Raw genomic sequence first — 72,089 nt, 5'->3', positions numbered from 1 at the left:
TAATTCACTTGTTGAAATTTGTAGCAATTTACAAGTTGGAATTAAGCTGATTCCTTATCTTCACTTGTTGAAATTTGTAGTAATTTACAAGTTGAAGTTAAGCCGAGATTATTCCTTATCTTCACTTGTTGAAATTTGTAGCAATTTATAAGTTGAAGTTAAGCCGAGATTATTCCTTAATTCACTTGTTGAAATTTGTAGCAATTTACAAGTTGGAATTAAGCTGATTCCTTATCTTCACTTGTTGAAATTTGTAGCAATTTACAAGTTGAAGTTAAGTCGAGGTTATTGCTTAAGTTCTCATAGCAATATGTGGGTTGTTTAAACCCTAAGGAAGATGCTTAACACTTGTTGAAATTTGTAACAACTTACAAGTTTATGTTATGCCAACATATGGTCACCAGCCGAGGTATACAGAAACTTACAAGTTAAAGTAAAGGCTAAGTATATGGTTTAAACACTTGTTGAAATTTATTTAACACTTAGAAAAGTTTACAGTATATGTTAACACTTGTTGAAATTTGTAGCAATTTACAAGTAAGTCAGACCGAAGTCCCTGTTTAATACTTGATTGAAACTTGAGAAGAAGCCTGCAAAGTTTACATTGAGTTGTATATGTTTTATACTTGTTAAAATTTATGCAAGGTTTGCAGGTCAGTATCTTGCCGACGTAAAAGCTTTGCAGTTATACCCGAAGTATGTAACCCCGAGAAGATTGCACAAAGGAAAATTTCTAAGTATAGAACCATGACAGAAGCAATCAACAGAACATCACAAGATTAAAAACATCTGTAAAAAGAACAGTTGCAGTTACATATTGAAAAGGCTACGTTGGCCATAAGAAGGAGTTTTACATTGTCTAGAAATTAAAAGAAAGTACAAAGTACAAAGTGTAGAAAAAGAAGAAAAAAGTACAAAAGACGTTATCAAGACTCTTCAGTACTAGCAGCTGCAGGGATTGGGACCTCGGACGATTCTGGAAGAACCTCCTCGGCCACTTTTTCCGCTTGTATCTCGGCATCAATCTCTGCTAATGTTTTCTGAACACTTCTTTCTACCAAGAGAAGATCGGACGATAGCTGCTCAACAACAATTTCCTTGGCTGCCTCCTCAACCTCATCACCCTCCTCATCCAAGGTTAAGTCCGTAACTTGCTCAGGTGGTGGAAGGGACTTGGCTTCGACGGCATCCTTGGGTTTTCTCACCAAGGCTTCTTCATTGATCTGCTTATCTTCATCATCGGCATCAGCCTCAGACTCTGATTCGCCTTCAGGTGGAGGTGGAGGAAATGGTAAAGGAATAACGTCGGCCTGGCGCAATGGCGAGTCAGCAGGAAGATCAAGCTTCTTTATCAGGGACATCCAACAAAGAGAAAATCCCCTGTTGCATGCCTGCCTGACTTGAAGTTTATAATCCTCTGCGACGTCGGCCATACCCTGGGCATAGGCCTTTTCGTCGGCCTCTTTGACTTCGGCCTTTTTGGTGGCTAGAGCTTGCTGAAGTTCTTTCTCCGCTTGGGCCTTCTTAGCCTCGGCCTCTCTTTTCTCAGCCTCAGCAACTTTTTTAATGGCCTCAGCAGATTCGGCCTTCTCAAGAGCTAAAGTTTGGGCCTTAGTAGCCGCCTCGGCCTGATCTTCCAATTTTTTCATCCTTGATTCAAGAGATTTGATCTCCTTCTTCATGGAAGATGCTTCCCTCTTCATATCAACCAATCTTTGCCGGTTTTCAAAAGATTGCATTGAAAATGAATGGGCATGCTGAATGGCCTAAGGAAAAACAGAAGTGTTAGAAAATATTCTCAGTAAGAAACAGAAGGAAAAATCGCAAGTCCAAACAGGAACACTTACTTGAACGGAGTGTTGGAGCATGAGAGAGTAATTCTCATACTCGCTAAGTTTAGCATTTCGCTCCAAATCATTCGGAAGGAGAAGAGCAGTGCTGAGGGCGACACCAACGTTAATATCGTCGGCACTTTTACTAGCCATAATAGGCCTATCCTCCAGGGTTAGATCAGGGGCCCATGGAACGTCGGGCTTCTTGGACGCCGAGGTCGTCGCAGACGATGACCTTGGCCTCTTTGATTGTGTGGACCCTGAGGGTTGGGTTCCAGCAGACCTCTTGGTGGAAGCAGAGGTTGATTTTTTACTTTCTGCCAGCTGGGAGATAGGCAAAGCATCCTCAACCTCGGCGTCAGTAGCCTTGGGCTTGGGCTGAGCCTTTTTTACTCTCTTTGGCTTTGGTGGGAGCATCGCATGCGATGGTTCAGCATCAGTATCGGTTGGAAGGTCGGCAAGAAGATCTTGAACGACAGGCCTTGGACGAACCATCTCGGCAGTCTTTACAAGTCTTCGTCGACGTTTACGTTCTGGAATAGGTATTAAGTAGGGGGCCGAAGTGGATGGAAGATTGGCTGGGTCAGAGGTGGATCCTTGATCTGTTCGGGATGAAGACGCAGTTACAGTTGTGGCAGTAGGAGGGGAAAGACTCTTTTTCTTCCTTTTCGGGACGTCGGGTAAAGTGGATTTATATGTTGGAATGAAGTTCAGCAACAGGGGAGCCTTGCGCTTATGGATTGAAAGACCAAGAAGCTTCTTTAAATCTGGACCAGGGAAGAAGGATTGACGGAAGTTCTTTGGTGGTTGATGAAGATCTGCAGGACAAGCAAACAGACATTAGAAACAGACAAATTTTAAAGACTTAAATAAAAACAACTAAGCGTTGGCACTGGGCTCTTACCCTTGCCCTCTGTAATTGTTCGAGGAAGAGGGTAGAGGTGGACATCTTCATCTGGGCCAAATTCCCAATTTCCCGAAGCAATAAGAAAGTCATCCCCAGCCCCCTTGTTGGAGTCTGGGAGGTCGGCTACAATTTTGAACTCAGTAGACCTCGGCTTAAGGTAATAAACAAAGCCCCTATCTTTCAGGTTAAGGGGGCACATTGTATAACAGTACTGAAGGTCGGCCAGGGTGATCCTAAGATTCTCCTGCCTAGCTAAAGCTATAATACCGTTAATCACCCTGTAGGAGTTGATAGTAAGTTGCATAGGGTTCAGCCTGTAGAAATGAAGAACTTCGCGAAACAAGGGATCAAGTGGAAGCCGGAGTCCACATTCGGTGAAAGCTACTATAGGAAAGGGCATCGTATAGTCTGTGGGCATAGTGGTATCATTATCCCCAGCTAGCTTAAGATGAACATCGGCTGGGATAGAGAATTCCTGCCTAAAGTATTCGAGTTTTGTTGGGGTATTTACCCTATGCCTCCACATACCCATTACGTCGGTCTAAACAAAAAGGAGTGTGTTTCAGAAGATGGGCGTTTTAGAAGGATTGCAAAAACCTCGCTAAAGGCCTAGGAAGGGACTGATAAGGCTTGTTTCGGTTTTTCCTAAAATTTGAAGGTTCTACGCACAAATCCCAAGCCTAAGAACTATAAAAATCAAGATCGAAGGCACAGATCTGGGACAGATACAAAAAAGAGAAAACAAAGACGAAGTTTCAGATTCAAGAACAAAGATGGACTATCAGAAACACGAAGAATACAAAGGGATAAAGGTCAAGAATTATGGCAAGAAAAATGTTGAAACAGTGCAAATGTTCAAAATATGGGAGAAATCGAGCAACAAAGCAGTAATGGTAAAAGCACATAAAGAGAATTAAGAATGAAAGGAAAGAATATTACCAGAACAAATGAAGCCGGGGCAATAGTCGCCGAGCTCAGAAATCGGTTGTGACGGCAGAGAAAGCTTCGCAAAGAAAGAAGATTAAAGACAGTTGCAGAAGAGAGATTGAAGCAATGGCAGATTCGAAGAAAAAAGGGCTTTCGGAGAGAGAAGGAGCAAAAAATCAGAATGAAAAAATGAAGAAAGAAAGGGGCAAAGAAAAGTTTTTGTCAAAAACTTAAAACAGCGGCAAAACAGGGCATTTATTGCGCCTGGAGCACCGGATACGTCAGACGGCGCAGACGGATGAAAAGACAGCCTTAAGGCGCGTCGCAGGAACGGGCCAATAACAACAGAACACGTGAAAGGAACGGTTAGATATGCATGACAGCTCATGCGCGTGGAAGAGTACGTTCGAAACCTTGTTCTCCGAAGAGAACACATCGGCTGGAAGCGGATTACCTCGGCCAAACAGTTTCTTGGCCACAATGCAGAAAGAAATATCAATATATGTTCCATCACCTCAGAATGCCGAGGTAATAGAACCTATGGGGCAGTTGTGGGGATATATTTTCTGAATACCAACACGTGGCAAGGTGACGCCGACGTGTCAGCCGATGTGCCACGTGTCCTGGTCGTAACGCCGAGGTGATCTCGATAAAGCCGAGGTTATCTCCAAAGATATCGGAATTCGAGATAAAGCGAATAAAGGACAAGAGTCCTAAGACGAAGAGGGGACTTAACCACGATAAGGATAAAGCTCTTAGGGAGTTTATCTTTATCTCTTAAAGAGTCCAAAGTAAGCACTAAATTGGAGTTCATAGAAGTCATACTTCTAGTAGGACTTGGATTAAGTATATTATAAAAGAGAGGCACCCCCGTGGGTCGAAGGTATGCAATTTATGTTTTGAGTATTAAGTTTTGCACTTGATTATCTTTGAGAGATATACTGACTTGATCGTCGGAGTGCCCCCGGGTGGAAGAACCATCGCCGGAGCCTTTTCTTTCTGTTTCAGGTTACTGAAGCCATCTATTTTGCCTGTGCTCTCCAGTTGATCACTAAGCAGGCAGTGTGGTCAGATTTTCACCCACACAGATACTACTTAACATCCTTATCAAGTCTCATTACTTTCATAAACACTAAGGGTGTGTTTAGTTTGTTTTTGAGAGAATGATTTTCAAAAAAAGTTTTGAGGAGAAAGTTTAGAAATTTTGTTTATTTGTTTGGTTGTATATTTTGAAAATAGTTTTAGAGTTTGGGAGTTTGGGATAATTTGATATTTTGTTATAATGGAATACATGTGTGTGAGAGAAAAAGTGATTGAGAATGAAAGAATAGAGAGAAAAAGTGATTGATTGATGTGTAAGGGAGAGAAAGTGATTTTGAAAATTTTTTGAGAAAAATCTCAAGCCAAACAATTTTTTGGAAATTTTTTCCCAAAACTCCTCTCTCAAAGTTAAACCAAACACATGTCTTTGTTCTTGAGAAACATGAAATGATATAATAAATGGTGATTGGTGAGTGAGTATGACCACGTGGTACTCTGAGATTATTGTATAATTCTCTCTCTCTCCACGTGGTACTCTGAGATTATTATATAATTCTCTCTCTCTCTCTCTCTCTCTCTCCATCCATATACATATGTATATTATAGTTGAGCAATTGATTGAAATTATATTTTGGGATTGTTATTTTTGTTGCATTCAACTCTCGTCTTATTTTATTTTTAAATAATAAATACAAACATAGTTTGTACATAAAAATATATACAATTATGTTAAGACTGCCATTACTATAGTTCATAATTGTAAATGTGTCATTACCACATTATTTATGTTCAATTTTACATGAAAATTATGTATGAATAATATTCTGTTTTATTTATTTTTTTATTTTTAAAGTTTACTCTATAATTGATTCTTCATTAAGATTTCTATTGTAAAAAAATATTTTAAGTGTTAACTAAAAACTGAAAGCAAAAATAAAAAACTGAAAGCAAAAATAAAAAACTTATTTACACCTCATATGTTTGCAATTTTTTTTTCTTATTCTCCTACTTGTATGTAATTCCTCCTTAATTATACATGAAATAGGATCTAAAATCTAAATTGGAGGGTATTATTCAAGTCTGTAAACTTATTACGGATTTTGTTTTAATAATTTCAACAATTTATTTTATCAAATATTTTGTATATTGCATTCATTAAAAAAGTTAAAAGTGATGTCACAACTCACCACCACCAGAAGAACAAGCCAACAAATCCAAATAAAAGGTCAATTATATATGGGAATGGTTACTTCCTTATTTATTCATATATATATATATATATATATTTTACCTATAATAATGATATCACTACAATAAATTATACTTTTAGCGACTAAATTTTTGTTCGTCAAAGATTTTTGCCGACTAAAATTCTTGATCGCCCGTTTGGTCGTTAACTAATTGTCGGCAAAAGAATTGGTGACTATTTTTTTTTAGTCGCCGAAACTCACTAAAATTTTGGTTGCCCAAAAAAATATTTTTCATCTAATTTTTTTAGCTACCAATTTTTTAGTCGCTAAAATCATGGTGCTCCTTTTTAGCTACTAATTTTTTAGTCGCCAAAAACTTTCATATTTTTTTTTTGAGTACTAACTGTTTAGTCGCCAACAAGTTTCCTTGTTATTTTTTGGCTACTAAATGTTTAGTCGCCAAAGGCTCTATTTATTAATCTTTTTTAAAATGCAGAAATTGAATATTTTTCATTAATTTCTAAATTATATGCATTCCATTATCAATGCAACATGTAACCTGTACATATACAGAATAATACATCTATCAATTATAATCTAAATCCATTATCAATAATACCCATTTCATTATCAACTATCCAAAAACATTAACTTGTAACATCTTATTCCAAATATCATATAAATTCATACTAACCAAGTATAATTCATCTAAATTAAATATTACATACAAAAACACCGGATTTCCAAAACAGATGATTGTACAAAAATAAATGTCTTCGATATACAGAACAAACGCTTTTCGCACACAAAAATAAATATTCAATAAAATTGACATTTCAAATTATAACAATCAATGTTAAAATAGCTACGTACTTCAATGCAATAATCATGCAGCATGTAAGAATATAATCAAGTAGCCTAATTAATACTGTTGCTTCCATTATATCAACTGAGGGTTTGATATATTTACACACAAACACATATAATAAAGCTTGACTTTCAAATGGGAGGTGCATAACCGACTCGTATTTGCCTTATTTCTTAAATATTGGAAAGAAACTTCAATTGGAATATTTAAAAATAAGTTGCTTCAGCTATACTTTCCACTTGCTCAATTAAAACATCAAAAAAAAAAAAAAAAAAAAAAAACAAACAAATGCTCCACATCAGCTTTATAACTGAAATTTGGGTGACAAGTGAAAGCATGAGAAAACACCAAGTTCAGAGAGAAAGAAAAGAAACCACCAAGGCAAGAGAGTAAAAGTAACGCTGTGTTTGGTTGGAGGATTTGAGGAGGGATTTGGAAAGGGAAAGAGAAAAGTTAGGTGAAATGTAAATAAAATATACATACATTTCACCTAATTTCACACACCTTTTCTATTTCCCTTTCCAAATCCCTCCCCAAATCCCCCAACCAAACACAGCATAAGTGAATTATGAGGTGGAATTTGGCCAATTTTGAATGCATAAATTCTCCAATATGCTTAAAAACCAAATTTAAGATATAATTTGCCAACCAATATCAAATTGAAGGCACCGGTAAGAAGAATTCACCTCACATGCAAATTTCCACAGATAGCCAATACATTTCAACTCTTTTGAACATATGGCAAACCAATATTGTAAAGGTATCAATAAAAATAAAATAAAAAATAAAAAAAGAGCACCCAAATTCCTTTTGATGTAGACTTAATATGAACAATATCCAGAGCTTCCTGAAGAGTGAAAAAAGACACAATGACGTTCATATATAAATTAACTTCTCTGTGTTACAAAGCAACACATTGTAAAGAATAAATTTCAACTCTTTTGAACATATGGCAAACCAATATTGTAAAGGTATCAATAAAAATAAAATAAAAAATAAAAAAAGAGCACCCAAATTCCTTTCGATGTAGACTTAATATGAACAATATCCAGAGCTTCCTGAAGAGTGAAAAAAGACACAATGACGTTCATATATAAATTAACTTCTCTGTGTTACAAAGCAACACATTGTAAAGAATAAATTGCATCCTTCCGTTTCTTTAAGCTAATTATATTCTTAACCAATCTCCAGAACCCATTACTGATTAAATTGAAGAATTTAACTTAATAAACCCTTGCAGAAAATTCTATAAGAGTAGTAGTAAGGTACAATTCTTTCTTCTAATTGAATTATTTGTCAAACTAGAGTTCAATTTCTTCTTTTTTTGTCATTCAAAGGAAGAACCAAGCTAACATTCAAAGGTAGAGAAATTTTGAGCCCTCTAGTCGCTAGGGTCAGGTATGTGCCTCATGTTTCACCATTCTACTCGATCAAGGTTCATAGCTTTAGTTAAACCACATGTCACCATTTATTTTCCATCTATCTCAAACTAGTTTAGCTTTGGCTTGTCTTCCCTTGCCATTTATTACCATCAATATGAACAATGTCACTTTTCCATATGGATATAGTTATTGGTTATTGGTCTTCCTTGCACATGGTCAAACCATCATAGTCAATATTCTCCCATTGTGTCACAACCATCTTAGCATTTTTTTCATTTTGCCACACAAGTATCTAAATAGTCACATTCTAGCCACCTTTCATTTCTCAAATATGTTGTGCCCAATAGAGTCTTACAACTATCTTATATGTAATATATTTTCCAACTTCATAAGTATGGATTAACCACATCAGTCATCAAAAGCATAATATTCTAGAATGATACATGTATGATGTAACATTTCAAACATATGTTGGCAGGCAATCCACCTTGCAGATTGCCATATGCCAACCTCTCTCAAGTCCAATGTTAGTCAACAACCAAAGCAAGCCTCTCAACATCGGCTCAAGCTCATCAAGATAAATCAACACCTTGAGGCTCTGGTTCGTATTTTTTATCAGATCCTATTGAACAAGGAAAAGCTTCTATACCATAATTAGTTAGTTATTGGGCATCCTTACAATATATTTTGAGTGTTGAAATATGACTATTTAGCAGAACATCTAGGCTCAGTACAACATTTGTAACAATTAGTCTTGAGTTAATTGTGTTGGAACAATCTTCTATGTAAATAAAATAATTGAAACTAATTCTAACAAAATAAAATAAAACTTACAGAATTTATTTTGTCGAACCAAAGAAAAATAAAAGACCAAGTCGAGTGTGTGACACTCTGTCCTTAAGACAGATTCGCCCCGCTATGGTGCTTACGGTTATGTGGCGTCTATCTCTCAGGATACAATGATCTTAACCAATTTGTAGTAGCACTCCAAAACAAATTATTCGGCGAACCAAGCCTGTGTTTTAACTCTCTGAAATTTATTCTAAAAACTAATATGAAGAATAATGCACCAAAGATAAAAGTTGGATAGCACAAAGGAACTTTTCAGACTGATTTTCGGATGCCTTAAACATTTCTAGAATGTTGGTATTTATAGGCAAAACTGTTGTCCGAACATGTACTAAAATTTGAATGAACAGATGTGAATTCAAATGAACAGGTGCAAACAGGAACTGAACAGATAACTGCTGCAGTTGCTGAACCTGTCTGGGCAGTTTTTCAATTTTGAATCTGTCCGAAATTAAACCTGTTCAGGTTCAACCGATAAGACCTATTTGGACTGGTTTAATAATTGTGGAATTTATCTGAAAGAGGCACAATATTATGAACAAAATTTTTGAATTTCAATTTCAAATTCAAATTTGGAATTAAATTCCTGCAATAATTTTGAAATAAATTCAAAAGAATTTTGTCTAAAAAAATTAAAGTTAGAACCGAACCACAACCCACATCCGAACGGTGGTAGTGGCGCACACGAGTGTGTGGTGGTTTGGGCTAAGGTTCACGTTGTCCATAACTCCTCCCTTCTACAAACTTACGGTGCCCCTTGGGGCCCAACCCAAGTGTTGTAGTCTAGAGCTTATATACACAAAAAAGCTCTCTTAAAGTTTCAATGTGGGACAACCCATTTCAAGGAAACCCATATTTCATTCTTTAAATGTCCATTCCACGAACTTGAAAATGACGTCATGTTCCCATTCACTCATAAATGGTTTTGACGAACCGTTTTTACCGTGTGACTTGCCACGCGACAAGGAACACTTCACCTCTTCGGACCCGCCCCAAAAGACGTTGGGGCCCACTCAATTTTGGGCTCAAAGATGGCCCAAACTAAGCCTTATAAAACTAATTTTCCAACAAATTGTTCAAAAGTAAGAGAAAGCAACAGGAAAAATAAAAGGAAATACATGGATTCTAATGTAGTAAGTGAAGCTACAATTACCTTGGCATTTGTTGAACCACCAAATATTCCAAGCCACCTAATTAGCCAAAGCCAAATCCAAAACAGACATAAGGAAACAATGTAAAGGCACAAAAGATGGTTAAAGAATTCAACTTTATTGATACATGTCAAGTAGAATTGACCCAGTTCATTCCATTAGTTCTTGTCTTCAACTAGTGTTGAATTGGATCTAAAAGTACATCAATCAAACAATCACCAAAACCAATGATCCAAATTCAGAGTTTATCATCACTACCCATTTTAGAGTTTGTCCACACAATCCACATATCAAACACATTCAATACACAACAAAAACAGACAACGAGAGGAGTCATAACAATTTATAAAGTGAGATTTGCAATACACCCCAACAAAATGGCACCCAAAGAAGGGGTTGCGGTGCGGTGCGGTGCACATGGGAAGAATGTGATTTGTTAGGTTAAGTAGTTTTGTCTTCTAATAGATTAGGAAGTGTAATGGGACAATAACATTGGGCTCCTTTGCTTGCGTAAAGGAAGAATAAGTAAATGAATTTCTTGTACTATAAACACAGGTTAGACTTCTTGCACTATAAATACAAATTGGACGAGGTGGAACATGTCGTAGATCGGATTTCAAAATTTGTCATACAAAGAAGATAGACAACTATCTCCCCTTCGAATTTCCCATTGGTTGGTTAGTTAACATGTACCAACAGGTACAACAAAACTACACAGCTTCAAACTCTTTTAGCCATTATTGGAAATGTATGTAGAGACAAAGATTATGTATTCATTAAGTAACTCAAAGAGAGCTAGAGAAAGGATAATACAAAGCATGTACTTAGAGGGTCAAGCAAGGGTAGTAATCAGTCAAGAGAAAATAGTACCGCATTATTAATTTCATTATAACAAAGTATATCCCCAATTATATTCATTGAAAACACATTCAATACACAACAAAAACACACAAAGAAAGTTAAAAATCGAAATGAGTACTCACTAGAACGGCCTTATGGGCAGAGGCGGGAACGGGGTTAGACGCGAGTTTACCGGAATCGTCATCGGAAGTGACAAAAATGATGTCGGAGAAGCAAGGAGTAGAGCGATGGTGGTAATGATCGAAGGGAGTCCAAAATCTGAGGAAGGAGACTTTGGACTTGAGATCTTCTATCTCGCATTTGAGCTCTTCCTCGGTCTCGCTGGCTTCCTCATAGCATTCCCTGCAAGTGTCGGCGTCGCATGGCTCGTACTTGTCTCACTCGCCTAGGCAAGACAGAGGGATGAGAGAGGATGAGAGAGAAGAGTAAGAGTGTGAGATATTTTATATAGATGGTTATTGGCGACTAAAATTTTTTAGTTGGTGAAAGTATTTTAATAAATCCCTCCAAAATATTTGAAATGTCTCCCTCCAAAAATTTTAGTTCTTTGGCGACTAAAATTCTTTTTTGTGGCTGAAAATAAACTTTTGGTCGCCAAAGGTAAAAAATAATTTTTTATTTTCTATTCGGCGACTAAATGCTTTTAGTAGCCAAAACTCAATATACGGTGACTAAAATTCTTTTTTGTCCCTGAAAATAAACTTTTGGTGACCAAAATTTTGGTCACCATAGGTAAAAAAAATAATTTTTTATTTTTCATTCGGCGACTAAATGGTTTTAGTAGCCAAAATTCAATATACAGCGACTAAATTTTTTTTTGTCGCCAGTTTTGGCATTTTTAGTGACTAAATTTTTTTTAGTCGCCAATAATCAATATACCCCGACTAAAAAAAATTAGTAGCTAAATATTTTACTTTTGACAACTAAAAAAATTTTTGGTCGCCAATTCCACAACATTTGGCGACTAAATTTTTTTTAGTCGCCAATTTTGGTTGCCGAAGGTGCATTTTGTTGTAGTGTATGGATTGCTCATCTCGCAATAAAAATTATCTATACAAAATATTAATTTCAATGCATATTGATAAATAAATGAACAAATCATATTTTATTTTATAGAATAGATGATTATAGTTGTCGCGTATTTCAAAAATAAGATTAATTTATGCATATGTCTAGTGACATTCGATACAAATTAATTTTTTTATACAATTAATCTAAATTGTTGGCCTTATGAAATAAATGGTTTAAATCATTGTTATGAATTCAAGATAAGACCTATGAAATAGAGTATAAAGTGATATAATAGATAGTGATATAGAAATGAGTTATTCTCATTATACATTGGCTCCTCTATGGCTCAGCATAACTGATGATGAGCCCAATCAAGAATGAGAGAGAATTTAGAGAGAAAAATATCTCAGTCAATCAATATTCATATCTAAAAAGTTAGTTACAAAGTGGTTATGTCTCTTCTAGATATAGACTATAATTTCCCTCCACTAAGCTATCACATGATATGCACGTGATACCCTACATCATACTCTCCCACTCAAAAGAACTTGTTCTCAAGTGAAGACAAACAAAACACACACAAAAAAAAAAAAAAAAACACACTAATGCATTAGAAGTGAAACCAAAACTAAAAAAAATATACAATATAAACAAATTCCACAAAGAAGAACTAGTCTACAATGAGAGAAGCAGTGTTGATGCAAGAATCATCTGGCAAATAAGGCACAAGGTGTTGGGCATTATGTGCGAAATTTTTGTGAACTATTTCTTTGTCATTAGTTATTATGCAGTGGGTGATTAGTGTTGATTACTATTCATCCTCTCTTATTATTTTGAATGAGAAGGATTTCTTTCAGTCCATAATCTGGATTGGAGGGTGTTGTTTGGGCTCGGAGGGCCTATTACAGGTCTATTTTGATAATTCAAATGATTCATTTTGTCGATCACTTTGTGTATTTTATTTACACAAAAAATTCGGTCAATCTGATAATCGTAACCTATTCAATTTATCACATTTGTCATAAAAAAACAAAATAGACGACAATTGAATTTTTAAAAATAAATCATTTATTATTTTTGGTGAAAAACATTATAAATTGAATAAGTTACGATTATCAAATCAACATAATTTTTTGTGTGGATGAAAATATACGAAGTGCTCGACAAACCAAATAGTTTGAATCGTGAAAATAAAACTCGTGGTGGGCCTTACAGACCCAAATAACGCTCTTTTTTTAAAAAAAGACTATTTGAAAATTTGATTTTGACCGGCACTTACTAAGTGAAAGTTATGTCAGGAAAGCATATGAGCAATTCCAAAACAAGATGTAACTCCAACAGCAGCTATGTGCGTCATGTCTTTTTCGAGTCTAATGTATGTTTCTGGCATAAAAGTTGGACTAATTTACTTTAATAATAAAGAGTCGCCACTTAACTTTTAAATAAGATTTAAGAAACCTTTAACGATGAAAACTAAGTTAAGGACTAGTCCTCCATAACTGGAAAATTTCTAGGTTCGGGAGCTTAGGTACAAAGGGGAAGGTCATTAAATGAAAGCACCCCATGTTTCCCAATATGAAGCTTAGCCTCTGCGCACTTCTGATTTTATGATTTTAGTCGTTAATTATTTCATACAAATTCATTTTAAACCTAAAACCTTTAACTAACCTAAAACTAGATGAATGAATAAACTTAATATAGTTTATTTTGGATTTAAAGAATAAAGCCACCTCTTTTCCAAAAATGATGATTTCTAAGTAAAGAAGATCTTTAATGATCTATGGCCTTAAACTTAATCCAAAATAAATAATATTCATAAAAATCATTCAAAACAATCAATTGTGCAAGAAAAAGCACTTAACTTGGATTATTGAAAAAGACAATGCAACAAGGACACATATGCTATGGAGATTTAGAGGACTTACCTGGATGCTCACTTAGGTGTCTTTTGTGCAAAACATAAAATAAATATGGCCTAAACATGCAACTAATCATACAATAATGAATCTAAGCCTGGTTTGAGGCTACTAGCATGATGATTATGTAAGAAAAAGCAAATAACAAGTAATGAAAAGAAAGACAGTGATATAAGCTATCTACATGATGATTCAAATTGGGCCTAACAAATGATTTCTACATGATTAAATAAACCTAAACATGTTATTCTAATGAAAATAAAAGAAACATGATGAAAAAGGCGAGAAAGAAGGATAAATATGCAAATTACATGACATATGAATGAACTAATCCCTAAGCATGATTTACTATTGAAAATACAGATAAAAGAGGTACATAAATAACTACATGACAGATGATTACCTATTTTTTTGAAGAACCTTAAGGAAAATGAGAGAAAACTTCGTTTTCTTGCTTGTAGGTCTCCCTTAAGCCTCGGTTTCTGATATTAGTCTAAGACGCCAAGTCCTCACGATGTTTTAAAGTGTTTAAGGTTGCTGTGAGGTGGGATTTTTGGAGCTAGAGTGTGAAGGGGTGGTTTCTTTCTCTCAAGCATTTTAATGCTCTCAAAAAGTTCACAAAAGTCCAGTCCTCCAAAGAGGGGGGGGGGGGGTAAGGGGTCCTTTTATAGACACTCCTAGCTTGGGAAGGAAGTTAGAGGAGGCTACTAGGATTGAGTATCGCTTTCCCCATAGCCCCTCTCTTTAATTCTGCATTGTCATCCTTGCAAAATTTCCATTTCTATCTGTTAGGGAAAGGTGTTACCACACAGAAGAAGTGCAGCTGCACTATCTAGCTGCGACGACACCATGCACGTGCGGGTACATATGCGGCTAGGGGTCCATGTGTCAATTTTGCAGGTTAGGTGCGGGTTTGCATGGCTTTTGCCTACTTATGGCCCAAGCAAGTTTGAATTGCCTTTAGATCAATGTTTTTTTTATTATAAAACTGGTCCGTAATTTTGGAAAATACCACTAATCGACATGTAATCGGGCTTCCCTTATCTCTCAGGGTCAGAAAATTGGTTTTTGGCTGAAAATAAGTTCAGAGGTATTTTAGTTATTTCTGCAAAAGTCAATTTTTTGGCCGAAATAGGGTATAACAAAACCTTTAAGCAATTTTCAACATTCTAAGAATGGAGATATTACCATTTCATTATCAGGAGGCTTATAAGCGCTCGAAGTCTTATTTTTAAGAAAAAAGCATCCACGCCATAAAAACACGTAGTAAGGGGCTTATAGAATTATCATATGCTCTAAACACACCAAATATCCTTTCTTAGAATCAGATTTGGAAAATAAATAAATTTGGTATTTCTTTTAAAATAGAGAAGTTACAGTAGTACAGATTTTGAGCAAAAATGCAAGATAAAGTCACCTATTCATACCCACACTTGCACATACACCAAAAGTCATGTTTACTATCAATATATACATAATAATAGGATGAGATGGGTGAAAGAATAGGAGAATACAAGAGGGAGGTGTGGTTCTTATTTTAACTCAAGAAAGCAAGCTTTTCTTCCTTTTCCTTTTCCTTGTTCTTCTCTACTTCTTTCTAGTTCACAATCTCCTCCTCTCACCCTATAGTTGGGCTACTAAAAATAGGAGAAGGAAATGGGGGGAGTGTTTTCAATTTATAGGCAAAGATTTTAGGTAAAAAAGACCATTTTGTTCTTGATTAATTATTGTTACTTAATTGTTAAGAAAATTAACTTAATGGTTAAGGAAAATTGAAGACTAGTACATATCTTAGTGTTATTTTAGTTAGAGTCTCAAATCTTCTAGATGGTTCCACAACCAAGCTTTCCCCAAAATAATATTTATAAATATTCAAATAAAAAATAAATAAAGGAAAAAGAATAAAAAAGCATGAATTAATTTGGAGACCAGGGGTTAAAATAAAATAAAAACCAAGTGTTAGGGGTATTTTCAAATATAAAATGGTGTTCCAGGATTTAATTATAATACAAAATAAAATATGGAAAAATTATTGCTTCATTGGACTATTTTGTAGAATTTTACAAAACTAGGGACTAAAATGCAATTAACATACGGCTTAGGGTTTCAAGTGTAATCAATAAAAGTTAGGGTCTCTACACTAATGGTATCATGGTTTAGCACAGTCTTCACTTGGCATATAATGAAGCTAGACATACAAACTATACCACACACAACCAGGAAGCTCTGTTTTACCCATATTCAAACAATATGAAACATGATTGCCATTAAAAGCTTAAAAAATAACTTGGACCCTTCTTCCAAGTGTGATAAGAAGAGCAAGAAAGCCCTAATAAATCTAATGATGGATGTATAGAGTGTGAATGAATGGATGAAACAAGCAACATGAGGGTAACATTTGTCCATGTGGGAATGAGATGGATTCCCCTATTTTCACAGCAATATATGCACTCATAGTGTATGTAGAGAAGTAGAAACAAATAGAAAGTAAGAGCATGCAGTTGATTGTTGAGTTTGACACACCAATGGACCCAAAAATTCAACTTTTATTAATGACACTAAGGCCTCGTTTGGGAACAGGCTAATTTAGTAACTTTTTGGCTATTTGGCTAAAAAGGTAGCTAAAAAAAACTTGTATGTTTGGGATGACTTTTTGGCTAATTACGAAAAGATGTGCAAAAAATAGAGAGAAAAGAGAATCTTTGACTTTTTGGTATGGTTTGTTGGCTTTTTGGCTAATTTAGTAACTTTTTGACTTTTTAGCTAAAAAGATAAGTTCCCAAACGGGGCCTAAGTACACAAAAACTTGTACACAACTGCACACTAATAAACCTCACTTATTCACTCTCACAATGCATTCAAGCACTCACACTTAGACTTTGTCTCTTCCTCACACAAGACTTTGGGGTATCTCTCACTAGATCACTCTTGTAGTGTCTGATCACTTAATTACAAACACTACTTGGGTTGGTAGGTTTCTCACCACACCACCCTACTCTCTACCACAAAACTTCTATATCATTTTTATTTATCTATAATGAGGGGTCTTCTCTTTATATAATCTTCCACCTCCTTAATGGATGGCTAGGATCAACTTGATCCAAGAGACCATCATTAACCTTCTAGAATATTCTATGATCCTTTTACTTTTTCACTATGTTCTAGAATTCTTTAAACAATTCTAGTACTATGTTTTGTTGGATAGAATCACTCATCAACATTTTTGAAAATTATTGGGTCCTTTGGTTTGGTTTTGAAAAATAAAAATTTGAAAAGAGTTTTCAAAATTTGAAAATCTGTTTGGTTATATATTTTTAAAATTATTTTCGAGTTTTGTAATTTGGAATAATTGTAATTTTTTTGTAATTGTTTTGTAGTTGCATAGATGGGTGTGAGAGAAAAAGTGATTGATTGATGTGCAGGATGTGAGAGAATAAGAGAGTAGAGAGAAAAAATAATTGATTAGTGTGTAGGATGTAAGATAGGAAGAGAGGAGATGTAAAAAATGATTGAAAACGGCTTTGAGAAAATTGTAAACTAAACAAATTTTGGGTTTTGAGCACTCAAAAATTGATTTGAAAACTAAACCAAAGAATTGTCGAAGCAAATTGGAGGGCTGAAGATTTACATACACATTAATAACGACCAGTAAATAGAGAGTTAGTGTTGAGGGAGAGTGTTGGGATTCAACACAGACTCACTAGAGTTTTTCACATGAATCTAGAAGACTCTGGAATGTTCTAGGGAAATATGGAAGATTCTAGAACATCCTAGAAGAATCCATAACATTAGAGAAATCTAGATCAATCTAGAAGATTTTAGAAGGTGCCAATTGTTAAGATAATTTTTTAATGATTAGGTTATGGTCAAGCTGGAATAAAAGTTGAATCGATTAGCTTTTATGCAATTTTTAACATCTATCCTAAGTCTAGCTCCACAAGCCAAATCCAAAAAATAAATTAATGTTTGTAGACACCCCATTTTGACTAGTCCTAAGACTTGGGCGCTTTCTTTTGATTACTCGATGATGACAATCAGAATGTGTTTCTCACAGAATTCTCAGTAAGAGAGATGGCATTCGAGCTTTAATCCTAACCTTCACACATTTTTTGGCCAAATTATTTTTCATCCAAAATTCACTAATCTCCATTACCAAAAGAATATTGTCTATTCAAATCTCCACTACCAAATTTTCTACCAATCAATTCCCACTCACCATCCACTTTTATAATTACACCCTACCATCCTCACTCACCATCTACTTTCATAATCATATCCCACCATCTCCACTCACCATCCACTTTCATAATTACACCCCATCATCCCCAATCATTATCTACTTTCACGATCACCTCCTACCATCTCCACTCACCATCCACTTTCATAATTATAACCCACCATCCCCACCCACCATCTACTTTCATAATCACATCCCACCATCTCCACCCACCACCCACTTTCATAATTACACCCCACCATCCCTATCTGCTTTCATAAACACATCCCACCATCTCCACCCACCACCCACTTTCATAATTACACCCCACCATCCCCACTCACCATCCACTTTCATAATTACACCCCACCATCTTCAGTTACCATTTGCTTTCATAATCACATCCCACCATCTCCACTCACTATCTACTTTCATAACCACATCCCACCATCTCAACTCATCATCCATTTTCCTAAATCACATACCACCATCACCATTCATCATTCACCTCCATTGTACATTGTCCTCCATTAACTCCATTATCTTTACTTTGTCTTCCACTTTCTCCTCCACTTTGTCTTCCACCATTGCCCACTTGCATTGGCTCTATAATGAGAGCTCTTGCCTTGAATTTGGATATAGAATTTTAAGAAAAAAGGGTAGAGAGAGAATGCTAAAATTGTGTTAGAATTTGAGAGAAAAGAAAGTCTTAAAAACAAGAGAGTTGTGACGCCCCAAAAAATAGGAACATCAGAGAATATAATAACAAATAAATACAAGGTTTATCTAAGATTACAAAATAGGAAATGTCATTAATGAGTCTTTTGATCAATAACCAAGTATGATTCCAAGAAAGATTGGAGGAGTCAAACTAGCCTCCCTTCAAAGTTCAATCTCCTTAGATAGCAAAGCTACATTTTTGACAAATCTTATCAAGGTATTAACACAAGGTCTACATGAGGTGATGGAAAATAAGGAATAGGTAATATAAAAGATATGTATAGATATATAATAATTATAAAATCAAGTCTTACATACACCATGGGATCTATCACTTACAATCTCAAAACAAGTTTACAAACTAGTTTCTAATCCTCCTAGGGTAGCTGTACGTCCTCAAATGCTTTAGCATTGCCTTCGACTGGTCTAATAGTCTTCAATACCTAGCATGAAACGCCATGAACTTTGAATGCCCAGTAAACGCACACACCTCCCTTTTCTTTTTCCCAATTCAATACACCAACGTATTTATAGCAAATAAGTAGTGAAGCATGATATTCAAGGAAATAACAGCAGTTTCAATAATAGAGGAAAGGAACATGACATTCAAATAGATAACAAAGGCTACAATGTTAGTGGTTAGTATTCTAGAAATCCTCTAAAGAGATTTCATCCTCCCAACCACAAGAATTGGACACCGGACTATTCAGAACTCCTTTTTTTGTTGCTTTGTTACAGACCTTACCTTGGATGCCTACCAACGGTTATATACCGCGTAGCGTAAACTACAGGGCCTTAAAAAAGACGATGAAAAGAAAAAGGTTTTATCTCCTGAATCCATCCTCATCCTTCCAAATTTTTTTTTATCCTCTTGAATGTCCTATCTGGACCCAACCTTGTCTCACCAAATCAAATCATTGCAAAGAGTCCGAATACGTCCGTTCCATTCCAGGGTTTACGCGATAACCACTTGCGCAAGACTTAACTTTCAATTAGGGAGCACATCCCATCAATCCATACTTAACACATTATCGTCTCTTCATTATTCAACTGAATGAAAACCCAATACCAACCCAATTAAGTTTCTCGTTGAGTTAAATGTTATAAATTAACGTTGGAACAACTTAATAAGGTAATAATATCCACATAAGCATGAGTACCATCAAATGAAGAAGATAAGGAACATAACAATAATACATGCAATATCATAGCAAGACATGATCATATATTAATAAGCACATTCATGAAGATAAGGGCATAAAACACCAATGCGAAACAAAATTTCCAGATTCAGTATCACTTAAAGATTAAAATTAAAAAGGCCATTTCAGATTTTTTTCCGAACTTAAGCTCCCAATTTTATCTATTTTTTAGAATATCTTCTAGAATTTTTATAGCCTTCCTAGATTTTTAGTTATTTAGGAAATACTCCAACGCTATCAAATTTGTCGACTATTACAAAAATCAGGTTTTCTCACAAACTGCTCACTCTTTTTCAATGAAACCAATTTTCCTTGAAAGCTAACTCCTTAAGGAAGATTTTGATGTAAAACCGAGGTCCAAAAGAGTTTTCTACATGTTTTTAGAATTTTTGAAAGTTGGCTGTAAAATAGATTTTTCATGCACAATACTCAAAATAAGAAGATTTGTGAGAAAGGAGGCCAACTATGGGAAATTTTCCACTTATTTTGTGATGAAAAAATGCTAAATAGCATATATTAAACTCGGAAATTTATATTGAAGGTGTGCCTTTGGGCATTTTGAGAAATTGGTATAGAAAAAGATAGTTTTGTACCGATTAAGGGAAAATACAAGAAGGGTAGAATAAGGCTCAACTCTTTTCATTTTTAACACAAAAACACCATTAGAACACATTTGAAATATCATTTTAAATTTCTAATAACATGCAATTGAAAAAGGTAAATGAAAGAGAGAGTTGTGTTGTGGCTTACTCGAGGCTTGATAGAATTGCTAGCAAACTTTCTTTCTCTCCTATCCTCCACCAAGCTCACCCTCTTTTCTTCTCTCCCTCTTAGCTGAATGAAGTGTCTATGTGTGTGTTCTAGTATGTAAAATGCTAAGGGTGGGGTTGTTTTTATAGAAAAATTGGTGCAAAGGTCCAAAATGCCCATTGGTTGGAATTGGATTAGATATTTTGGATTTAGTTTGAATTCAATGGAATAGTGGAGATTAGAGGCCTTAATTGAGTACTTAAACATGATCTAGTTAGGGTTTGATCTTAATCAAACCGACCTAGCTACAAGTGCAATGTATATAGACATTTATATGTACAAGTTGGTAACCAAGTCAAAGATTTTCCTTAAATTATGTAAGTTTGTCTTCAAAAGTACACTCATAGTATCTATACAAGCATGGTCAGCCACATGATGGTGATTTAAGGGACTCATTTTATTATTTTTTTGTGTACAATGTTGGAAATTGTAAAGTATAGTATATAAAATAGATTTTAGGGTACAAGTGTATATATATATATAATAGTACTTGTTTGGGGTCAATTTGTGATTTAATAAAAATGTGATGGCTTTGAGTTAATTTATGAATTGGAACATTTATTTTAGAGTAGAATTTAACTAAATTAGGTTTAGAGAATCTAATTCGGTTTGAATTTCTTATTTCGAATGAAAAGGCTATCAACCGACGAACGTGATAAAAACCGGAGAAACCTAGGGTTTTTGTGTGGAAAATATTGATTTAATTATTATTAGGGTTTTAGAAATGGTCCTTGAGTTCTCGGATTCAATCAAGGTTTGGGAGTTTTCGATTGGTGTGCGTTTTCGACTCTATAGCTAAAATAGAAAATAAATAAGGGATCGAGGGTCTTTATTATAATAACTCAAAATTTAGGGACCTAATAAGGTTTACAAAAGTTACAGGTCTCAGAAGATTTGTCTTTCCAAACTAGTGAAGTTACATAGCCACTTACATCTTATCTTCCCTTGTTAAAACCACTCAAAGCCTTAATCAAAGAGAGAGTATTCTTGCCAAGAAAAGAGTGATCATACACTTGTTCAAAACCATCATTCTAGCTTAAATTCCAAGATCTTGAATTGAGGATTAAGACCATAATTCACAACCTTGAGGGTGATCAAGAGGAAGTTTGAAAATTAAGAAGATTAATCTTTCTTTGGAAGGTGAAATTTCAATTCTTTCATTTTTCTTGCATGTTCTATCTTATATTTGTTTTCATGTGCTAGCTTCATATTAGTTTTGTTGTACTCTTGCATGTTCTATCTTATATTTGTTTTCTTGTGTTAGCTTCATATTAATTTTTTTTGTACTCTTGCACGTTCTATCTTATATTTGTTTTCTTATTTTAGTTTCATATTAGTGTTGTTGTAATCTTGCATGTTCTATCTTATAGTTGTTTTCTTATTTTAGTTTCATATTAGTGTTGTTGTAATTTTGCATGTGCTATCTCATATTTGTTTTCTTATTTTAGTTCCATATTAGTGTTGTTGTAATCTTGCATGTTCTATCTTATATTTGTTTTCTTATTTTAGTTTCATATTAGTTTTGTTGTAATCTTGCATGTTATATCTTATATTTTCTTTCTTGTTTTAGGTTTATGTTAATTTTGTTGTAATCTTGCATGTCTTATCTTATATTTGTTTTATTGTTTTAGTTTCATAGTAATTGTTTTGTAATCATGCATTTCTTAGCTTATATTTGTCTTCTTGTCTTAGTCTCATATTAGTTTTGTTGTAATCTTGCATGTTCTATCGTACATTTGTTTTTTTTGTTTTAGGTTCTTGTTAGTTTTGTTGTAAGTTTGCACTTTCTATTTTATATTTGTTTTTTTTATTTTAATCTAACCGGTAGTGGTCAGCTGAGCTACCTACATATTTCTTGTTTGCTCCTTTCCTTGGTTTTGCAATAAGACAGTTTTGCTAGGCTTAGTTGGTCGGCCGGTTAGCTTCTTTTGGACAAGACGACATTGTCTTCCAATGTTAACCAACTTCTAGTGGTTTCCAAGGCACATGAAGTTTTTTCTTTTGTTTATTTTATTTTGAGTGTTTTGTGAGGATTTTATTTTGATGGAATATTCTCATCATCCCTCTCTAATTTGGTTTGTAATTATTCTTTCAAGTGTTGAGATAATTCCCGCCCTGCTCCTTTCTATCCTGTTCTTTTACATGCTTTTTTTATTTGTGAATATGCATCATATTTTATCTTTCATTATATCCATGCTTTGCATCCATGTTTCATGCATCTTGATTCAGCTAAGTTTGCATTTGTGGATTTAATCAATTCCTATGTGATTATGTGCACTACTTCATGTTCTTGAGATGATTCACATGTCATATCTTAGAAGTTGAATCTTTAGTTGCATCTCATGAGTGAATTGCATTAGGATTTTGTTTATAAGATCATGCATGTTTTACTAACTCTATTTTGTAGCTGTTTGCAGGACGTCAATAAATATGTAAGTTTTTATACTTTAGCATCCCCTTTATGTGGGTTTTTCTTATTATGTTTAAGTATCCTACCATGTGGCTACTTTCTTACTTGATATAACTGTATGAATGCTAGTAGATGGAGGTTGTGTCACTTAATTTGCAATGGTGTTGATTTTTTATGTTTGTAAACTCAATTTATTTGGATTGTACATCTTCAAAACTCTTTCAAAATACATGAAATCAAGTTGTTCCAAAATGAATGGCACAGTCTATACTTGTATGCTTCACATAGTAAATTTTAGGATTTATTAAATAATCAGAATGGGAACATATAAAGAAAATCAAATTCATATCATGGTTTAGTAGAGGCCAATCTTTTGATCGGGTGAGTGGGGGTGCTCAATAATGACCTTCCCCTCTCATGCCTAAGGTTCCGAGCCAAGTATCTTTGATGACGACGAATAGTGGCCTTGGCACGAGTCATGGGTTTTTTAATTTTCCCAAAACATTATGTGGTGACTCTAAGATTTGGTGATGCCGTCCATTTCTTCCAAAGGTTTTGGAATAAAATGGATTTTCTATAACAGTTGCAAAAACTGGACTCCATTTATATTTCACATTGCACTCGTGAAACTAGATCAAAGAAATTGAGGGTCCGAACTATTTAACGCACACGGGTATCCCCCGAGCATGTTACAATGTTGAATTAACCCAGTCTTGCTAATGGATTGAATATGGTTAGTCGATATTAGGAGGGTTGTTTTAAAGATCATGTTTAGTGAGATCAAGTTTTATTTGAGGAGTAACTTGAAGAAATGGGTCATTTACTGATACTCCATTTTTTTAATCATTTTTTTTTTCATTTTTCAATTTGATTTTTTTATTTAAACTAATTTTGATTTTACAAAATAGATATGGTGATTGAATTTTACAAAATGGATAATGAAGTCATTGTTAAATTGATAAACTACGATTACAAAATTCATTAAGCCGAAATGTATGTATATTTTATTGTAAATATAATTTTTGTATGAAGGTAATTTTTGTATTGAATTTTATTTTATATTATAATTTTTATTTTATATTACAAAAAAAATCCCATAGTTTGAACCATTTCACAAATCAAACCCTAGAGTTTTAATTTGAGCAATTGAAACTCTGATACCTTAAATTGATCTCAATTTTAACTTGCCATCTAAATTTGTTTAAATGTAGTAACAAGAAGTTTGTTAGTATGAGAAAAGTCATTTTCTCATTAATTCTTTTAAGTTAATATCAAATTTTTAACTTTTACCTTACCGCATTATATTATAACCACTTCCTATCATACAATCAAACCATTCATTTAAATCATATCATACACCTCACTATAGTGAATAAACTCCGTCCCTCTTCATCCCCTTCTCCATCGTCTTCTATTCAATAACTCATTACTACCATCTCTTCCCCTTCTCCCGCTGCTCACTGCTTCTCACTTCTTCGTAGTTGCACGCCTTTCTCTATCTTTGATCTAAGAGTCATTGATCACATTCCTCCGTCTTCATCTCCACCACTTGTACACATCCTATTTTGATTGATCCTAAGATTTCGAATGCTTATAGGTCTCTTGATGATGAAATGGTAATATCTCCACTCTGGGAATGTTGGAAATTACTTAAAGTTACTGTTACACCTAAATACTGACTTTTTGCAAAAATAACCAAAATACCTCTGAACACATTTGTTTTAGCCAATAACCAATTTTTTGACCTTGAAAGATAAGGGAATCTTGATTGCACTTGGATTGATGGTATTTTTCAAAATTACTGACTGATTTTATCAAAAACATTGATCCAAGGACAATATGAGCTTGATTGGGCCACAAGTAGACAAAGGCCATGCAAAGTCGCACCTAGCCATGCAAACTCGAACCTAACCTGCAAAGTTGGCACTTCGACCCCTGGCTGCAAGTGCGCCTGCACCTGGATTGTGCGGCCGCACTTTTGTTGTTCAACTGCACTTCCTGTATGCGACCATACCTTCTCTTAACAGACAGAACTAGAAGCTTTGCAAGGATAACAATGCGGCATTGGAGAGAGGCTCTAAGGAGAAAGCGATGGCTAATCCTAGCAGCCTCATCTGGCTTCCTCCCTAAGCTAGGAGTGCCTATAAAAGCACCCCTTCCCCCTATCTCTTTCAAGGGGTTACAAAATTGTGAACTTTTTTTAGAATATAGAGAGCTTGAGAGAAAAGCACCCTCTCCCTCCCTCCTATTCCTAAACCCTACCCTAACAGTAACCTAAAAGTAATCAAAAACCTTCTAAGGCCGGGAGACTTAGACTATAATGATTCTGTTTTAAATCTGACCCGTTCATTGTTTTGGATTCTGGATTTCTTGTCTTGATGGTTGTTCATGTCTTCTTACATCTTATTCCTTGTTGAGATTGGTTATTGGAATGTCTTGTCTGTGTTTGAAACAAGTTGGGAGTTAGTTTTTTCAAAACTGTAGTTGTCCATATTTTGGCTTGTTTGCTCGAGCGAACTTTCTTGTGCTCAAGCGAACTTTGAGAACTTCTAGTACTGTTGTAGGTCTGCAAAAGTATTGGGAGTATGGCATTCTTCACTCGAGCGGTGTTTCTTGCACTCAAGCAGTCTTGGCTTGAGCGATCTTTCTTATGCTCGAGTGGTCGTTTGGAACTCTTAGTACTTTTGCAGGTCTGCAAAAGTACTAGGAGGGTGGTGATCTTCGCTTAAGCGGTACTTTGTTTGCTTGAGCGGTCTCTCTTTTTGTGTCTGGTCGCTCGAGTGGTGTTTTGGTTGCTCGAGCGGTCTGCGCGTATATCAGTCCGTAGAAGTCACTTTTTGAGTCACTTTTTCACATATATCTCTCTTTCTAAACATTTCAAAACCCTAAATCTAGACCCTCTCTCTTTCTCTCTCTCTCTCTCTCTAAAACTCATATTCAACCTCCAAATACTCTCAATCTATTGATCTCTGTACCCTAGTCCCTTTGTTAAAAATGTAGAGCTCACTTAGAGCTTCATTCTAATCAGAGCAAAGTAAGTTTTTGGCTTCGCCGAGGTTTCTCCACTTTGTCTCTCTTGTCTTCAAACTTTGAGGTAGGGATTTCTCCACACTTTAGAATGATTTTTAACTTGGTTATTTGTCTTTTTAAAGAAATCTTGGTATTGGGGATTTTTGAATAAATCTAGGGTTTCGGTTTGAAATCAAAAGAGGAATTTTCAAATGGGTTCAAAAGAGGAATTTTCAAATGGGTTCTTGAAAATGGTTGTGGAATTGTAAATGTGGTTGAGTTGTGGTAAAATGATGTATTTTTATTATTGGAATTGGTTTATGAAGAAAAGGGGATTTTTCCCTAAAATGTGAATATTTGATTTTGTAAAGAGGAAATGGAAATGATGTGGGTTTTATGGAATTGGAATGATGATGATGATGATGGTGGAGTTGGATATGCATTATCACTCCCATCTTGAGATTTTGGAAAGTATATCTTTATTGGAAATTATCTATCTGTTTAGAGATATCTATTTTGGGCTATCGGTGGAGGATAGCTATGATTATTTTAGAAATTGCATGAGAATTAGGTGAATTGAAACTAATTTCTCATCCATTTGCATCGAGCATTGTAACATATTTAACACATTGAAAATGTTTATTGTTTTGAGAAAAATGGGTAAATACCTTGGTGAATCTGGGTAGGAGTGTAGTTGTGGTATTATGTTGGTCTGTGTGTCCTTGGTAAAAGTCCAGAAACCCACGTAGATAGGTGCCGAACCTTCCTGTTAATACTGGTAAAAATGGCAATTGGTAGTGCTTGTAGCCTACTTGCAGACACGTCCTAGAGATTCCCAGTGTTGTATCCACTGCCTATTTTCTATTGAAAAGGAAATAATTTCATGAATTGTGATATAAACCTAGCATTGTATGATTTTTGGTAAGAGATATAAAATGTTATAACGCGAGCATTGCATATGCATTCACCTTATAGCTTTGTTACGATTCATATGCTGTAATAGAGTTTCTCTACTGGGTTTTAGCTCACCTTATGTACAAAATCATTTTCAGGTGCTGATGATATGCCTTTGCCAAGGCCGTAGCTTGGAAGGACTTGGAGCCAAGAACTTCTGTTGTTATTGTTGTAATTATTTTTGTACAAGCCAAGAGTTTTATTTGTATTAAGTTTCAAACTCACTTTTGTTGTAACCAAGTATTGACTTGGAAAGTTGTAGCCAATAAGGCATTCATTTATCTGTTAAATTCTTATTTCACATATTTTACTTATGACACATGCTATAGATTTAGGATTAGGGCTTATGAATGTATAATTACATGTGCCATCTTTTGTATAACTAGACCATATGGATGTAAAGATTTCATATTCTAAAATGTATTGTTAATTGGTACATATTGTGAGATGGTTTTAGTGTTACAATTTGGGGGCGTTACATGAACTAATATGAGAAACCTAAGCTTGAGGGAAGCCTACAAGTAAAAAAACTTAGTTTTCTTGCACTTTCATTCGTGTTCTTCGGTTTTTGAAAACCAGAAGGTAAAACACTTCTCTTTTGTCTATTTCAGTAGCTTTCCTAACTTGCTTTTAGTAGTTAATCATTGCTAAGCTTCTAGTTCATCCACACATCATGTAGTTTGCATATTTATTCATCTTTCTCTCATTTTTCACCATAATTCTTCTATTTTCATTAGAACAACATGTTTAGGTTCATTTAATCATGTAAAAATCATGTGTTAGTCCCAGTTTGAATAATCATATAGTTATCTTATATTTTCTCTTATTTGTTATTTGCTCTTTTGTATATATTCATCATTGAGTAGCCTACTGGGCTTAGGTTGTATTTTGTATGTATTAGTTGCATATATTTAATATATGTATTTCATGTAAGACGTTGAAAGTGGGCGACCGGGCAAGTCCTCTTAATCTCCATAGTATGTACATGTCCTTGTTGCATTTTCTTTTCAATAATCTAAGTCTATATGCCCTTTGTAGACACCCCATTTTGACCACCCGCAAGACTTAGGCGCTTGGTTCGATACGCTCGATGATGAAAGTTGAATTGTGTGCTTTGAATTCACAATGATTTGGATTCAGTCAGGCTCTCGAAATAACCTCAAATCTTCAACATTTACCTTGTTTGAACCTTTTGAGTCTCATTTTTGGACCTTTTGCCACTCTGAGCTGTGTTTCAACCAAAAAATAGGAGACGACATCAAAGCCTAGCTGGGCATCAGTGATGGCCGGCAGTGGCTATGAATGGCCGACCAGGCTTTGGTGGCGAGAAACACTGTTTTGGGCGGGAGGCCGCCAGCTGCCCATTTTTGAAGATATTTATCACCTTTTGAGCTCAAATTCTATAAAAATGAAGCTGTGTTATTGTTTTGTGGGTTGAACAAAATTTAGAAAGCCTATATACACCTTGAGAGCTTCTCCCTCCTCCTTCTTCCATAGTAAGCAATCTAACCTAGCTCCCTTGTGTCATCTCCATACACCATACACAACCTTGTCTCACTATCTTAGAGCCTTGGTTGATCTTTGAGAAGCATGATTCAAGCTTGAGATTGGGTTGAGACTAAGTTTGAGTCACACACAAAAAGCTTGCCCCTTGAGAGGTATAAGCTTGTTATCTTCTCTTTTGCTTTCACTTCTTTCATTTGCTACATAATTCTTATTGTTTTGTATTGTTTTGATCCTATTTGAAGTGGTTAAGTTTGGGTTTGAAGAGCTACCAAAAGGGTATAGAGAGTTTGCTCTTTCTACACCTTTACCTATAGCTCAAACCCTTACGTTTCTACTTTTTTTCTTTGACATCTACATTGATTTTCAGAATTTTAAAAGGCAAAAAATCATGTTTTGAGGTGTCAAAAGTAGAGGGGTTAACTACCCCCCTTACACTTGCTTCCTAGCCTTGATTCTTCTTTTTATTGTTTAGCCTTTTAGGCTCTTTCATGCTTTTTTTAACCCTTGTTTTTCATGTATTAAGGGCTGTTTTAGGGCTGTCCAAGCCTTTTAAATTGATTCATGCTTTGTTTAGTTCATTTGTTGTCTCATAAGTTTGCATACATAACTTGTTGCATGTTGTTCCAAGCTTTTCTTTACTCATTTCCATGTCTAAAAGTCTAATTTTAACAATCAATCCACCATCCATCTCTTTCATTTTTGAGAATGATTTCAACCAATTGAGGTTGCTCAAAATATGTAAGAAAGACTTCTATCTAATGGCTTAATCTTTTCGAAAATTCATTGTCAACGGTATGGTCTTTCCCTCATGTTTTTTGAGGAACCTCTCGTTTGACATTACTTTTTGTTTAGAAAACTTTAACATCATCATGGACAAATGAACTAAAGAATGGCTAGGCTTCATAAAATTGGCTTAAAACTTAGAACAACCCATATAAAGAAAATGGTTAGAATTGCTTGAACTTGGCCACACGTTACGCCAAGTTCTTTGAGTCAAGAGTTGTCACATGCTAATTCATGGAATTTTGATGATTCTTGAAGCGTTGAAACCTCCCTCTTTGAGCTTACTCCATGACAAGATGGAGGGGTGGTCTTATTCATTGCATTCATTGATTTTTGCCCAAAATTGTATCCGAGATCATCAAGCAATCAATTTGCTCATTGATGGTTTCGGGACCAATTTCAACCTTCTCTCGAGGTTTTCCCATGACAGAAAAGGAAGATGGGACAAACAGAGCTTGAGAACACTCTGTTTGCACTGGTTCACCTCAAAACATAAAAACAGAGTTTTGCACCAAATTGATGGACGGCCGGCCATCTGTAGACTCGGCCGGCCATCATTGATGCACGACCGGCCCTCAGTGTGAGGCTAGCAATGCAGTTTTGTAGAAAATAGAGGCAGTGGCTAAAGATGAAACAGAGTTGGCTTAGACAGACAGGATAGCTCTCAGGCGTTGTGCATGCAACCCTCATCCGTCTTCACTTATGCCTTTGCTGAACGCGATTAATTGTTTCATTAGTGTTATAATTATCATAGTTGTAAATTAATCTTATTGTAATTAGCATCGTTTTAGTCATTGATTATTGATAATTGGTATAGCTAGTTAAATTGTTGTAATAAAGTAGTTAATTAGCTTATTATTATTCATTCACCTAGTTTTGTAATAGTTAGTTAAATTCAAACTTTTGGACATTGATTCGTACCCTCCTACGTGAGGGATCAAATGTTGTAATAATGTGTATGTCTTCTAACCCCACGTCTTTCTCCCTTTTATTTAAATCGCTTACGATGGTTAGTTTAGAGCACGTTTCATTAGCATTCTCATGTTTTGCATCCATTTGTCTTGCATGCATTTAGGTTCGGCTCACCATACTAACCAAATGTTTAAATTCATTGCTTGAACACGTGCCTCATCGCATGTCTTGAATGAAATCATATGCCATGTTCATAGCTAAGCCTATAAAATACATAATGTGTGTGTTGCATTAGCTATAATTGCATGATTAGGAACATGCATATTTTGCTAACTCTTTCACCTTTTTTGGCTCGGAGTACTAGGTGAGCTTATACGTCTTAGCATCTTGCATCAAGTGTTTGTGTTTCCATATCTTCCATGCTTGCCATGAGGCTAAGTGCTTAAATGATATAATTGTTTGAATGCTTGTGGATGAAGGCTAATTACTTGAATTGGGGTAGTTTGGTTAATGTTCCATTTTAAGCTCACTTTTTCAAGTGGCAAATTCACAAAACAATTTCAAAATAAAACATGAGATCAAATGTTCCAATTCTTGCAAACTAGTCTATACCTTGTGTGCGCATCACATAGTAATATAGCCAATAAATTGGAACAAGAGCATATAATGTAAATAAGAAACACATCATGATTAGTAGAGGCCGATCTTTGATCGGGCGAGTGGGGTGCTCAATTCATGACCTTACTCTCTCATACCTAAGTTCCTGAGCGAGACACTTTGGTGATGACGGACTAATGGTTTTTGGCACGAGTCTCAGGCTTCCTAAATTTCCCAAAAATATTTATATGGCGACTCTGAAATCTGGCAAAGCAGTCCATTTTTGGCATTTGATTCAAACACCAATTTTCCAAAAAAGAATTGCCGAATTTGGACTCTTTTTGTGTTTTCACTGTTTCACATTGCAGTTGTGAAATCAGATTCAGAACCACAAGTGGAGTTCGAACTGTAGGGCTGTTCGCCTTTCGAAAGGAGCACGGAAAGCCGAGCTATAGTTTCTGGCGACTCTGCTGGGGATGTAGAAAACTTGACTTGAAACTTATGATGTGACTTTTTATTTACACTTATATGTTTCTTTGCATTTGCATTTGCATTTGCATTGGTGCACTTAAAGTCACTGTGTTTGTCGACTGCTATTCCTGTACGGTTTGCCGGAGGCTCGCCTAAAAGGCTTGCCAAAAGGTTGACCGGTCATGGGCTCTGCTACGTTGGGAACACAACCCTTGGATTTGGACTATCGTTGTATCGTTTGATCCTCCTTTCATTTTTCGGTATTAGGTGTGAGAGGTATATTAGGTAATTTTGCCAAGGTACCCTTTTGACCATTCGACCTAGTTGCATATAGTGAAGTTATAATAACTATTCCAAAATAGGACAGGGTGCCACCCATTGTAGAATGTTGTGAAACTCGTTGTGTAAAATAGTGCAACCTAGATCATGCCGAAAATCTAGGACAGAGTAACCCTACCCCTTCATAGGGGTGTTTTGGTTCTTTTTACTTGATATGTTCTTTTACAGTGAGACTGTACCGGATGGTTCATATCAGCATGAGTTTGAGAACAGAGTTCAGTGGGCATTACAGTTCAACTATGTGTCTTGACTGTTGTGAATTGGGGCCGAAGTGCTATCCGATTTTGATTTTGTTTTTCTTTCTTTCTTTTTGCTAGGTAGTTTACCATCATAGCTTTAAAAAATCTGATATTCCCCAAGTTGTGTGGACTCGATTTAGCAGGCTGTGCAAAGCTGAGACCTTATTGGTGGTCACCCCGTGCTAGTCTTGCTTCCTTCAGTCACCCGACGGAGAAGGAACAGTCGATCAGTAGCATTAGTACAAAGCACCCCACAAACATCTACCTGTTCTCAGTTAATCAATTCACCAACATCTAGTTCACTTGGGTTAGCAATGGCACAAAACACAGCACCAAACGCAGAGGAATTCGCTGCCATGATGATTGTCGTCCAAAGGACTATGGACACTGTTAACCAAAGGATGGCTGCACAAGATGAAGTCATTGCCAATTTGCGGCGTACATCTGGGGCATCAGCGTCAACCGTGCATCCGGTCCCTACTGCTCAGCCAAACTGGGATCTACCTCCACCAGTAGAAAATCTACCTGTCCCCGATCCTCAGGACATATTTCCTTCAGCTCCAGCTTATTGTCCTCTAGTTCAACCTCCTCCAGGGATTTTTCCTTTCGATATCAATGAAATTGATCCAGCCTTGGTCAAAATTTCCAGATTGGAGAAAGCATTGAAGAAATCTCGGGGCTTCAACATTATTCTAGATATCAAAGATAGGTACACTGAGGCTTTAGTTAGACCACCAGAGAAATTTAAGATGGCCTACATCGACAGATTCGATGGGAGTGGGGATCCAATCATGCATGTTCGGCTGTTTTCGGATGTATTGAGACCCATGGGTTTGTCTCGGGCGCAGAAGCTTTCGTTGTTTGGAAGGACCCTATCTGATGTGGTGGCCATCTGGTACGCTAAATTAGATGATTCTACAAAACGGAACTGAGAGGAGCTATTTGAGGCATTTGTCAATCAGTACTCATATAACACGCAGACAGAAGTAACCGTTAGTGAGCTGGAGGCTACTACCCAGAACCCCAAAGAATCATTCATCGATTTTGTCACTTGGTGGAGAGCCAAGGAAGCCCGAATGACAAATAGGCCTGTCGAGAGAGAACAAGTCCGCCTAGTGGTCCAGAACCTAGAGCCAGACATGCTGTAGAGAATGATAGTGCCTCCGTTGTCCATGTTTGCTTCCTTACATGAGTTGGAGGTCTAGATCGAGAGTGCATTCAAAAAGGGCATTATCTACAGAACAAGAGAACCAGCAAGTAGGCTGTTCTCTCGGAATACCAATACTAGCAGTAGCACTATTCCGTGGCTTACAGATGTCAGCAATGTCATTACAATGGCCAAGATGGCTGATCCATTCGCTACTGCTGCAACCTCCCAACCTTCACAAAATACCGGTCCACCCGAAATCGTAGAGTCTTTACCTCCCTCCATATGAGCCCAACTCAAGCCTTCAAGTTATTGATGCGTAAGGGGCATCTCAAGCCTCTCGATCCTCGACCACTTCCAGACCCATTGCCACCTAAACATGACCCTACCCAGTACTGTATCTTCCACCAACAACATGGCCATCTCACAGACATGTGCTACCACCTACGTCATGAGATTCAGGATCTTATCGACAACAAAGTCATCGCCCCACCCGCAAAACCAAACGTAACAACCAACCCACTTCCTGTACATAACGAAGTCCCCCCGCCCAGAAACATTAACCACATCCATACACTACAGCCCACCTTCAACCCTAGCACATACATTACCTCATCCCACCTACCAAAGCTGGAGATGGTCATTCCAGAAGGCATAGATATGTGCATGATGGATCTAACACCACAAACCCAATCCAAACCTATGGTAGTAAAAATGGAGAAAGAGAAGAATGCACTGAAGATGGGGTCGCTTGATACCTATGTCATAGAGAAGGGGATCTCGCTTGTGGAGGAGTATGACCCTAGCTTATACATTGTGGCCGTTGATAAGCCAAAGCCAGTGGTCATATTGCCAGACTTTCTCAGTCTCAATGCTATCGGGGAAGGCCAAATGGCACAGAATCAAAATGAGTGGCCCGAGCAAGGCCTGTATGACCTAGCAAACCTAGATAAGGATCTGGCAGAATTAGAAAAGGATCTAGAGGATCTTTACTTTTTTGAGGAAGAAGATAGAAGCTGTGTACAAATGGGATGGTGTGACTCGAGCCAACTAGAAACTAGCAATGAGTGGTTGAGTGAGGAAGAGTTCGATGTGAAGGAACAGATATGAGAGATTGGGAGAGAAGAGGAAATTACTGTTAAGGGTAATGCTGAGGCTGCACCTCCTACTAAGAAGGAACAGGCACTGGAACAGTTTCAAAAGGAAAGGATACAGGAGATTCAAGCAAAGATTGCGCTAGAACAAGGCAAGAGAAAAAGGGAAAGAACGGTGGGTGATGCCCAGACAACCAAAAAAGCAGAATAGGGTCCCAATGACAGAAAGAGGATGTTGAGGAAACTCAGAAAGTACTGGGATGATGAAACTCAAGCTGTGGTGGAAGAAGAATGGTATGATGATGGAGCGCTTGATGGTAATATGCTCCAGATAGAACATGATACAAGCCCAGTCATGACTACAGGAGAATGGTGGGATGACAGCGGCCTGAGTCATGTATACATTGACAAAGGTTGGAAAGCTGATACCCCAGTTGACACCTGGTATACTGATGAGATCAATTATATGACCTGGAGTGGTCGGTACTTCAAACCCACAATGTTAGACCAACTAGAGACCTCTGGAAAGGAAGCCGAGAAAGTAAAAAAGAGGGATGTGGAGGAGAACATGGTCTTGAAACAACTGAAGAAGATTCAGGCTGATTTATCCATTTGGGGATTGATAATGGCGTCTCGGGAGCATAGACAAGCTCTGCTCGAAACAATGAACCAAACCAAGCTACCCTTTGACACCACCGCTGACCAATTGGTGTTGTTGGTCACCTCTTGGGATGTTATGCCAATAATATCCTTCACAGATAAAGAATTGCCTCCCGAGGGCGCCAACCACAACAGGCCATTGTATGTAACATTGGAAAGGCAAAACAAGTGGATTCCGGTGGTATTAGTAGATACCAGGTTGACGATCAATGTGTGCCCAGTTAGAACTGCCTATGCCATTGGCTTGAGGCCAATTAACTTTACACCTATGACCCAAGTTGTCCGGGCTTATGATAATACAATCCAGGATGTCATGGGAATGTTCAAGAGTAATATCCTGATTAGCCCGTCCAAACATGAGGTGAAATTCCATGTCATGGATGTTCCGGCCACATTCAACCTACTACTGGGAAGGCCCTGGCTCCATCAGATGAAGGCTGTGTCATCAACAGTCCATCAGTTAGTGAAGTACCCCTTTAAAGGCGAGATTGCCATTGTGTATGGTAACTATGTGATCCATTCTCCCTAAGGAACCACTGCACCATTACTGGAGATCATACATGGGGAAGAGGATGTGTTCCTTTCTGGCTTCTCTCTGGCGGAAGCCTGGTTGGTCTAGAACATCATGACAAAAGATGAAGGGAATTATATGAGTGCGCAATCCATATACATGATGAACAAATAAGGGCATATGCCTGGATCAAGACTAGGCCAGAGTGGCAGACAGGGAGGCATTGTTGCTAAGAGGCTGAGTCATAACCCCTATGCTTTTGGGTTGGGATACAAGCCTACCGCTGCAGATTGGCAAAGGAAAGGGCAGGAGTTGAAAGAACGGCTGAAGGCAAAGAGGACTGGGAAGCAGTACGAGTTAGTCCACAAACCTATACGGGGAACCTTGAATGGACGCTTTGTCTGCCAAGGGGAAAATTTCCCATTTTGTGAATTCCTGGAGCCTTGGTATGATTGGGAAACAAAGACTAGGTATTCGGGGTTCGAGATCTTTTCCGGGCACCAGTTACCAGAAGAGGAGGATGAACAGGAAACCTAAGCATTGATACAGATCAAGGAAGCACTGCAAACCAAGGCATTGAAGAAGAGGAGTTGTTGGGAAAAACATTGGTTAACTTACTGATGAGTTCCATTGCTGGAGTTGAGACCACCAACTTAGGGGGTAGTTTTACTATCTCAATGATTGGGGATACTCTAGCAACGGATTTCTCCAATCTTATCGTGGATGCGTCTGAGGCTCCACGCCTGGTCTGGAAGTTTGAGCAAGGCATCATCAATAGTTCTGAATTGGATAGTGAGTCCGGATCTGATTCCACTAAGTCTGTGGAGTCGGAGTCAGATTCGAGTTCCTCTGAGTCTGGTACTTCTGGAGTGGTAACCTGGATGCCAAAGTCCTATCTAAGTCATCTTTTAGCTTTTCCTTTGAGTCCACTATAACCGAAGATCCAAACTTTTTGAATGGGAATGCTGTGAATGTTGCTTACTTCTCTGTGCCTTTGGTTTGTTGTACTGATCTTAATTTTCAAAATTTTTACATAAAAAAAGAGGAAGAAAATCTTCGGGTTTTTGAAAAATTTGGTTGATCATGAGGAGGAGAGGCGTGTTAAGCCCTGTATAGATAAAATCGTATCAATTAACGTGGGTACTGAGGAAGATCCTTGCTTAGTCTAGATCGAGTCCATGCTGTCTTCGGAGGAACGTGAGCGTTTAATCGCTCTACGAAAAAATTTCAAAGATGTTTTTTCGTGGTCCTATGAAGACATGCCTGGAATCGATCCTGAGATTGTACAGTTAAGCAAAAGCTGCGTAGAGTTCACCTATATTGGGCTTTGAAGATTAAGGAAGAAGTTACCAAACAGATTGAGGCAGGGTTCTTGCATGTATCTGAATATCCAACGTGGTTGGCTAATATTGTTCCAGTTCCGAAGAAGGATGGCAGAATCAGTTTCTGTGTCAACTTCAGGGATCTGAATAAGGCTAATCCGAAGGATGATTTTCCACTGCCATATATTGATGAGTTGATAGACTTCACCGCAGGCCATGCATTGCTCTCGTTTATGGACGGGTTTTTCGGGTATAACCAGATTTTGATAGCACCCGAGGATAGGGAGAAGACCGCTTTCACCACTTCGTGGGGCACCTATTGTTACCGAGTCATGCCGTTTGGGCTGAAGAATGCTGGGGCCACTTATCAGAGGGCTGCAACCACCATTCTTCATGACATGATCCGTAAAGAGGTTGAGGTGTACACGGATGATATGATTGTCAAGCCCAAAGATCGAGAGGGCCACTATACTGGCTTGGAAATTTTTTTTCAGCGAATCAGAGAGTATAGATTGAGGTTAAACCCGCAAAAATGCACTTTCGGTGTAACAACGGGAAAAATGTTGGGATTCTTAATCACACAGAGACAAATTGAGGTAGATCCTTCCAAAATCAAGGCCATCTTAGAAATGCCACCACCAAGGACTGAAAAGGAGGTGCGCAACTTTCTGGATAAAGTGCAATTCATAAGACAGTTTATTTCAAAATTAACCTTGACTTGTGAACCACTATTTGGTCTCCTGAAGAAAGGAAAGAAGTTCTAGTGGGACGATCGCTGTCAGTTCACTTTTGAAAAGGTGAAGCAGTACTTGCAAAATCCACTTGTGTTATCACAGCCACCGGGAAAACCATTGATCTTATACCTGTTAGTGACAAACTCAACCATGGGGTGTATGTTAGCTCAAGAGTCAGAGGCCAAAGTGGAGAAAGCCACTTACTACTCGAGTAAGAAAATGCTGGATTACGAGACCCGTTACACTCCCCTTGAGAAATCTTGTTTAGCCTTGGTATGGGCTACCCGGAAGTTGAGGCACTACCTGTTAGCTCACTCCGTAATCCTAGTTTTGAGATTAGATCCCATTAAATATCTCTTTGAGAAACTAGTGTTTATGGGTAGGCTAGCCCATTGGTTACTTCTTCTCTCCAAATTTGATCTTACATATGTTACACGCAAGTTTGTTAAAGGGAGAGCTGTAGTGGAATTTCTGGTTGATCACCCAGTAGAAGGGGATGAAGCGATGGAGTACCTTTTCCCAGATAAAGATATTTTGTAAATAGAAGAGAGAACGTGGACAATGTACTTTGATGGAGCAGCCAATCAATACGGTTATGGGATCAGTGTGTTGCTAATAGCACCTGATGACTCCCATATACCCTTAGCCTTCAAACTTCGGTTCAAAGTATCCAACAACGAAGCAAAGTATGAGGCGTATATCGCTGGTTTAGAAGTCGCCCTAGAACTAGGAGCAAAAGGTTAGACGTCATCGGGGATTCGAATTTGGTTGTGTTTCAAGCCAACGGAGATTGGCAGGATAAATAAGAGAAAATGAAGGTTTATCATCAGGTCTTGGACATGTTGATTCTGAGGTTTGAGAAGTTAACGTTTACCTACTTGCTAAGAGAGAAGAATCGATTTGCTGATGCACTAGTAACTTTATCTTCCATGGTAGACATTCCATTGGGAGTCAGGATACGTCCAATCATTATTGAACAGAGGTACACGCCAGCCTATGAAACCATTGCCGCGATAGATGAGGCTTCAGATAAGAACCCCTGGTATTATGATATCTGGAATTTCCTAGAAAAAGAATCGTATCCGCCAGGAGCGAATGCCAAGAACAAAAGGGGAATACGGGGTTTGGCCGTCCAATTTATCATCAGAGGAGGCAAACTATACAAAAGAGGCCATCTGAGACTGCATAAGCTATGCATCAACGAAGAGAAATCAAAGCGCCTCATGGAGGCCATTCACAGAGGAGTGTGTGGAGCCTACATGAACAATTTGATGCTCGCCTGAAAAATCCTTAGACAAGGTTGCTACTGGTCAACCATGGAAGAGGATTGTATTGGTTTTGTTCGATGCTGTTACAAATTCCAGATTCATGCTAATCGTATGAACATTCTGCTGTCGAAGCTCTACAACATGACTTCACCATGGCCATTCTCTGTTTGGGGGATAGATGTTAATTATGCCAAAAGGGTCAAATGGGCATGAATTCATTCTGGCAGCAATTGATTACTTCACAAAATGGGTGGAAGCCCAGTCTTACTATGTACTGAAAGCATCGCATGTGGCTAAGTTCATCAAAAACAACATTATATGCCGGTATGGGGTGCCCAATGAAATTATCTCCAATAACAGAACGCACTTCAAGATGGAGGTGATAGATTTGCTCAAAAAATATAACGTGGTTTTCCATAAGTCATCAATCTACAGGCCGCAGACTAATGGGGCTGTCAAGGCTGCTAACAATAATATCAAGAGAATTCTGCAGAAGATGGTGGAAACCTATAGAGACTGGCCAGATAAATTGCCATTTGTGCTTTAGGGCTATAGAACCTCAATCCGAACATCTACATGGACGACCCCCTATTCTCTTGTCTACGGAATAGAGGCTGTTTTGCCGATCGAAATTGAAGTGCCCTCGCTACAAATTATGGCTGAGTGTTACATAGCAGAAGCAGATTGGAAACAAAATAGGTTTGAGGAATTAATGCTGTTTAATGAAAGAAGACTAAGAGCATTATATCATTTTCAGGGCTACCAACGTCAAATTGCTAGGGCTTTTAACAAGAAGGTTAAGTCCCAGAATCTCAAGGAAGGGGACATGGTGCAAAAAGACAACCGAGCTCCCATTCATGACCCTAGGGGCAAGTTCAAACCTAACTGGACTAGTCCTTACATCATGAAGTCGATTTGGTCAAGAGGAGTTGTTATTCTTATGGACTTGGATGGCCTGGAGTTATCGCAACCGATCAACATGGACAAGTTGAAAAAATATTACCCCTGAGAGGCTTGCTTGGCCAAAAACCTAAAAGGGCAACCTAGGCAAAATTTAGAGCATGAAAAATTAGAAATAAAGAAAAATTGAGCTCGCAAGGTTGAAAACCCTAAAGGGCGGCTTTGGCAAAAGTTAGAGCATAAAAAAAGAGAGTTAATACTCAAATGAACTTGAACTGAACTATGTAAGGCCTGATTCACATTTTTGGGATACGTAGGAAACTTCATCCTGAAGTTCGGCCGTAACTATCTCCAGTTATTCTGTCCTATCCATTTTCAAGTCATCCTTGTTCATCACCTATTAGTTCTTTTGTGATCCGTATTTCAAGCAGAAAAGCTGAGTACAGAACAGCAGTAATGATGTGCAGCCAGGGGCAGTTCTAATTTCTTTTGATTCAGGATTGTACATCTTGAGGATCGATTTTATGAGTGTTAGGTGGTGATCGCTTCTGAAAATTGTTTTAGAAAATTTTAATAAAAGTCGATTTTGTTCAAAATTTTACCCTTTTACAACTTGGACCATTTTTGGGACCGAAAGGAAAATTTTCAGTACTCATAACTTTAATTTTATTGATTTCAACACAAGTACATTCTCCAAACTCTTTGATTTAGGTCAAAGTTGCTTTTTACATTTTAAACTTGAAAAGAAAATATCAAAGTAGTAAAACTAGGGGCACAGTTGAGTCAGGTGGCTCTATGCCAAAGATGGTCCAACCTCTGCCTCCTCTTCAAGCCAAGCCAAACACTCCTCAGACAGGATGTAACTGAAACTAATGGCAGGGGCCATAATCTCTCTCATCTTCCAGGCCGTGAGATACCGGGGCAGATGTGAGGCGCGAATTGGAAATAAAGCTGTGTATTCCACTCCCTCATCTGGATGTATTTGATCATGCCCGAACTGGCATTGGAACTGGAGAGAAAAATAGAACACACAATGTGTAAGGCTAATTAAGTCTACACCTGACTGTCGGGACATACTGTAGCTCGTGTCGGCTAAATTAAACCAGGTGCAACGCCAAGATATATCAGCTGCGGACTGGCTGCACATCCAATCACACCATTAACCCTCTGAAGGAAAATCTATTAGCCGTTGGCAAAAAAAGTAAGCCCTGGCAGAGTATTCGGGGCAAGGGCCCACTAACCGCAGTTTTATCCATCAACCATACTTAGGGAGGGATGAAAAATAAGAAAGATTAAAGAATACAGAGGTGTGCATTGAAGGAAAAGTAAGAAAAGGGTTTTGAGAGAAAAACAAAGAATGAGTGATGTAAGAATTATAAATTAGAAGGGTGGAAAATAATACCTGGAAAAGTAGTGGGCTCTCTACAAAGCGGGTAGTCTCTCCCTGACGGAAAGCATCCAAACTAATCAAAGATTCGGCTAGTGCTAAACCAATGAAGCTCTTGCCCTCTTTCAAGCCTTGGGTTACTTCAATCAACCGGATGCTGGCACTGCCGAAACTAGGGGCAATGAGGAATTGTGCAAGAAGGCATAAACAGAGAGCATGTTGTCGGTGGCTGCGCCAGAGAAGGTCACTCCTATCTCCAATAACGGAAAATCGATGAACTAAACTGGGGATGTCCAGTTCCTCGTCATGAGCCAAAGATCGAGCCTCGTGCAATGATAATCCACACATTCGTCCCCAAGCTTGGGCATGGCCAAAACGGGGCTCCGGTATGATTTATTCGTTGCGCTGGGATTCCATCAGTGCTTGAAATTCTTTGAGTGTTGGATGCATTTCTTGAGATCCAAATTGAAATACATGTGTGATCGGGTTCCAACATTGAACCGCGGCATGGAGGAATGGAAATCAAAGAGAAGTGCAACTCAAAGGAAAAAGGGCGTTTAGGCCAAAATCGTAGAAATTGACCTTTTCCGAACCATCCAAAGTGGTTATCCGATCTCGAAGCCTATTGACAAGTAACATCTCCATCTTGAGAGCAAATTATCAAATACTTAAGAGTTTGCCAGAAAAACAGCATGGGAGCACTATTTATAGAGTTTGAGAAGAAGCTGTGCATGACACTTAGATAGCACTGACCGACATTACGCTGATGGCTGGCTGTGCATTGGTGATGGTCGGCCGTGCATCAGTGAAGCTCGACCGGGCCATGGTGTTGGTCCAGTTCAATGCAGTTGTAGCAAAAGTTGGCCGTTGTTTGGGTGGACCACGACTGTGCTTTTGAGTCTTGTTTTGTTTGTACCAAGTGTTTTTTTAGCATTTTTGAGTTGTTTTCATTTCATTTTTCTATTATTGAGTTGTATTTTACATTTTCACCGATTGTGAGTCATTATCTGATTCATGAATCAATTCAAGAACAAGCATTCACAGTTATAAAGGTTATAATGCAAGGGTCACACTATTCATCGCATGCAAATACCACTCATCACATTGTGCAAAAAGATCATTCAACAAAAACTTGATTTTTATAAACTGGTGGGTCCAGCCCCGTTCATTGTTTTACAAAACAAAGCAAAAAAATGAAAGAAAAGTCTTCAAAAACAAAAGGGTCGAGCTGAAGCTAGTCTTTAACTACATAGCAAAACGAAAAAAAGAAAAAGAAAAACAAAATAGCAAATCGTCATTGTAGACACCCCATTTTTGATCAACCTTAAGACTCAGACGTCACCAACTGAGTGCTCGGTGATGTTGCATATTGTGCTTGTTCTGAGGTTGCGGAGTCTGGGCTGCGAGCCTTGCCTCCGAACTTTGGGGCTCTTTTGTGCTTTGCCTCGGTTTGCGAACCAGGTCCTGTTTTCTCTGTTTTCTCTTCCCGAAGGGATGGAAAGGTCTCGTAGATGATTTCTCAGTGGCCGTAGGCTACGCTTCGTGGTCGTAGGCCATTCATCCCGTTTGGAGCATAGTTTTCAGCTTTTCGGAGCCGTCAACCATGTGCCTCGGTTCGGGACCGCTTAACTACCTCCGTTTGCTCCGATTTTTGGCACATCCCTTATTTCCTCCCTTTAGAGGGACACTGTGGCCCGGGAGACCACCTTTGTGGTCATACGCCACTTTTGGTGCCTAACAGCCTGTTTTCGGGGCCCCAGACTGCGCGTTTTGGCCCCCGAACCTTCGTTTTGCATCCGTCTTGGTCCATTTTTGGCAGGGACCCCATTTTCATTGCTAGGGAGGTGGTAGTATGGTGGGAGGCCACATTTTCCCCTTGGAAACCAGTTTTCTCTTTTTCTCTCCCTAAAGCCGGTTTTTCTGACAGAAAGTTGGTTTTTCTCACTTTTGAGCCACAATTTCTAGTTTTTCATACTACCATTGTGTTGTGCTCATCTGGGAGGCCACCAATATGGGTAGGCCGACCAGTAATTCTTCTTGACCCTTTTGAACCTTGCTAATTTTCTCTCTTATGGGTCACATTTTTTGGTTTTCCACCATACAGCTGTGTTGCACTCATCTGGGAGGCCACCTTTCTGGGTGGCCGGCCAGCATTTCTATTTGACCTTTTTGACCCCTGGTCGGCCGACCAGGGGGAGTGGCCGGCCGACCACCTTAACTGGTCAGCCTGCTTCCTGCTTTTTGGTCTCTTTGAGTTGAAGCCAGCTGGAAACCTCAGAATGCATCCTCCATACATATGGAGGATGTTTAAGCTTGGTTTTTAGCTTCCTTAAGAAGCTTTAGAGCCTCTCCTCTATAAAGGAGGGGCTGAGCTTCCATTGCAAGGGTTGAATCCTTTGGTTAAGGCGTACATACACCCTCCTCCATAACTCTCCATTCCAAGCGTCAAAACCCCATTATTCTTGGCCATTTTACACTACATCTCATTGCCTACCACCTCCACCATCCATTCAAGCATCTTGGAGGTCATTTGCAGAGCTTGAGGAGTCACATTTTTGGTCCAAAAGTTGTTGAGGGTCGGCTCTACAAGGGTAAGCCTCTATTTCCCCCATTTTTGTATTATTTTGCTCCATAGTTTAGCCTTATTTGAAAGCATTTTTGGACTTCGACATAAACTGAAAAAAGTCTTGTTTTGATCTTCTAAACATGTTTGTTTAAGAACTTTTTTCTGTTTGGGGTCATCTTTCCCCTTGTATGCTCCATTTCCTCATGTTTAGGACTATGCATTAGAGCATTTGCATTGGCCTTGGTTTGGCCTTTTGGCCATTGAAATCCAGTGGATTTTTAGTGGCCAATATGTGTTTTTGAGCTTCAAAATCAGAAAGGGGTGACCCTCTCACCCTTGTCCTCTTTACTAGCATTGTTGGCCTTCCAAAGGGGCACCATCTTGCATGTTGTGAAGTCACATTTTAGGCCCTATTTTGTGAGTTTTAAGGTCTTCCTTGACTCTTTTTGGAGCCCCTTTGGCCATATTTTATGTCTATGATGCATGTGTAGAACAATTCCACTCAAGGCCTTTCAAAGGGTCTTTCATTTGCATGCTTCCTAGGTTGATTTCAGGGCCTTTTTGGTGAGTTTTAGGGCTGTCATAACCTATTTCTAGAGGTGGTTTTGCCATCATTGATGTCCATCATGTATATGTAGAGTAACCCTCTTATTGGCCTTTCAAAGGAGCCCATCATTTTTGCATGCATTGACTGAGTTTCAGTGGTTATTTGGGCATATTTTGACTTGTCATACATCTGTTTTTGGCTGGTTTGGTGAGCCCTCACATGCTTCATATAGTTGTAGAACAACTCATGGTTCACTAGCTTTCCTTGCATGCTTTGTTGGACCTTGATTTTAGCACATTTTGGCCATGTCTTAAACTGATAATATACTTATTTTGGACTGCCCTAGCTCTATTTTTGGGTCTCATGTTTGAATGATGTTTGTTTTGCATGCTTGTAGTTCAATACCCATGCTTAACTTTGAGGTTTGAGGTCCATTGCATGCATGTGCTGAGGTATTTTCATGCTTTGGGGTCATTTTGCATCACATTTCAGAGCCTATGTTAATTCCATATTGCCATGTTTTGTACTCTTTAAATGCGTTTGAGAGTCGGGCTTGTATGCTTTGTTTTCGGACCATTGAATGAGCTCTATTTCGTTGCATTTCGAGCCATCATTTTAGGCCATTTCCCCACTGTTTCAAACCTGCCTAAGGTCTATTTGGGGTTGGTTTTGCCTTTGGTGCATTGCTTTGGGTACCTCTAGTGTAACGCACTTCACTAGTGCCAGTACCCGGGCCCCCTAACTTGCATTGTGTGACATATTTGCATGATTCAGGACCACTTTGCATGCTGTTTCAGGGCTGTGTCATGTTCTATTCTATGCCATATTGCATCCCTTGCCATGCTTCGCTAGAGTTGCACTTTGTGCCTTAGATTCGGTCCCTTGCATTGGGCATGTTTGCATGAGTGTTCTTGTTCTCTTTTCATCATTGTATGGCCACTGATGTGAGTCTGGCTGAGGTCCACTCATGTTGGTGTAAGTCCATCGTACATCGTGTATGCCATTTCGGTCCATAGCATTGTGTATGCTGAGTTGCATGTTAGAGCATTGTGTATACCATGTTGCATCGAGCATTGTGTATGCCATTTCATAGCATTGCATATGCTCGGTTGCATGTTAGTCGCGTTGTGCATGCCATGCATATTGCATTGTGTTTGGAGTAGGGTTTAGTCTAAACACGGGAAACGAGGGACGTTTCGTACTCCGAGTGACGGAACGTGTCTTAATTCCCGGTCGCCGACACTCCGGATTACCCATGATGGAGTTTAGGTCTTGTTGTGTTTATATGTGCATTCATTTCACATCGAGTCGTGCAATTCGACTCCTCGGCCATCATGCATCGAGATGCGTGATTGGTGGCACGAGGAACGAGGACTACACTCCCTGAAAAGTAGTCATGCATGCATATGTGAAAATACTTTGCTGTGCCCCTTTCTTGCTCTCTGTTGCAGCAAATCAGAAATCAGCAGCTTTCTAAAGCCTTGCACAACATTTCGGCATTAATCGTAAACAGAGGCGAATCGAGGCATCGCAATGGATTTCCGCGCAAGGCAACTCGACCATGCATCTTTCATCATTCGGAACAGAGCTGAGACAGTCCATGGATTTGCATGCTAATTTACTTTATTTCCTAGTTAAATTGTTAATTAATTAGGATTTTGTACTTATTCGGACTGTAATTATTCATTCGAACTGCATTATTTATTCGGACTGCATTATTTATTCGGACCCTCCGAGCGAGGGCAATGTTGTAATAAGTGTGCGTGAGTGTGATGTATGTCTTCCAACCCCACTTCTTTCTCCCTTTTATTTACCAGCTTATGATTGTTAGATTAGGGCATGTTTCAATTAGCATACTTATGCTCGCATGTTTGCATCCATTCATCTGTTTTGCATGCACCAGGCTCAGCGCATCATACTAACTGCATTGTATTTCAATTCCGAGTTGAATACTTGTTAGTTGTAGCATTTCACATGCCATCTTTAGAATAGCCGAGCCTATTGTAGTTGCATTCCTGCATATGTTGCATTAGGCATTTCAGCATAGTTAGGATCATGCATAGATTTCTAACATAGTTTCTGTTTTGGCTTGGAGTACTCGGTAAGTGTTTATGCTTTAGCATCCTTGCATGTGTGTGAGTGACTGCCATGATAGCATGCTTACCATGAGGCTATGTGGTTACGTGATATACCTGCCTGAATACCTGTGGGTGAAGGTTGGATTATCTAAATTGGAATGATGCATTGACTGTGAGGTTTAAGCCCACTTGAGAGTGGCAAATCACCTTATTTCAAGCCCACCTGAGGGTGGCAGATCCACGTCTTAGCCTACTTGCGGGTAGCACCATCAAACCATTTTCAAAATAAACAAACATGAGATGTGTTGTTCCAATTCAGGCGATCCAGTCTATACTTATATGCTGTGCGCATCACATAGTAAATCTAGGCTAATAACCGGAATAAGAATGCATAATGTTTTCAAAACCCGATATCATGGTTAGTAGAGGCCGATCTTTGATCGGGCGAGCGGGGGTGCTCATGCAGTGACCTTCCCCGATCGTACCCAAGTTCCCGAGCTGAGGCAACTTTGGTGATGACGGACACGTGGCCTTAGGCAAACGAGTCAGGGTTTCCTAAATTCCCCAAAATAAAATATTTAGGTGGCGACTCTGTATCTAGCAAAGCAGTCCATGTTTGGCACTTCTTTCAAAAAATCTGTTTTCAAAAATGATTTGCTGAATTTGGACTCTTTGATGATTCATCGGTCTTGCATTGTACTCTGCAAGATTAGATATAGGATCGTGACATTTGAGTCCTGAGCTGTAGTGAGCCCAAATGAACAAAACGGGGGGATTTCCCCCCGGGACGTTCGGGGACGTCTACAGTCATCATTATCAATAGCCTATCCTCGCCATCTTCCTCATCGGCTGTGAAGGAGGTGCATCACTGTCATCGCTAGGGCTGCTGGACTGCAAGTCAATCTCCTCTCCCTTATCTTCGGGGGTTGTGGATCTGTCAAAAGACTCCTCGGAAGGCGAGCGCTGCCTCACTCGACCTCTCCCTGGGTTAGCTCCTCCCCGGCCTCTCACCGGGCCCCGTCTCCTTCTCCTCCCAGTTGGAGGAGTTCCTCCAAGTGCAACTAGTACAGGCTCAAGCTGAAAAAGGACAGATATCAGTATGAATAAACAAAGTGTATAGTATGGCAACAACAGTAAATCGCAGATAGAATATACCTCAATCCCATGGTTGACTAAGGTAGTTTGCCTCCTCCGTACCATTAGGAGTAGTTGGTCAATCGTACGAAGGAGGTCATCACCGAATGCCCGGAGGATCTGCAAAAGAACATAATTTGAGAAAAGACATACAAAAGTAATAGAGAACAATGAATAGAAATGGCAGAAAATAAGCTAAAGTGCAATATGGACTAGCATAAAGGAATGTGTACCTGTTCGACGCCAGGAGCAAATACTTGCCTGCGGTCCCTCTCCTTGATGTGCTCAAGTGGGATCTGCTCGATCACTCTATCTGGACGCATGTACACGATCTCAATGGGGATCACAGGAAGTCCAGGAATGGGAGCAATGGCAGGGGCACCTCTAGCAGGCACATCACCAGCCACAGCAGTAGTAGCAGTAACCTCCGGCACAACTCTAGCCATGCCTAGGGTAAGAGGCCCCATCACTCGGGTGTGTAAGAAGGTAGTGAAGTCGCCAGGCTCATGATGATGATCGCCATCCTTGCCCAACATTAGGAGGTCGAGCTCAAGACCATCTTGTAGATCATCCACTACCCTCATGCCAGGAGGAGGAGGATATGGAACGTCGGGGTCAGCAACGCCCCACGTCTGGGAGATGAACCTCTCTTCTAGATAGTAAGCTCGGCCAAAAGGGCCCTTAAATAGAGTCCTCATGGTGGAGGCATGCCATGCAGCGGTATAGGTCATTCTCGACACCTGGGTAATGCCCGCCCAAGGGTGCCAGTCAATCTGAGAAAATCAGTGAAGTGTGAGAAAATTAGTGTCAGAAATCAATGCAGTATGAGAAAATTAGTGTCAGATGTCAGTGCAGTATGAGAAATTAGTGCAATGTCAGAAGTCAGTACAGTATGGGAATGGCAATATGGTACAGATGCAACAGCATGAGAGTGATCGTGTAGTGGGAAACAGTGTAATATGCTTATAGTAGGTAACAGCTAAAGCCTGGTATTTTGCTACCGGTCCGCCGTGATCGTGGCAAAGAAACGGTGGAAGTACGGAAAGGTTCGGTCTACAAGACGGCGTCGCTCGAACTGTGAGTTGTAGTACCGGGAGTGGGGTACTGATAACTCAATCAACTTCACTGGGACTGGCGCCAGGTAAGTGAAATATGTGTAGACCCAAAGCTATAAACAGAAGACATAGGAAAAATAGATCAAATAAACAAGAAATGCAATAGTGAACGGAATGTAAAGCATATTAGAAAAGTGAGGGTAGGGTATACCTCCCAAACCCTCCAGTAGCCTCCGAGTGAATCTGCTTTGCGACGGGAGATGGAGCTCATGTAGATGTATAAGGTGGCCAAGCTGGCACCACCCTAATGTACTCTACCACCCAAGGAAGGTTGACCAATACCCCTAGAAGGTATAACCCCACGGTATTTTCCCTGTTCGCAAACAGGGTACTCTCGAGGAGATACATGAGGAAACTGCGGGTGTACTGGGCAATCTCATTGTAGTAGCAAGCTGAGTGCTGAAAAAGTGCTCTAAGAACCAGTTGTAATGCACCATCCCGTGGCTGGTGGTGTCTGGGATCGCCCCAGAAGCTAGAGCTGTGTAGCTCTCCACTGGGTCATATCCGGATCAAAGGGGACTAGGCCACCGACCCCAACCCGTCAACCAGTCAACATTACGAAGTCGTATGGGGTCAGTGTCATCTCCCCGGTGGAGGAAAAGTGGAATGAGTCAGTGGTATCCCACAATCTCTCTACCAGGGCCCTATAGAGCCATGACTCGGCCCTCATCTGTATGAGCTCGGAGCAGAAAGGCCCAAAGCCAACATCATCAACTAAAGTACGAACCTCTACGGGAAGCCGCTCGTACCAATGCTGGGGGCCAGATATGAAGCCATAGCCGCCTATCCTCCTGGCTATCACCTATCAATTGGAATTTTTATCAGTATATGTATAGCAGAAATGAGTGGTTTGCTTATCAGTTTCAACTTGTGTACAAAGTAAAATAAGGGGAAAAGTTGTGTACTATGGAGGCGTCGGTAGATACATGCTCCATGGGCTCTCGCAGTAGAGTGTCCTTATCCAACCCTGGAATGAAACCCTCAAATCTCAAGATGCCGCTTGAGGGTGGCACATGTGTACGCAGTTGGTATGTTGCCATATCAAAGGGCCTCTCGGCAAGGGAAAGCAATGCAAGAGCCTTTTCTGCCTCCATATCCACACCAAGGGCAGCACTGATACCTACGGCGGGGTCATGAATGGGTACTTCATCACTAGCCATAGAGAGAAGATGAAAAAGTGAAGAAAAAGTGGAGAGATGAGTGAAAATGGGTAGAAAACCTCAAAATACAAACCCTAGGAGAGAGAAAGTAAAGAGGGGATGGAAAATCAAAGAGAGAACAAGACAAGTGTGGGAAAATGTGAGAGAAAACAAGAGAAATCCCAAAACTCCACCTAATCAAATTTTGTTTGGTTCAAAGTGTAAAGGAGGGAAAGGGTTTCAAGAGAAAAATTGCAAGGGTTGTTGGGTAACTCAAGAAAAGGAGAAATCTAGAGAGAGGGGAGCCCTAGAGAGAGAGAGAAGGGGAGTTTTTCGACCTTGTGTGGGTGTAAAATGAGGGTTGGGTCATATTTATAAAGCCACGGGCGTGGGTTTTACCGATCTGCCCTTGCCTCGCTAGCCAGGCCTGCCGACTATGTCGAAGCTCGACTGTGCATCCGCGAGGCCTGACTGGCTCTTGGTGAATTCAGTTTTGTTTTTGTTTTTTTTTGTGTTGTTTGTTATTATTATTTTATTTTAGTTTATTTTATTATTATTTTATTTCTGGTATTGTTTGTGTTTTTGGGTGTATATTAATAGTAATGAGTGAAAAAGAAAAGAATAAAAACAACAATGAAGAGAAAAATCAAGAAAAAAGAAAAGACAAAAAATAACAATGAAGAGAAAAATCAAGAAAAAAAGAAAAGAGAAAAAACAACAATGAGGGAAAAAAAGAGAAGGAAAGGAAAAAAAAAAAAGAAGTTTGTTCATTTTGTTGTGTTCTATTGTGTGAATTCATGATTTGTTGCTTTAATTTGTTTCGTCATTTCGTAACACACGATATTATATGTACGGTTTATACAGTTCATACAGAGGAGTTCCAGATAAAATCATTCGGGCCACATTAAAATCATCATCCATTTTACAACCAGATTGAAACGCGGTGCGTTAAACCCATTGTTTTAACACATTGGCATGGTTTTGATTTCATGTATCTTTGAGTCGAATCCATGTTTTGACTCCTACTTATGCTATTTTGCTTGTTTTTTTTTTCAATTCCCACCCTTTTCTCCTTTTGCGTGTGACGCATTAGGATTACAAATCGGTTAAAAACATCGGGCGCGCTCGGTGTTCACACCACCTTTCCTCCTCTCGCGTGTGACGCGTTAGGATTACAAATCGGTCAAAAACATCGGGTGCATCTGGTGTTTACACCACCTTTCCTCCTCTCGTGTGTGACGCGTTAGGATTGCAAATCGGTTAAAAACATCGGGTGTGCCCAGTGTTCACACCACCTTTCCTCCTCTCGTGTGTGACGCGTTAGGATTGCAAATCGGTTAAAAACATCGGGTGTGCCCGGTGTTCACACCACATTTCCTCCTCTCGCGTGTGACGCATTAGGATTGTAAATCGGTTAAAAACATTCTGGTGCGCCCGGTGTTCACACCACATTTCCTCCTCTTGTGTGTGACGCGTTAGGATTGCAAATTGGTTAAAAACATTCGGGTGCACCCAGTGTTCACACCACCTTTCCTCCTCTCGCATGTGATACGTTAGGATTGCAAATCGGTTAAAAACATTCGGGTGCGCCCGGTGTTCACACCACTTTTCCTCTTCTCGCATGTGACGTGTTAGGATTGCAAATCGGTTAAAAACATCGGGTGCACCCAGTGTTTACACCACCTTTCCTCCTCTCACGTGTGATGCGTTTCGGATTGCAAATCGGTTAAAAACATTTGGGGGCACCCGGTGTTCACACCACTTTTCCTCCTCTCGCGTGCAACGCGTTAGGATCTCGGTTGAGACCTCGGGTGTGCTCGATGGTTACGTCATCCTTTGCCTTTCCTGTGCAATGCGTAGTTAGGCTTGCATAACTTTCTTACATCCTTTCTGCATGAAATGTAGTTTGGCTTGTGTTTCCCATGTGAGGCATGTTTGTTTCCTTACTTCTTTTCGTGGTTGGAATTGCTGTACCTTGTTTCAGTTTGTTTAAATATGGCATATTCTTTGCATTGGATTTGCATTCAAGTGTTTCTTTGCATGGCCTCATTGCATGATCATAAGTTATGTTCTTGCATCTTATGTTTGCATTTTGCCCTTGAACTACACTAGTTTGATTCCTTGCGAAGGGATACATAGGCAGCTTGCAAGCACAACCAATCTTATTTATGTCTTACTTTCTTGCCCAAGTCTTGCGGCCTCGTCAAATGGGTCGTCTTTGGGCTTTGAGATTCACTCACGTTATTTTATGACTGTTTGAGCTCTGTCAAAGAGGGGGCAATTGTAGACACCCTATTTTGACCGCCCACAAGACTTAGGCGCTTGGTTCGATAGACTAGATGATGAAAGTTGAATTGTGTGCTTTGAATTCACGGTGATTTGGATTCAGTCAGGCTCTCGAAATAACCTTAAATCTTTAACATTTACCTTGTTTGAACCTTTGAGTCTCAATTTTGGACCCTTTGCCACCCTGAGCTAAGTTTGAACCAAAAAACAGGGAACGGTATCAAAGCCCGGCCGGGCATTAGTGATGGCCGGCCGTGGCTATGAATGGCTGGCTGGGCATTGGTGGCGAGAAACACTATTTTGGCCGGGAGGCCGCCACCTATCCATTTTTAAAGATATTTATCATCTTTTGAGCTCAAATTCTATAAAAATGAAGCTGTGTTACTGTTTTGTGAGTTGAACAAAATTTAGAAAGCCTATATACACCTTGAAAGCTTCTCCCTCCTCCTTTTTCCATAGCAAACAACTTTTGAGCTAACCCAGCTCCCTTGTGTCATCTCCATACACCATACACAACCTTGTCTCACCATCTTAGAGTCTTGGTTGATCTTTGAGAAGCATAATTCAAGCTTGAGAGTGGGTTGAGACTGAGTTTGGGTCACAAACAAAAAGCTTACCCCTTGAGAGGTATAAGCTTTCATCTTCTCCCTTCCTTTCACTTCTTTCATTTGCTACATAATTCTTATTGTTTTGTATTGTTTTGATCCTATTTGAAGTAGTTAAGTTTGGGTTTGAAGAGCTACCAAAAGGGTAGAGAGAGTTTGCTCTTTCTACACCTTTACCTATAGCTCAAACCCTTACTTTTTCACTCTTTTTCTTTGATATCTACACTGATTTTTAGAGTTTTAAAAGGGCTAAAAATCATGTTTTGAGGTTTCAAAAGTAGAGGGGTTAGCCACCCCTCTTGTACTTGCTTGCTAGCTTTGATTCTTCTCTTTATTGTTTAGCTTTTTAGGCTCTTTTCATGCTTTTTTTAACCTCAATTTTTCATGTATTAAGGGCTGTTTTAGGGCTGCCCAAGCCTTTTAAATTAATTCATGCTTTGTTTAGTTCATTTGTTGCTTCATAAGTTTGCATACATAACTTGTTGTATGTTGTTGCAAGCTTTTCTTTACTTGTTTCCATGTCTAAAGTTCTAATTTTAATAATCAATCCACCATCCATCTCTTTCACTCTTGAGAACGATTTCAACCGATTGAGATTGCTCAAAATATGTAACAAAGACTTCTACCTAATGTCTTAATCTTTTCAGAGATTCATTCTCAACGGTATAGTATTTCTCTCATGTTTTTTGAAGAACCTCTCATTTGACATTACTTCTTATTTAGACAACTTTAACATCACCATGGACAAATGGACTAAAGAATGGCAAGGCTTCATAAAATTGGCTTAAAACTTGGAACAACCCATATAAAGAAAATGGCTAGAATCGCTTGAACTTGGCCGGACGTTATGCCAAGTTCTTTGTGTCAAGAGTTGTCACATGCTAATTCATGGCATTTTGATGATTCTTGACGCATTGCAGCCTCCCTCCTTGAGCTCACTCCATGACAAGAGGAAGGGGTGGTCTTATTCATTGTATTCATTGATTTTTCCCTAAAATTGTATCCGAGATTATAGGGGTGGAATAATTGTTTACTAAGGAAAGCCAAATTAATCAAGCCAAAAACAATTTAGCTCTATCCAAGGGCTCTTGAAGTCAAATATATAAGTCGGTCACGTAAGGAGCTGCGTAAGAAGTTGGGTAGGTACCATCACACAATCGAAAGGCCGAATAAGAAATCATGCACTGGATTAAGAGTAGGCCCGACCCTAGGGTCCAAAAGTTAATATAAATAGAGGAACATCAACGAAAGAAAGGTACGTGAGAATACATAAAATAACTTGAGATAGAAGTAAACTTGAAAGCATACTAACTTGTCCTTTGGAGTGCTAATTCCGGCACCCTTGATCGAAGTGTTCATCCCTTTTTTCAGGTAGCAATTAGAGGATCAAGGACGTCTTACTGAATCCTAGAGTATTATTGAACCACTTCTCCACAATTGGCATCGTCTGTGGGAATACTCAAGCACATCCATGGCGTGTGTAACAAATGATCCTTCGGTAGTCGCTGATGACATTACACCAAGAGATGACATCACTCCAAGAAACATGCTTAGACTGGAGAATATCATCGCATGACGGGCCTTGAACTTCGATTCAATAGCCGAGACCTCACCCTCGACTTCGGTGCAAGAGACAATGCAGACAATCATGGATCAAGCAAAGCAAAATGAACAGCGTCTAGAAAACATGATGGCTAAGAAAGAGCGCCTACGCTAGGAACTGGCCCTAGAGCTAGCCAAATCCCAGCAGGCCGCATGCCATGATCAGGGTCGACTCCTAGGAAAGCAGAATGATCGACGACGTCGACTTCGGAAACACGATAATGACAGTGACTCTGACTCATCATCTCAGGAGCCCAAAAAGAAGGGACGAGTCCATACATCTATCTCATCTGAAGGAAGTCTGTATATATGACACAAGCGAGGAAAAAGAAGTGATAATTCAGACGAAGAAGATAAGCACGACCCTTTTGTGCGACGAATCGCAAGGGCTGTGCTACCTAAGAATTTTAAAGCACCATCGTTCACCCTGTATGACGGAAAATCAAACCCCACTGACCATATTCATCATTACAAACAAGCGATGACACTGCATGCTAACGATAAAGCCCTTGTTGAATGTTTCCGAGTAGTTTGGGACCACTGGTCATCAGATGGTACTATAAATCGGAGCCGGCGTCGATAAAAACCTTCCATCAACTCCAAAAATCTTTTAGGGCAAGATTTATCACCAATGAAGTCTAGCCAAAGCAAGCTGATTCTCTGTGGGCAATGCAAATTAAACTGGATGAAACCTTACGTGAGTATTCAGCATGCTATTGGGAATGTTTCAACCTGGTAGATGATACCTGCAATGACTCCATGGCCATCATCGCCTTTAAAATGGGATTACATTCTGATAGCCCCTTTTATAGTTCGTTGACTAGATGGTCCCCCAAAACAGTTTGGGCGTTAATGAAGAAAGTTGAAGAATATTGTAAGGTGGAAGACGATGCCGTGCGGGTCAAAGCCAGGAAAAAAGCCGTTAAGACGGCTACGTCTGGAATCGTTCAGCTGATAAGCGTCGTGCCATCAAGGAGCCCCGAACCGCGAAATCAGGCTAAAGGAGACAAGAGGCGTGACTCACGCCAATCAAATGATCAGTGTTCATACCGATCAAATGAACAATATCAAGTGGATAGCAAGTGCACAAGGTGCTTGGACAAGAAATACACAGAGTTAGCAGAGCTGATCAGCAAGATTTTGTCGAAAGTCTAACACTTTTCGTTCTTTAAATGGCCTCCTAAAATGATGGGACCTCCCGACACAAGGAGAAGGGACAAGCGGTGTGAGTACCACAAAGACCATGGTCATGACACTGACTGTTGCTATGCACTGAAGGATCACCTGGAGGAACTGGTACAAGATGGCCGGTTGGTGCAACACGCCTGAAAGAATAATCCATCGAACATGGTAGCCTTACGGCCAGATTCACCTCTACTTGGTGTAATTCATATGATATACAGCTTGCCGACATTAGCCGAGGTGCATACAATTTAGTTGCAATCTAGCCTACATAGGCCAATCACGTCAGTAAAACGGCCCCATGAAACTGGGAGGATTAGTTTCAATGACATCGACATAGCTAGAGTAACTCTCCCCCACACTGATCCCCTCGTCATCGAGCTACGCATGAACATATTCACCATTGAACGTGTTCTCATTGATCAAGGAAGCAGTTCAAAAGTAATGTATTACAAAATGTTTGTTAAACTCGGCTTCATTGACTCGGATCTGTCGCTGGCCGATTACCCATTATTCGACTTCAACGCTAACCTGGAGTATCCTTTGGGCAAAATCACACTACCAGTTTGGGCGGGCACCAGATCAGTAGATGTAGAATTTCTGGTTGTCCAACTTTCTTCACCATACAATCTCATCATGGAAAGAACTTGGTTGCATACCATGTAAGCTGTGCCAAGAATCTACCATTAATTACTTCGTTTTCTGATTGAGTACGGTATTGAACAAATTTGGGGTTCTCAGAAATCGACACATGTATGCTACTTTCTGGTTATTACAAAGAGAGCAAAAGAACTAGAAGTGAATTCGATTAAAGTACCAAATCAGGAGAGCCTTGAGGACATCGGGAGGATCCCCAGTGAAAAGGCAACTGAAAACCTGGATTGGGCTGAAATTAGTGGGAGTCTTGACAAGTTCTTCATGATCGGCACTTCCTTGAGCGAAGTTGACAGGCACGAGCTTGTATCCTTCTTACTCAACAACCTCGATGTGTTTGTATGGACACCATATGAGATGCCAGGGGTGGATCCATATGTGGCCCAACACCGCTTAAATGTTGATCCAAAATGTAAGCTAATCATTTAGAAAAGTCGACGGTCAGCTACGGAGCATGCTTCGGCCGTTGTTGAAGAAATTGATCAATTGCTTGATACTGGAGCAATTCGCGAAGTAACCTATCCTACATGGCTGTCCAATATCGTGGTTGTAAAGAAGAAGAATGGGTCTTGGTGTGTTTGTATGGATTTCATGGATTAAAACAAAGCTTGTCCCAAGGATTATTTTCCCCTCCCCAAAATAGACCAACTCGTAGATGCAATGACATCATCAATGCATGAGCTTCTTGGACGCCTGCAAAGGCTATCATCAAATTTCCATGAACTTGGAGGACCAAGAAAAGACTGCATTCCTCACCCCAAGAGGGACCTATTGCTACAAGGTCATGCCTTTCGGGGTGAAGAATGCGGAGGCAACTTACTGGAGGCTAGTTACTGCCATGTTCAAGGAACAGCTCAGCTGCACCATGGAAGTATACATCGATGACATGGTGGTCAAATCCGAGGAAAAGCACGCCCATCTAGCCGATTTGGTAGAGACATTCGGCATTCTTTGAAAGCATAAAATGAAATTGAACGCCTCAAAGTGTGCATTTGGCATTGGATCTGGAAAATTCCTTAGCTACATCGTTAACCATTGCAGAATCAAAGCCAACCCAAGGCAAATCACAGGAATTCTAGAACTTGGCTCTCCTTGGTCGGTCAAAGAGGTTCAGAAGCTGATGGGAATGGCCGCTGCGCTCAACAGGTCTATCAGCTGTTTCACAGATCGCTGCCGACAATTCTTTCACACATTTCGACAAGGTAAAGCTTTTGTATGGATCCCTGAGTGCCAAGCCGCTTTAGACGGCTTGAAAACTTATCTCCGATCAGTACCACTCTTGGTAACACCTTCGGCAGGTGATCCGCTCATTTTGTATTTGGCGGTATCTAACTGGGCGGTCAGCGCCGTACTATTAAGGGAAGAACTTGGAGAGCAGTGACCAGTTTAATATGCAAGCAAAGCAATGGTTGACGCCAAAACACGTTATCTTTCATTGGAAAAGCTCATCCTTGCTCTCGTCATGGCTGGAAGAAAACTGATGCATTACTTTCAGGGGCATACCATAGAGGTACTAACGGACTATCCCCTCCGGTCATCGCTTCGTAGCGCGGAAGCATCAGGGCGCATTTTGAAATGGGCTCTGGAACTCGGCCAGTACGATAGCCGATTTCTACCCAGAACTTCTATCAAGGGGCAAGTGCTCGCCGACTTTGTATCCGAATTCACGGGGTCCCTCGCTGACTTCAAGTCCGATCAAGTGCAACCTAAATCCAACTGGAGAATATATGTTGGAAACATTTGGCAGATGTACTGTGACGGTTCATCCAACCAACGTGGCAGTAGGGCAGGCGTAGTAATCATGACCCCCGAAGGGGCAATAATTGAGCAGGCGGTCAAACTAGGCTTTGATGCATCAAACAATGAGGCCGAATACGAAGCATTGTTAACTAGCCTTCGGAATGCACTTCACCTTGGTGCATGGTGGTTGCTTGTCTTTTGTGATTCGAAATTAGTTATCAATCAATTGAAAGGGGAGTATGCAGCCAAAAATGACCGCATAGTAGCTTACATGAAAATGGTGAACTCCTTGCTTGCGAAATTTGACCAGCATGAATTGAACCAAATAACCCGAGATTAGAACATGCATGTGGATACCCTTGCTTGCCTAGCCTCTGCCATCAACTCAGAAATTAAATGGATAATCGAAGTAGGATTCATACCTGAGCCAAGCATTGCCTTTTCTGAACCAGTTCAGATCAACATCATTGAACCAGGTCCAAGTTGGATGGACTCTATCGCTGCATTCCTTTCCTCAGAAAAAATCCCAATGGATAAGAAAGAAGCCCACAAATTGCAAAATAAAGCCCTGTGATACTACTTGGATCCGCATGGGAAGCTCTATAAAAATCCCTTTCTGGGCCGTACTTAGAGTGTGTTCACCCAGATGAAGTTGAGGAACTCTTGGTTGAAATACATGAAAGTAGCTGTGGTGCTCATTTTGGAGGACGCTCATTGGCCCACCGAGCCGTAACACAAGGGTACTATTGGCCGACCATGTGAACAGATGCCAAGTGTTATGTCAAGAAATGTGAACAATGCTAGAAGTTTTCCTCTTTAACTCATCTGCCTGCCGAGGAGTTAAACTCTATCACTAGTCCTTGGCCGTTCGCTCAATTGGGACTTGATATCGTTGGTCCATTTCTACGGGCTCCAAGGATCAGGCGATTCTTGATTGTCACAACAGATTATTTCATAAAATGGGTTGAAGCAGAGGCATTAACACATATTTGAGATGTCAACATTAAGCGTTTTGCATGAAAAATCATCACAACATGATTCGGCATACCGAGAGCACTTGTCTCAGACAACGACACCCAATTTGATTGTGGTGTCTACCGAGAATTATGCAATACGTAAGGCATCCGGCCCTAGTTTTCCTCGTTGGCATATCCACAAAGCAATGGTCAGGCGGAGGCCTCCAATAAAGTGATTCTGGACGACATCAAGAAAAGGTTGGAAAAAGCTAAAGGCAGATGGGTTGAAGAATTGCTAGTGTGTTATGGGCTCATCGCACTACTCCAAGGCGATCCACTGGGGAAACGTCGTTCGTTTTGTGCTTTGGAACCCAGGCAAAAATCCCCTTGGAGATCAGCCTACCTACGCTGAAATCCAAGGTTTTTGACATAGGCCGTAATGACATGATGTTGGCCTTGGACTTGACTTTGATTGAAGAACACCGAGATCGTGCCTTTGCTTGTATGGCGCGGTATCAGCAACAGCTCGCTAAATCATATAATCAGCTCATACAGTTGCGTCGTTACATGCTTGGAGAATTGGTCCTCAAGAAAGTGCTTCCTGTTACTAAGAATTCGACTGACGAAAAATTAGGCCCCAACTGGGACGGCCCTTTTCAGTTTAATTCAATCACCGGAACTAGGGCATATCAGCTGGGAGAAGTTTGCCACGCCCCTGGAATTCCACACATTTGTGCAAATTTTATCATTAAGCCAACTTGTACAGTATGCTAGCTTGTTTTGAACTTTCGCTGTAATGTTATGTATACATCTTTCAATTTCCCAATGAAATGCCCTTTCTTACTTCAGTCTCGTTAATAATGTTTTGGCAGGGAATAAAAGACTCCGAATTCGGAGCCCCATCCATGAATGCCACGTTTGGACTGAATAAGCCTTCGAACTTGGAGTGCCGTTCGTGGATATCGTGATTGGCCAACACAAAAAGACTCCGAATTCGGAGCCCCATCCGTGAATGCCACGTTTGGGCAGAATAAGCCTCCAAATTCGGAGCGCCCTTCATGGATATCACGATTGGCCAACACAGACTCCGAATTCAGATCCCCATTTGTGAATGCCACGTTTGGGCCGAATAAGCCTCCAAATTCGGAGCACCCTTCATGGATATCATGATTGGCCAACACAAAAAGACTTCGAATTTGGAGCCCCATCCGTGAATGCCACGTTTGGGCCGAATAAGCCTCCAAATTCGGAGTGCCCTTTGTGGATATCATGATTGGCCAACACAAAAAGACTCTGAATTCGGAGCCCCATCCGTGATTGCCATGTTTGGGCCGAATAAGCCTTTGAATTCGGAGTGCCCTTTGTAGATATCACAATTGGCCAACACAAAAAGACTACGAATTTGGAGCCCCATCCGTGAATGCCACATTTGGGCCGAATAAGCCTCCGAATTCGGAGCGCCCTTCATGGATATCACGATTGGCCAACACAAAGACTCCGAATTCGGAGCGCCCTTTGTGGATATCACGATTGGCCAACACAAAGACTCCGAATTCGGAGCCTCATCCATGAATGCCATGTTTGGGCCAAATAAGGCTCCGAATTCGAAGTGCTCTTCGTGGATAACACATTTGGTAATAGAATGACATGGATTAACATACAATTGTCATAAGTAAATATAAACATTAATCGAAATAATATAGCAAATATGTGTTTCATTAAGTAAAACATAAACACATGGCTTTTGACAAACTCAAAGCTACAATGTGTATTAACATATAAATCTATTCGGCACCCTCTTCATCGTCGATTTTCTCGGCATCGTAAGCTTCGAAGGGATATTTGTAATTCAGATATAGAGGTGACGCCGAGTCGATACCTGCAGCCTTTAGAGCCTTGATCCAACGATGCTTAAATCCACGATTTTCGCATCGACAGACATCCTCAGCTAATTTTTCCTTTGTCTTTTCAATACCAATTTTTTGGCCATTGTGAAAACTTTGTTTGTAGGCCTTCATTCTTATTGTTTGTCTTATGAACATGCTCACCGTATCTCGGTCGACAATCGTTTGATCCATCAGACGTTGGTTTACTCTTTCCGCCACAATCGGGTTCATTGGACTCGCCGATTTCGTTTCCGAAGCCTTAGCTTTCTTGAAATCCATCTCGGCCTTCTTCGCGTGAGCTTCTAAGCTCTGAATGTGGATGTCTTTCTGCTCTATCTCTCTTTATGCTGCATGAAGATGCATGCTGATTTCATAGGAGGTGTATAGTCCCCTTACCGCTCCATGGACGCCCTCCCAAAAAACTTCGTAATCGGGCCGACCGACCATTGATTGCTAGACTTCGAGTGGAAAAATTTGTCGAGCGAACTCGACTGCCACATTTGGATCGTGAATAATCGAATCCACTTCCGGCATCGTTTTATTCCCAATGAAGACTGAAAAACTCAACGGACATGGTGTCTTGTTGGTTTCATTTCGCGAATGAGGGGAGCTCCCTCGCTGCTGCCTTTCCTTCCTGGGTGACTTCCCTGCCCTGCCTCCTCTTGGAAATCTACTTTGACGACGAGGGGAGTGGCGCCTTTCGCGCTCCTGCGACGTTTTGTTTCCCGTTCGCATAGGTTCGCCACCTTGATTCATCTCTAAACCCAGTTCAGCTAGTGTCTTACCTTCCCCTTTGCTGTTGTAGAATATTCTTCTTGACATCCAAATTTCCTCAGTTCGACACAATGCTCCTTTACCTCTCACAGTCAATTGAATTTGAAAACAGTGCAGAACTCACGCACAATTAGCCCCCACTCCACTTATTAATTACGGATGCAACGTTTCCAAAATGATCGCTTATGTTCATTAATTAGCTGGGGCAAGGGCAGATTAACAAATCTATTTGGCTTAATTGCAATGCATTACTCCAACAAGTTACTGTGCCCCACCTAATCCATGATCCATAAGTATTCGGCGCTTCGGTTCATTGATTAGCTGGGGCAAGGGCAGATTAACAAATCTATTCGGCTTAATTGTAATGCATTATGCCAACAAGTTACTGTACCCCACCCAATCCATGAACCACAAGTATTCAACGCTCCAGTTCACTGATTAGTTGGGGCAAGGGCAGATTAACAAATACATTCAGCTTAATTGCAATGCATTACGCCAACAAGTTACTATGCCCCACCAAATCCATGAACCAGAGGTATTCGGCGCTTCTGTTCATTGATTAGCTGGGGCGAGGGCAGATTAACAAATCTATTTGGCTTAATTGTAATGCATTACGCCAACAAGTTATTATGCCCCACCCAATCCATGATCCACAAGTATTCGGCGCTTCTGTTTATTGATTAGCTGGGGCAAGGTCAGATTAACAAATCTATTTGACTTAATTGCAATGCATTACGCCAATAATGAGACTGCCTCACATAATCCAAGAACCACAAGTATTCGGCTCTTCAATGTTCAAATTGACACAAGACATGATTATTCGGCTTTGAAAGGGCTTGTCCATATGATTACATCACCATACTTGGCTATTAATTAGCACAAGCAGAAAGATTGTTATAACTTATTATGTGATTGCCGGATTAAGTTATTATGTGATTGCCGAATTAAGTTATTATGTTTTTGCCGAATTAAGTTGCATTACCATATTTGGATAATACTTAGAATATGTAGAAGACAGACAAAAAGGTGATTTTCATTAATAAATTGAGTACAAACAGTCGTCATTTTACATATGAAAATTGCCCTATATTTAATTTCTAAACAAAATAAATAAGCAACAATCTATGAAAACTACGTATAGCAAAACACCAAGCAAAAAGCAAAATTACATTGACGTGGAACTCATTCTTTGGGATCAGACTCCAATGGTTCAACCTCTAGCTGCTCGTATGGAATTGGCTGATCCAATGTCACATAAGCAACAGCAAGAGCTTTGAGCCAGCCGTGTTTGAAGCCCCGATTTTTGAATTTAGGCACTTTCTCCACGTATTTTTCTAAGACGGCGTTTTCCCTGGCTTGGAACGCCTTGGAGATCTCAGAGTCGACGATTTCCTTTGCCGTCTTCGATTCTTCCAAAGCAACCTCCAGTTTGGCAATCACCTCCTTGGCTAACTTGAGTGCATCATCACTCGCGTTCGCCCTTTCTTCAGTAGCCAACCTGAATTGATCGGAGCTCTTGGCTTTCTTTGCCTCAGCATCGCTCCTCGCTCGCTCTTCCGCCGCTTTGATCGCCTCGGACTCAGCTCTGAGAGAGGCCCCCGTAGCCTTGCTCTTTTCAATTTCAACTTCGGCTTTGAGCAAGTCAATTTGTTCGATAGCATCATAATGGCGGCGGCCAATCTTAGCTATCCTGTCCGCCGCCTATAAAACAAAAGACTAATAAGATAGCTGGCATAAAAAAGAATGAAAGGCTGCAAACAAAAGATTAAGTTATATACCAATATCACCGATTGAGCGGCTAATGCTATCAACATCACATCTGACTCTGCACGAAAGGCTTCTCTGTTAATCGGTAGAGAAATTAAAGAGGCCACGCATGAGGCCACAACGGCGTCCTTCACAGCCGATGCATCAGAAGTAACTGACGCGTTCTTTATTTTTAGTTGTATGATAAACGGCGCAACCAAGTCCAACTCCTCCATGCAGTGGCCGTTTATCAGTTAGGTTTTTTGAAGAGTTAGCTTTGTGCTCGACGGGGCGTTTCTCCCCCCTGTGCTCGGCCACTAGATTGTCTGGTTGATCAAAGACAATTTGCTCCGTTTCCTCAATAAGAGCAGGCGAAGAAGACTCAGCCCCAGTAACAGGTGGTGGGGGTTCAAATCGGGCGGCTTCGGCCCTCCTTCAAGCTGCCATTCTCTCCGTATTTTTTCTCTTGGCCATCTGCACGAGCAACTCCCCAGCCATGTTCTTAGGGTCTGTGCCAAGAAGGTCCCCTAAATTAGTGAAAATATCATCTTCTAACGTTAAGTCTACTTGGCCTGAAATAGATAAAGGGTTGAAGCTGGCTTCCTCAAAGGACAAATTTAGAACTGCGTCGACCTCCTCTCCGAGACTATCGGATCTATCCAAGTTGGATTGATTCGGCTGCTCAACGACTTGTTTGGCTATTTTCTCAGCGACTGGCTCTGAATCTGAAACGTCAAGACCAATCTCCCTAAGATTCTTGAAATTTGGGAAAATGAGTTTTGTAAACTGTTGTTCGCCCATTGGAATCGGAATATGGTCCACGGTCGAAAAGGTAGCGTAAGTTGGCTCGTATCTCAAAAGGATGTGGGTGGCCCTCCCTTACTTTAGAGGTTTGGACGGCCGAAGAATTGGAGCGCAGTTTTGATTTGCTCAAGCACATCGTTGTCAGCCAAGACAAGTACTTTTTTCAAATCGTTACCTGCATAAATGAAACGGTAAGAACATGGAATCTAAGCCAAGTAAACAAATACACATAGAAAGGGGACGATACGGCGACCTGGTTAGCCTTTTTGTCTAGGCACAGGATCTAGGCGATATTCGCCTTCGTCGAATTCCTGGTTGCCTCGGACAATGACCATGACATTGTCGACATGCTTACCAGAGCTGGCAAACATAGTCACTAGATGGTGATCAGTGTCCTTGGCCCTGAGAAAGTAGCGTCCCTGCCGACCAAAAGATTTCGCCAAAGGATAACAATTCCGAATAGCGGGGATTCCTAGATTAATCCTAAGTTGGTGATTTAGTTCTGCTATTCCTATTGTGATTTGGTAAAAGTTTACGTTAGGTTGAGAAGGGAGAAGACCCCAGTAATGAAGGACAGCCCTAAAAAACAGGTGAAGGGGGAAATGAACTCTGTTCTCAGTAATTGACAAGAGGGGAAAGATGATCGTACTCATATCAATCCTCTCCATGTCAACCACGCTATCTGCCGCAAGTGATAGATGGATGTCGTCTGGAATGAAAAAATGGCATTGAAAAGTGGAAACACGATTCCCTGTAAGAAGGGCTTTCAAATGTTTCGCCATTTGAGTCAGAATAGAAAGTACTCTAAGCAAAAAAAGAGGCAAGGAAATAGGAGTTAGAATGAAGAAGAGAAGAACTTACAAGGTGCAAAGAGGACAATGGGGAACGAATGGAAGTTGCAGAGGCCGTGAAATGAAAGAGAGATGCTGATAGGCAACCAAAGAGCCTTGCATATTCAAATCAAAAAATATCTGAAGGGACAATGTGGTTTCAAATAGCATTAAATGAACGATGTATACGAAGAGGCGAGAAATTGTAATGATTTGTAAAATGTGGACGTTCTGACGCTTCAGTATTGGAAGGAGTACAAGCGCCGTATTTTTGACTTTCCATATATGAAATCAAACATGCTAACTAAGTGGTGTTAGTCGGATGTTTGGGGGGCAATTGTGGGCGCCGAATAATTGTATACTAAGGAAAGCCAAATTAATCAGGCCAAAGAAAATTCGGCTCTGTTCAAGGGCTTTTGAAGTCAAGTATATAAGTTGGCCGCATAAGGAGCCGAGTAGGTACTAGCACACAACTGAAACGCTGAATAAGAAATCATGCATTGGATTAAGAGTGGGCCCGACCCTAGGGTCCAAAAGTTAATATAAATAGAGAAACATCAACCAAAGAAAGGTATGTGAGAACAGATAAAATAACTTGAGATAGAAGTAAACTTGAAAGCATACTAACTTGTCCGTCGGAGTGCTAATTCCGGTACCCCGACTAGAGTGTTCATCCCTTTTTTAGGTAGCAATCAGAGGATCAGGGACGTCTTACTAGATCTTGGAGTATTCCTGAACCATTTCTCCACAGAGATCATCAAGCAATCAATTTGCTCGTTGATGGTTTCAGGACCAATTCAACCTTCTCTCGAGGTTTTCCCATGATAGAGAAGGTAGATGGGACAAACAGAGCTTAAGAACACTCTGTGTACACTGGTTCATCTCAGAACATAAAAACAAAGTTTTGCACCAAATTGATGCACGACTGGCCATCTGTAGACCCGACCGGCCATCACTGATGCACGGCCGACCCTTAGTGTGAGGCCAGCAGTGCAGTTTTGTAGAAAACAGAGGCAGTGGCTGAAGGTGAAACAGAGTTGGCTTGGACAGATAAGGTAGCTCGCAGGTGCTGCGCATGCAACCCTCATCCGTCTTCACTTACGCCTTTGCCGAACACGATTAATTGTTTCATTAGTGTTATAATTATCATAGTTATAAATTAATGTTATTGTAATTAGCATTGTTGTAGCCATTGATTATTGATAATTGGTTTAGCTAGTTAAATTGTTGTAATAAAGTAGTTAATTAGCTTAATTGATTTGTTAGATTGTTGTAATAAAGTAGTTAATTAGCTTATTATTATTATTATTATTATTCATTTGCTCAGTTTTGTAATAGTTAGTTAAATTCAGACTTTCGGACATTGATTCTTACCCTCCTGCGTGAGGGATCAAATGTTGTAATAATGTGTATGTCTTCCAACCCCACGTCTTTCTCCCTTTTATTTAAATCGCTTACGATGGTTAGTTTAGAGCACGTTTCATTAGCATTCTCATGTTTTGCATCTATTCATCTTGTATGCATTTAGGTTTGGCTCACTATACTAACCAAATGTTTAAATTCATTGCTTGAATATGTGCCTTATCGCATGTCTTGAATGAAATAATATGCCATGTTCATAGCCAAGCCTATAAAACACATAATGTATGTGTTGTATTAGCCATAATTGCATGATTAGGAACATGCATATTTTGCTAACTCTTTCACCTTTTGGCTCGGAGTACTAGGTGAGCTTTTACGTCTTAGCATCTTGCATCAAGTGTTTGTGTTGCCATATCTATCATGCTTGCCATGAGGCTAAGTGCTTAAATGATATAATTGTTTGAATGCCTGTGGATGAAGGCTGATTGCTTGAATTTTGGTAGTTTGGTTAATGTTCCATTTTAAGCCCACTTTTTCAAGTGGCAAATTCACAAAACAATTTCAAAACAAAATATGAGATCAAATGTTCTAATTCTTGCAAACTAGTCTATACCTTGTATGTGCATCACATAGTAATATAGCTAATAAATCGGAACAAAAGCATATAATGTAAATAAGAAACATATCATGATTAGTAGAGGCCGATCTTTGATCGGGCGAGTGAGGTGCTCAATTCATGACCTTCCCCTCTCATACCTAAGTTCCCGAGCCGAGACACTTTGGTGATGAGGGACTAATGGCTTTTGGCACGAGTCTCGGGTTTCCTAAATTTTCTAAAAATATTTAGGTGGCGACTCTGAAATTTGGAAAAATAGTCCATTTTTGGCATTTGATTCAAACATCAATTTTCCAAAAAAGAATTCCGAATTTGGACTCTTTTTGTGTTTTCACTATTTCACATTGCACTTATGAAATCAGATTTGGAACCACAAGTGGAGTCTGAACTGTAGGGTTATTCGCCTTCCGAAAGGAGCGCGGAAAGCCGAGCTACACCCTTCTATGTAAAATTGGTTGTTTTGGGTGTTTTTATGAGTGTTGTTCATTTTAGTCCAAGTTTATAGCCATGTTTCAATTAAAGCCTCTTTTTGGTGGAAAATCTTTGTTTTAATGGAAGATATGGCTTTATCCTTGAAACTAAAATAAATTGCACTTGCTTTATTCAAATCATATAGTTTTAGGGTAGTATTGGTTTTTTAGGTCTAAATATGAATTTGTGTGAATAATTAACCACTAAAATCATAAAATAGAAAGTGAGTAGAGGCCAATTTTTAGATTAGGCAAAAGGGCGTGCTATCATTCAATGACCTTCCCCTTTTTTGTACTTAAGCTCCTGAACTTAGAAATTTTTTAGTTATGACGGACCGATCCTTAGCCTAGTTTTCATTGTTAAAGGTTTCTTAATTCTCATTTAAAAATTAAGTGGCAACTCTTTGTTGTTTAAAGCAAACTTGTGTGAGAAACATGCCTTGGACTTAAAAAAAGTACGACGCCCACACTGACATCGTCCCACCCTTACATTATTGACCCATTAAAAATTTCATTTCCAAAAAATTACTACAACCTCCATCATCGACTCATTATAACATTCATAATCAACAAAATCGTCGTAGATTTGCATACTTATGGATTGATTTATGAGTGATTTTTTTGTTGATTTGTAAACATGATTTGTAGAGACTATGGTGGTGAAAAGGGAAGATGAAAGTGGTAATGGAAGTAGAAGGTAGAGAAGATGGCTGGATTTAGGCTGTGAGGGTGGCTGTGGGTTAGTGAGGAAAATCTGGGGTTGCTATCTTACCATGTTAGCCTTTAAGGTTGTGTTTGGTTCAAGAATTTGGAGAATAGTTTGGAATGGAAAAGGGAAAAGGGCAGTTAAATGTGAATAAAATACAATTCACACACATTTTTCTTTTCTCTTTACATTCTTAAATTCCTCTACAAATTCATGAATCAAACACAGCTGAAGTAAAGCATTATATTTTTCAGTTTAGACATGTGGGCTTTGAGTTTCAAATTCAAACTCATCAATCTATCTTTCATTTTTTTTTTTAAGAATCTTTAACTTCCTCCGTTTTTGCAAATATTTTATTCAAACGGAGTGTTAAAACTAGTCCTCAATCCAGCAGCTTCTTCTTTCACATATACATATATGTATGCATATGTATATGTGTATCTATCTATCTATCTATCTATCTATCTATCTATCTATACTATTATTAACAGTGAACAATTCACTTGGTTTCCATGAACCTCTATATCTCCTTTTTTCGAGTAGTTTTCTCTCCTTATGAAAATGCCAAATTCTCTATTCAAAAGAAAAAAAAAAAAGTAGTTACAAGAGGGGCATAAGACTTAAGCCTATGACCAGTGATTATAAACATAATAAAGAACACTTTCATTACTTAAACAACATAGAAGAGAAGTTTTCAATTCAAAATTAAAATTTATATTTTAAACACACCAATCGGTTGGGGTCACACCCCTAGTAGTAGGTAATTTCTCAGATTTGTCCTCACTGTTTGTTACAAGAAACAGAATTAAACGACAAGTTCAAATTGAAGTCAATTTAAAATATGAAGATTTAAATTGCTACAACTCTGGGGTTTGATTTGCGAAATGAATCAAACTATGAGTTTTTTTTGGGTCCATGACACATGATTTTGGTTTTGCTCCATTATCCCATCATTATCCGGTGCTCAACAAATGTGCGCTCAATGATAAACAAGTACCAAATAATCACAATAGCTGTCATGAGCCTAACTAGCTAGCTTATAAATGGTGGTTCAGTAGATGAGCTTAGCTTGTCTAATGAAACCTAGTTTTCATCCAACCTATTAGCTTGCTTTCTGTGAGCCAAGCTTAGAGTTGGGCTTTCGTAGCTTGAATTTTTATTTTTATCTATTTTATGTTGTCATATAAATATTATTACGGCACCATATTTTAAGATCGCAATTTGTTGTCTATATGGTTGCACTTTTCTGTTGTGAATTATTATAGGTTAGTTGTGTTTGATCTGTTGCTGTTTGGATTTGTTTGCAAAAAGTATTAGTCATTTATCTTATAAGACTCAAACAAATTAGAATATAAAGTATTTAAATATAATATTTTGATTGATTTGATCAATATTGATATAAAAATTTCAAAGCCAAAATAGACTATTTCTTATAATAAATATAAAAAAAAAAATTCAAGGAAAAATTAAAAAGAAACCCTAGAGTTCAAGTCTTATAACACAATAAATTTTGAATTTTTAATTTTTTCAATTCAAATCCTAATCTCTTGATATATTTTTAACCTATAGGAGTACAGCGCAATGAGCCAAAGCAAATTGACGCCCCTCGAGAATCGACCCCTGGTCGGTTGGGTAGAGGGGAGATGTGTAATTCACCAAGCCACCACCCCCAGTGGTTGTGAGCTAAGCTTGAAGCTGGGCTTTCATAGTTTGAATTTTTATTTTTATCTATTTATGTTGTCATATAATATTATTATGGTGCCATATTTTAAGATTGCAATTTGTTTATCTATATGGTTGCATTTTTTGTCATGATTTATTCTAGGTTAGTTGTGTTTGACCTATTGCTGTTTGGATTTGTTTGCAAAACAAATTAGTCATTTATTTTAGGGTAAACTACCAATAGGTCCTAGTAGTTAGACTTAATTCTCATCAAGTCCTATTGAAACTAAGTCTTGGTAAAATTATCGCTAAAAATAATTTTTTTGTTGCAATTTTTTATATATGTCGCTAAAAATTGACAATTAGTGACTTTTTTTGTCATGATTTTTATAAGTTGTCGCTAAAACTTACAATTAGTGACCCTTTTTTATGATAAATTTTTCCCATAGGGCCTATTAGGACCTATACGTAAGTACCCCTTTATTTTATAATAATCAAACAATTTAGAATATAAAGCATTTAAATATAATATTTTCTTTGAATTGATCAATATTGATATAAAAATTTCAAAGCCAAAATAGACTATTTCTTATAATAAATATAATAAAAAAAATTCAAGGGAAAATTACAAAGAAACTTTAGAGTTCGAGTCTTGTAACAAAATAAATCCTAAAATTCTAATATTTTTTGAATTCAAACCCTAATCTTTTGATATGTTTTCAATCTATGAAAGTATAGCACGATGACCTGAAGTAAATTGACACCCCTTGGGAATCAACCCCTTGAGAATCGACAATGAGTGGAAAGTGCTTGTCATAGAAAAACTCCAAAAATCTAGCCCATGTCAAACTTGGATTACTTCTCAAATCATCATCCACCGTCTACGAGCATCGTTGTCTAGTGTGAATGCTGCCAATGACACGTTCTGGGTATCGGTACTAGGAAATATTTTAAATAACTTCTCCCTTTCAAGAACCCATGGTTCAGCCTTCAGTGGCTCTATCCCTCCTTGATACCTCGGCAGTTCATTTTCTTAAATTCTTTTATCAAAGATAATGTGCCGTCCTTATATAATGTTGGCTGTAAAGGCACTTGCAGTACTAGAAAAGGTGGAGGCGGAGTTGGAGCTGCATTTCGGCCATTTGTTTGCTCGACTTGAGTAGAGGTAGTACTAGTATTCTGTTGCCTTACTAGCCTTAACTCACAGGTCAAATCTTCTACCATCCTTTCTAATTTGTCCAACCTATCCTTGGACTGATCTTGTCTAATTGGAGGTCTTCCCTTTCTCATAATGCTAAGAGTATGCAAAATGTGACTTTAAAACAAGATGAACAAATAGGCAAGTAGGCAACTAGCAAATAAACATGCCGAAATCATATACACCTTGTCAAGTAGCAAACAATATGATGCAATCCTAAAATCATTCTAAGGGAAATCTTATGCTCTTTAGGACCAAGAGTGTGTGAATAAACGTACAAAAATGAACTCATGCTTTGATACCAATCTGTCACGACCCCATTCTGCCTCTAATAGAATGATGCCATGATGGCCAATAATCCTAGATTATTGAAGGCCAACATCTAAAGTTTCACACATACAGAGACTCCATTTCGCCCCTAATAGAATCCTGTTGTGATAGCTAGAAATCCTAGATTACTGAAGGCTAACTTACAAAGTTTCACACATGTAGAGTAAACATAAAGGACATACATGTGCGGAAGCAAAAAATTAAATCTAATTAGTCCATAAGAGCTGTGCATAGATCAAATGAAATGACATACATTGCGATATATAAGTATTAACATGGTCTTACAACATGGATACAAAAAGACAATAAGCTTTGATATAAACATCCTCATACTACATCTTGATCAAAAGGCTTCTCAAGCCAAAACATACAGAAGAAAAGATCTACCAAGCTGAGAAGCATAATCTTCAAGATGATATAAAGCATGAACCAAAACATCTTCCAAATAAGGCTTAGGCGACATCGCCTTCTTGTTCATCACCTATATATATATATATATAAAGGAGAGGGGTGACTTGAAAACTCAGTGAATGATATAAGTAATAAAGATTTGAATGAAAGATATCTGAGATTTTATCAAAACAATACATATCATAGCTTGTAACAAGTCAAAGGATGAACCAAGTTCATCAATCAAAGGCTTTCAAAACTTCAAGAGATGTTTACTAACATCTACATAATGCAAAAGATGAACATTCCTTGACAAAACAATGGAATAACTGACATAGAATCAATTAGACATGCCCACCCATCGGTGGCAAATGAGATACCTCAAACAAAGGTAACTCTTCTAGCATACAAGGACCTTTCAAGAATGTCATCAAAACAAACATAATATTTGATACAAAAAATAAAGGATAATCATTCATGCTTAATCAAATACTTTTCCGGAACAAAGAAAAGCTTTTATCCAAAACATTATAACATAACTTTATTAAAAATACCACTCACAACAGCTCTTTGATTAGGGAGATA

Source organism: Camellia sinensis, chromosome 5, assembly GCF_055761805.1.
Source record: "Camellia sinensis isolate YWXY chromosome 5, ASM5576180v1, whole genome shotgun sequence".
NCBI lineage: Eukaryota > Viridiplantae > Streptophyta > Magnoliopsida > Ericales > Theaceae > Camellia > Camellia sinensis.
Note: the sequence above shows the minus strand (reverse complement) of the source record.